General features: G+C 43.7%; 1 long non-coding RNA gene across 1 annotated transcript; it reads right to left on the bottom strand.

Annotated features, from left to right (window-relative positions):
* Window positions 1–28,433: 28,433 nt before the first annotated feature.
* LOC140474258 (uncharacterized) lies at window positions 28,434–51,022 on the bottom strand. The gene is made up of 3 exons (XR_011958963.1): window positions 50,516–51,022; window positions 48,801–48,912; window positions 28,434–28,880 (listed from the first exon to the last, which is right to left on the bottom strand). It is a non-coding gene; the product is annotated as an uncharacterized lncRNA (long non-coding RNA).
* Between the last annotated feature and the right edge of the window lie 5,168 nt (window positions 51,023–56,190).

Genomic DNA, 56,190 nt, shown 5'->3' with positions numbered 1-56,190 from the left:
GGCAGGAATTTCGTGGTGAATTGCAGGGAATTAAATGGTGTAGTGGAACAGAGGGACAGAGTACAGGTGCATGGTTCTCTGAAAGTAAAGTCACAGGCAGACAGTTGAGTGAAATGGTTTTTTGCACACTGGCATTCATCAGTCAGGGCATTGAGTGTGAAAGTTGGGAAGTTCTGTTGCAAGTTTCAGGATGTTGCTGAGGCCGCACTTGCATTGTTGTGTTCAGTTTTGGTCACATTGCTATCAGAAGGATGTTATTAAACTGGAAAGATTGCAGACGAAATTTATAAGGATGTTCACATGACCCAACAGTCTGATTTACAGGGAGAGGTTGGAGAAGCAATGACATTTTTCTTTAGAGCATAGGAGACTGAGGGGGACTGATGGTGCGGAAAGGTACAAGATAATGGGAGGAACGGATATGGTGAATGAACACAGTCTTTTTTTCCCGGAGTTTTGGAATCGAGGACTAGAGTGCATCAGCTAAAGGTTAGAGGGGAAATAATAAAAGAGACCAAGAAGGGGATATGTTTCACAGAGGGTGATATGCATATGGAATGAGCTGTCAGTGGTTGAGACATTTACATTAACAATATTTAAAAGGCAATTGAACAAGAACATGGAGAGGAAAGGTTCAGAAACATATGGGCCAAGTGCAGGGAAATGGGTTTAGCATGGATGGACATTAAGGTCAACATAGACTAATTTGGGGCAAAGTGCCTGTCTTCATGTTGTAGGACTCTCTGACACTACAAGTAGAATAACGTTTGGGCCAAACTCTCATTTTTCCTTTTGTCATGAGTTCCAATAATATTTGGACAACGTTCTTTCAAGTTAACATCGCAGAGATTTTGATTTCCAGGTTGTTTCTTCATCAAACGTGTGTGTGTGTGTGTGTGTGTGTGTGTGTGTGTGTGTGTGTGTGTGTGTGTGTGTGTGTGTGTGTGTGTGTGTGTGTTCCTCAGTATTTTTGAAAGGGAAAAATTAATGTACATGTTTTCAATACCCACTCATCATTCTTCTTTCGATCATAGTTTGAGTAACATTGTTTTAGTCATAAACATGTTGTTTTAGCAGATGAAAGAAATCTGCCTGACTTGTTCCTAACACTGACGCTGACACACTCTGAGATCTGTATCATTGGCCATTTCATTAACCTGGTAATAATTGAAAATTTTGGGACCAGTAGAAGAGTGGGACTAGAAAAGGAAACAGTGATCTAAAAACACAGTTAACTATCAACTTAGTGAGCCTAACGTCAGCATAGTGTAGGTTGTTGGAGGAGGTTTTGAGGGATATGTTTTACATGCATTTAGAAAGATAATGACTGGTTTGGGGAAGTCAACATGGCTTTGTGCCATGTAAATCAAGTATCATTAATGTGATTGAGTATTTTGAAGACGTGACAAAGAAGGTTGAAGAAGGTAGTCTGATGCACATTGTTTACACTGGCTACAGCTAGGCATTTAATGAGGTTCCTCATTCTAACAGATTACTAAGGTTAGGTCACATGGAATTCAGGGAACGTTAACCAATTAAATACAAAATTGTCTTGAAGGTAAAGGATTGTTTTCCAGACTGGAGGAATGTGGCCAGTGGTGTCCTGAAAGAATCACTGCTGAGCTCACTGCTTTTCAACATGCAGATAAATAATTTGGATGTGAATATCAGAGGCATTGTTAATAAGTTTGCAGATAACATCAACAGAGTGGTGTAGCGGACAGTGAAAAAGATTATCTTAGAGTACAGCGGCATCCTTGACCATCAAAGGGCCAAGGACTGGCAGATAAGTTTAATTTAGATATTTGTGAGGTTTTACATTTTGGTAAATTAAAGCAGGGTCGTGCCCTCGGGAATGTTACTGAACAAAGAGACCTACAGGTGCAGGTTGACAGTTCCTTGAAAGTGGTGTCACAGGTAGACAGGATGGTGAACAACACGTTTGACATGCTTGCCTTAATTGGTCAAAACATTGAGCATAGGAGTTGATGTGGCATGTTACCCCTGTACAGGATGCAGGTGAGGCCACGTTAAGAATACTGCGCACCATGTTGGCTCTGCTGATGGGACGATGTTGAGAGGACGCTGAAATAATTTACAAGGATTTTTCGATACTGGGGGTGGGGTTTGGGGGGGTGGGGGAGTTGAGATTCAGGGAGAAGATGAACAGGTTGAGGCATTTCCCCTGGACAGGAGGAGGGTGAATGGTGACATGAAGTGGCTTATAAAATCTTGAGGGGCATGGATAGCCTGAATGGTCAAGGTCTTTTTCCCAGGGTTAGGGGAGTGCAGTTATAGACGATATAGGTTGAAGGTCTGGGGGAAAGGTTTAGAGCGGACCTTAGGAGTTACATTTTCATGCCAAAGGTGATGCGTGTGCAGAAAGTGCTGTCAGAGAAAATGTTGAAAGCGGGTACAATTACACATTTAAAATATATCGGAATAGGTACATAAATAGGAATGGTTCAGAGGGACATGAGGAATATGATGGCAGATGGGACTAGACCAGATTGGGATATCTGGCCGATGTGGGCAAACTGGAATAAAGGATCTGTTTCCAAGCTGTATGAATCTTTGATTCTATAAGAGGGATGGGGAAAAATTCTAAAAGGGCCTTTCACGTGGGAATTCTCTTCCCAGGAAGTTTGACATTCCTCTTTGTTTACGTTTATTGAAAGCTTTGTAAGGTAAATATTTGGCAGAGCAGTGAGTCACGGATAATGGGATACAGACAGGAAAATGGGATTGCGACCACAACCTGATCAATCACAGTAGGTGCCTGGTGGAGAAGGGTCAAAGTGTCTAATGACCCAGTACTGCTCCTCAGTCCCATGTTCCTGTGTTCCTTTCAGCCCCTTAAACCTGCTAGACAGGAGCAGTTGGAAGCTGCTTACTGCTATAACATGGTGCACAGAAACAGAAGAGACTGTTCAGCCCCTCAAGTCTGTCCCACACGGTTTAGGAGATTTGGAAAATATAATTGGAAAATCCAGGTTTCACATGAAAGAGGCACCGCATCTCTCTATACAGAGCTTCCCCCCTCTGCAACTTGTGCACCATTTGTTGTTCATGTTGTAGACCCAGATTCACTGTGAATACAGACCCCAGACCTCACCTAGTGATTTCTCACAGAGTCCTCTGGTGTCTTTAACCGCAATATTCAACAACAGACGTACCAGGAAAATCACACCCACTAACTTTTCAATAACAGAATGGGAGAACATCAGAAACAGGAACAAATCGTTCAAACCCCAATGCTGCTTTGCTCTTCACTAAGGTCATTGTTGATCTGCTCTCGGTCTCAAATCCTGTTTAATGCCCGATTCCTCATAGCCCTCACGTCTCCGAGGGGTCAAACTCCATCTACCCCCCTTTAAATAGTTTCATAGAAGATAGAGCATAGAACAGTACAGCACAGTACAGGCCCATCGGCCCTCGATGTTCCACCGATCTTTTATCCTACTCTCCGATCAGACTAGACTACATACACAACATTGTACTATCCTCCCATGTGCCTATGTAAGAGTCACTTACATGTCCCTAATATACCTGGCAAAATACAACTCCTGGCAGTGTATTTCATGCACCCACCACTCTCTGTGTAAGGAACTCGAAACCTCACTTCAAATGATGCCCCATCGTGATAGCCATTTCTGACTTGGAAAAAGCCTCTGGCTATCCAATATATATATATATGCCTCTCACCATCTTGTTTATCTCTATCAAGTCACCTCTCATCCTTCTTCACACCAATGTTAAAAGCCCTAACTGTCAACCTTTCTTCATAAGACCTACCCTCCAGTCCAGGCAGCATTCTGGTAAATTTCCTCTACACCCTTTCTAAATTTTCCGTATCTTTCCTTTAATTGGATGACCAAAACTGGACCCAATATGTCAAGTGTGGTCTAACCAGGGCTCTATAGAGCTGCAGCATAACCTCACAGCTCTTAAAATCAATCACCCTGTTAATGAACGCTAACACCATTCGCCTTCTTAAAAACCCGGTCAATTTAGGCCGCAACTTTGAAGGATGTAAGGATATGGACACCAAGATCCCTCTATTACTCCAGACTGGAAAGAATTCTGCCTATAACCCTGCATTCAAATTCAAATTCAAACTTACAAAAATAATCACTTCACACTTTTCCAATTTGAACTCCATCTGCCGCTTCTTAGCCCAGCTCGGCATTATGTCAATATCCCGTTGCAACTTACAACAGCCCCCCACGCTATGTATGATTCTACAAACCTTCGTGTTATCAGCAAACTTACTAACCCACCCTTCCACTTCCTCATCTAAGTCATTTATAAAAGTTACAACGAGCAGAGGTCCCAGAATTGATCCCTGAAGTACACCATTGGTCCCTTTCAGTGATCTCGCTCCCTTAACTCTCTGTGCAAGAGAATTCCTGATATTGACTACCCTCTGTTTGAAGAAAACATTCTCTGCTTCTACACCATGACCTATTGATATGAACAAAAGAGTAAACACGGAGGCTCAGGTAAGAGAGACTGGCCCTGATCTCAAGGCAGTATTAGACTAAGGATGACATCAAGGAGTCTGAGCAAAATCGCACTTAATGAGAATCGATTGTGACCTCTCCACTGTTTGGAATCAGTCACATGCACAACGGAAGATGGCTATCACCAGCGGACATCAATCATCTCAGCCATGGGACACATTTGTAGGAGATCCTCGGAGTAGCTCCCTCAGCCCAGGCATCTCCAGTTGGTCATTATAGAATCCCAACAGTGTCGGAGGAGGACATTGAGTCCAAACTGAGAAAGAGTGGGGATATTCACAGACGTTTACATCATGTTCAAAACAAGTTGTCACTACTCAGCTCTTGAAGTAGAGAGTGTCCATGTGCAACTAGAACTGGACACCATTCAAGATCATGCTGTTAAAGCCTGGGTAACATTCATGTAACAGCAATGGCAGACACTGCACATTTCCACAGTAAACGGAGGTGCTCATTCTGCACCACAATCTGGGTTCACAAGAATATGGGGAAGTTACTTAGCCAATCAAACTACTGGACAGGACGTGTGGTAGCTCATTCAGTCCCTCCTGCCTATTACACAGGAAAAGAAGGAATCTACTTACTCCCACATGTCACTTACATGGGATCAGAAAGAGACCATTTCACACCCGGAGTCACGTACATAAGGAACAGGAAGACGTCATGCAGCTTCACAAGTCACTAATACAGGAACAGGAAGGTGCCAGAGATGCTGCAAAATCACAAACAAATGGAGCAGTGACTGAACAGGTGGACTGTTCCAAACAGGTCCACACGGCGAATTACTCATGCTACCTATGTGCTACTTTCACATGCTTTTCTGGTAGTAGGAATGAAGCCAACTTTATTAACCATTTTCCAAGATGTCTTCCATCTTCAAGAAAGCAGACCCATAGTCTCTATGGAGGTCAGAAGCTTGTGCAGAATTGTTAACTCTTTCAAAACGAAGGTATTGTGGCTGCTGACAGGCTTGTGTACAAAGTGACATTTAGTACAGTGTCACACAGTAACTGTGCATTCAAGTGCCCAGAGTGCATTCAGAGCCTGTACCTTTCTGTCAATCGACATGGAGGCTCTGCAGAGACATGCAAACTTTTGGGAATCAAACATCCAATGAATAGTGTGCAATTTTGACCCTATTCAGCTGTTCAGTATGTAATGAGTGTCTGTCCGTAACCATCAAGTATCAACTTCTTATTGTCTCACAGAGCTACAGGTTAAACTCATATTTCCTGCACACTCTCCTTCTGATAACATCATGCCAGGGTTTAGTCTGGTAAAACTCCTTTGGAGTCTCTCAGTGACAAAGAGATCATTATTTATAAAACAGACCAAATCTATACGCAATGCACCAAATACACTCTCAAAAAAACACTACCATTAGGAAAGATATACCAACTCTGGGACTTCAATCATTTTGCATGAAAAGCCACATATTACTTACTTCCTGCAACGCAATAATTCTGTTACTGACTTATGACCAAGGTCATCCAGGTCCTTTTAAACAACAACACTTCCCAATTTCTCACCATTGAAAAAAAAAACATAAATGTGAATGAAGATATTTGTTCACATCTGATTCAGTTTTTAAAACTCGTGAACAGCTATTGGGCAAACACTGATTATTCTGATACCCAACAAGCCTTCAGTCCAGAGAAAAATCCCACTCCCTTCATTGTCTCCAACATCCAATTTTTATACCATGTGGTATATATTTCACATCTACATACCCATGGAATTTAAATTTCCCCACTCAACTGTATTCAACAATGTCAAATATCAGCTGAAAAAATAAATACTCCATTCCTATTGGTTCTCAATTTTCAATGTCACAGCGGACAATCTCCATAATTTCCAGCAAGTTAATCAAAGGTAATTTCCCTTTCCAGAATCTAAGCCGACTCTACCAAATCAGATCACTATTCTCCAAGTGTCTAGTTCTCAAATCCATTACAAAAGGTTACAATGTCTTTTTCTCACAGCTGATACAGAGCTATTTAGTTTTCTGTTTTCCCTCTCCGTTCTGTTGTAAATATTTACGTTTACAATAGCTGCTTTCCAGTCTGCAGGATCCTTTCCAGAATATAACAAGCTTTGAAGAATAATCAGTAGTTTTTTCACGAGCTTTTACAATATATATTAATGATATAGAAGATGGTATTAGTAATAACATTACCAAATTTGCTGATGATATTAAACAGGGTGGCAGGGTGAACGGTGAGGAAGATGTGAGGAGATTACAGGGTGACCTGGACAGGTTAGGTGAGTGGTCAGATGCACGGCAGATGCAGTTTAATGTGGATAAATGCATGGTTATCCACTTTGGTGGCAAGAGCAGGAAGGCAGATTACTACCTAAATGGAATCAATTTAGGTAAAGGGGCAGTACAAAGAGATCTGGGTGTTCTTGTACACCAATCAACGAAGGTAAGCATGCAGGTACAGCAGGTAGTGAAGAAGGTTAATAGCATGGTGGTATTCATAACAAGAGGAATTGAGTATAGAAGAAAAGAGGTTCCTCTACAGCTGTACAGGGCCCTGGTGAGACCACACCTGGAGTACTGTGTGCAGTTCTGGTCTCCATATTTGAGGAAAGACATTCTGGCTATTGAGGGAGTGCAGCGTAGGTCAATTCCTGGAATGGTGGGATTACCTTATGCTGAATGACTCATGCAACTGCGCATGTATACCCTTGAGTTTAGAAGACTGAAAGGGGATCTGTTTGAGACATATAAGATTATTAAAGGATTAGACACTCTGGAGGCAGGAAACATGTTTCTGCTGATGTGTGAGTGCCGAACCAGAGGACACAGCTTAAAAATACAGGGTAGACAATTTAAGACAGAGATGAGGCGAAACATCTTCACCCAGAGAGTGGTGGCTGTGTGGAATGCTCTGCCCCAGAGGGCAGTGGAGGCCCAGTCTCTGGATTCATTTAAGAAAGAATGGATAAAGCTCTCAAAGATAGTGGAATCAAGGGTTATGGAGATAAGGCAGGAACAGGATACTGATTGAGGATTATCAGCCATGATCATATTGAATGGTAGTACAGGCTCGTAGTGCAGATTGGCCTACTCCTGCACCTATTGTCTATTGAGCTCTAATACCACCTCCTGAATACTCTGGGATGCAGCTCTGCAGATTCAGCAACTTATGAAACTTCAATTCAATTTGATTTTCAAAAAACATAGTTTTCATTAATTCTAATTTCCAGCAGTTTCTTATTTTTACCAGTCCCCCTCTTCCCTATTTCTGGAAGTTAGTTTCTGCACCTTCCCCTGTGGAGATGAAACCAATGTATTCTTCTCAACAGGCAGATGGTTTCTGACAGCTCTTGGTACATCGGAGGACTGCACTTCAGAGATGGTGGATACATTATGCACTCCTGCCTGGAAAGTTCCAGAATTGTAACAGTTCACTTCATGGTGAGAGTCAGCACCCTGGTGCGAAGCTGCAGGTTATACTGAATGAGGGGACACAGCTCAGTGACCACCTCATTTTTGAAACAAACTGGTTTTGCACTTGACACTTGGCATGGGTCCATTTTAGACAAATGTTCCTGGAAATCCAAGGGAGGAATGTGCAGTGCCCAGCCCCATCCTGTTTACAGAGCTTCCCTTCTGTGGAGTCTCAGCTCCATTTGTTTCCCATGCACCCAGACACTCTGTAAATTCACTGTCCAGAGTGGGTTCACCAGAGCATCGGGTCTTCCTGAATGAACGTAGCAGCTGACGATACAAACCCGAGAATCCAATCCAAAAAAACTCCACTGAATTTCTAATGACAGCAGCAAGTCAATTCACCCAACCCATTCAGGGTTGTAAATGCCTCCCTCTCCTCAGTTTCTCTTCCTAGCTAAGAAAGCTATTACGTCTCCACACAGTCTCACGATACCAGTTCATCTGTCTACAGAAGCAGTTGACAATGTAACATTAGGTTTCTCTGCATCTGAGCAACTTGACGTGCAGCACCAGTATTGCTCATGGAGTTGATCACCCCACTCAGAGAAGAGAGATAGAAGGAAAATAACTAACTTTAAACAGGGACATACCGAAATGACATGATATTCAGGAATATCGGAAGGCGAAATGTTAGAATAACTTCCCATTCTATTTTCCTTCCAGTTCATCATCAGCAATCCTTCTGTTTGTGTTGCCTTTCTCTTGCTCTGTCTCTCTTTTTCTGAACGTTTATCAATTCATTCAACACAAACCTCCCACTCACCCTTCTAACCATCCCTGATATAAATAATATTATTTCCCAGTTACATTACGTTTTGATAGGATCACTGCATTCGAAACATTATCTGTGTTTCTCCCGACAGAGAGACATGACTACTGAGATTCTCCAACACTTCTAGATGCTGCAGAATTTTATGTCAAATCTTCAATATCCATTTGTTTATTTCATTTTTAATGTTGTTGTTTCCCAGGATGCCAGCATTACTGGTAAGGGCAGCATTTGTTATCCATCACTAATTGCTATTGACTGTGAGGCCATTTGTCAAGAAAATATGGAGCCAACCACAATGTTGTGGGTCTGAATTCACACTTAGTCCAGACTGGGCAAAAATCTTAAGGTTCTTTACCAAAGGTTATCAGCAAAATGAGGAAAAATAAATCTGGTAGTTTACGGTTGCCATGAGTGAATTTAGGATTCATTCCAATTTTTGCCATTCGAATTTCTGTTCTGTCACCAGCTTTTAGAGTCATAGCCTGTGCCTCTGAAGTACACAGTCAGTGATATTCTTACTCTGATACAGTGTCCCTGGTGTAAAGTAACTGTAGAGACAAGAAAAAGTCTGTGGTCAAAATATTTGTAATGTGGAAGGAAGGTCAGAAGAGAAGTGAAGCCATAAAGTTTGAAGTTAACAAAGGGGTAGATGACAAGCTCATTCAGCAACAGCACTGAGACAGAAGTGGAGACTGGGGATATTATAGAGGTTGAATTTGACCGTTTTAATGACAGAGAGAATCCAGAATGGTAAAACAGTTTAGAGTAAAATGGGGACTCAAAGTTCTAATCAGTCTAGTTCCTTCTTATATATTCATAAAGATTTTGAAATGCATGAAAAGGAAGTGGAGCTTATGACTGAAAGTTTATATTTGCTAAATATCAATAACCGAAGTAACAATAACGTTCACCATCATTTATAGAATTGACAGAGGTAGGCTTACCAGGAACACCAACGATAGCGAGGATGGGGTCGTAACCTGCCTGAATAATCATCAGTACGGCTTCTATCTGCAACCATAACCAAGCCCAATCCAGAGAAAACCAGTAAAGACCAAAGGATAAACTCCTGTCTATTGTTGGAATATTCCAGACTAACGTTCTCAGACTCTGATCCATTGTTGGAACATTCCAGTCTAATGTTCTTAGATTCTGATCCATTGTTGGAACATTCCAGTCTAATGTTCTCAGATTCTGATCCATTGTTGGAATAATCCAGTCTAATGTTCTCAGATTCTGATCTCTCCCTCTCTCTGCATCTGCTGATCCCAATCTTGTTGAGGTTGACTCTGCCCTAAATACTATAGCATAACAAGTAGAAAGAAGGCCATAATTATGGAAGAGGGAAAGCCTCCAGTGACCCAGTTAGATCCAGGAAGACTGATATTAATCACAGTCACCGAACAATCAGCTTAAGTTGACTCATTTCATGACAACCCTGACATACCCCAACAATACTTGAACTGGATGGAATATTGACATCGCTGACTGTTGGGTGAATGGTACATCTCTAATTTTGAGGTGAGGGAGGGAGATGATGATTTGTCTCAAAAGCTCAATAATTGTACTTTGTTTTGGCCGGGTAGGAATTTCTGGGCACCTAACGACGTCTGTGTCTGATCACCAGGCCTGTGCATCCTTTCGGTTTATTTATTTATGTTTAACTTTGACATTTATTTGACCATCATTTAACGGCTTAAGTGGAGTTAGGCATTTTGAGAGGCTCCTACAGTGCCATATATTGTGTAGATACAGTCCATTCCTTGTGGTCCTTGCAGCCGTGGCCTGGTCCTGTGGAGTGATGGTCATTTTCTCCCAGAACCAGGATTATTAGTTTTCCCACTCGCCAGTTATTCTGGGGTTCTCAGCAGGGTTGGAAGGCAGGAAATCTCTCCCGGCTGCTACACTCTCTCTCTCTGAGATTTCTCTTTTGATTGTTTCTTGATGTTCTTTCCGCCTGGGTTGGAGAACTGTATGTGAGACAATCTATTTCCTGGATTTGTTTTTAGACAAATTTGTGTTTCTGGGATGTTACCATATTGGTTGGTGAAAAATGCGTTGCTGGAAAAGCGCAGCAGGTCAGGCAGCATCCAAGGAGCAGGAGAATTGACGTTTCAGGCATAAGCCCTTCTTCCTGATGAAGGGCTTATGCCCGAAACGTCGATTCTCCTGCTCCTTGGATGCTGCCTGACCTGCTGCGCTTTTCCAGCAACCCATTTTTCAGCTCTGATCTCCAGCATCTGCAGTCCTCACTTTTTCCCCCGTTACCATATTAGATCAGTTACTGTTAGTTAAATAACCTATTATTCTGTTTAAATTTCCAAAAGAATTAAGTTATTCCAAGATTCACTTATGTTCGTTATATTTTGTGTACTGTGCTTGAATAGATTGTGTTTGGCTTAATGTTATATATTTTGACCAATTAAATTGTAGCTGAAACACAGCACCTGACATTTACCTTTACAATAAGAAAACATTCAGGCCGAGACTACCGTCTCCATGTACTTTGAGGGATTCTGCTCTGCTCCATAACAGAGGGATAGATGTTCTCGTTTTGCTTGGGCAATTGCTTAATGGACAACATATTGCAGAAATATGGGGTTTGACAGCAGAATTGACCCAGCTGGAGGAGTGATAGTTATGTCAGGATTTATATCAGATAATCATTCCTTGTCACAGATCCAGCCCGGACACATATAAGGCAAGATGAGATATCTGTTGATCATGAAATACTGCTAGGTTACAGCGCCACAATCCATCCAGGATCGAACAATGTTCAGAGCTTACCAAGTGAGCACTGGTGCCATTTTTAAAAGGCCAATGGGCACAGGTTTGACCATTCTCAGTTCAGAGCTGCTTTGCACAATTTCCCCTGAGAATGGCATTTAAGGGGCAATTACACCACGGTTTGTTGACAGGGACACGGACGTCCTGGTGGAGAAGAGGTACAGAAGATGACCATTATATTCCCAGAGCAGGCCACACCACCAGACAAACCGAGCATGGTCTGAGCTCCCCCCCCAGCTCAGTGCAGTATCTGTTGTCTGAAGAAATTTCCAGCAATACAGGACAAACATCAATAACATAAGGATAAGGGTCACCATATTCTCTCTGCTCCCTCACACTCACTGTATATCTGTTATAGCACCTACTGCCGAACAAGGCTCACACTCCAAAGCTCTCACTACTGCATGCAGCACCTACTCACTCTCTCACCTATGCAATACCCCTACATGGTGATAAATTCTTCTGGAAAATACTGTAACTAGAATTCTCTGGATAATGTCGTTTTTTACAATATTCCAGATAGTTTCCCAAATAACTCCAAGGTTCAGGCAAATGTTTGTCCCCCAGTTTGTAACACACCAGTAGAAGGAGATATTTGTAATCCCTCAGGATGAAAGCATATCACGAGACCATTCATCCTCTCAAAAATACTGCATCATTCAGACAAACATAGTATCTAAACACTTGAAGACTCACTCCATTCTTGAAGACAGGCGCCACATTGAAGGTTCGCCAGGTTCACTGGAACATTTCTGTAATCCAGAGAATTATGGAATATTTCGCACAGTGCCCCCAGTCACTTTGCAACCACTCTTAAAAGTCCAGCTATGAATTTCTGACGACCTGTCTACCCTTTTTCTTAACTGTTTGTTAAAAAAATCCTTTTGTTAGAGACAGTTCAAGAACTTTCATCTGACTACGGTTTTGTTTATATTATTGAATTACTTTGTGGCTCCGTATGTGGCTGAACACATGATCAGCTGAGAGTGATGCCATTCTCCCAGTTTCTCTGGCTCTGTCATTTCTGTTTGGGGATGTCACATTCCAGTGGGAAACTTCCTACATGACCACCTTTTCTCTCAAATAAGAAATCCTCTCACTCTGATGGACTGACCCTTGAGCTATGACTGCCCCCATCTCCCTCACTTCTGACCTCATACCTTCGCCTCTTTCCCAGAACAATAATAGATCTCCCCTTGCCCTCAATTCCTAATGCACTAGAATCCACTTTCACAGGATCATCCTCCGCTACTTCCACCACCTCCAGTCGAACAGCACCTTCAACACATCTTCCCCTCCCGTCCACTGTCAGCATTTCACAGTAATGATCCCGTTTCTGATACCCTCCATCACCTCGAACACTTGCCCCACTTCCTCGTGGCACCTTCCCATGCAATTGCAGAAGCTGCAAAACTAGCCCATTCACCTCTTCCCTCCTCACTGTCTAAGGCCCCAAACACACCTCCCAGGTGAAGCAACATTTCACTTGTACACTTTCAATCCAGTCTCCTGTCATTGCTGCTCAAAATGCAGTCTACCTTACACTTGGGAGACCAGAGACTGCTTTGAGGAACACTTCCACTCTAGGAATAACCCTGGTGTTGTGATTGCTCCCCATTTCAATAAATACCTTTCCCTCCAGTTAATGAGAATCCTTTGAAGAGGTAACAAGCAGTTTAGATCAAGGAGACAAAATGGAGTTAACAATGTGGACAACCAGTATGCCTCTAATACGGTACTGCACAGGAGGCTGAAGAGTAAGATAAAGACCCATGGTGTTCGCGGCCAAGTACTAACATGGATAAAAGTATGGCTATCTGGCGGGAGGCACAGTGGGGATAAAATGGTCCTTCTCAGGATGGCAGCTGGTGACTAGTAGTGTTCCACAAGGGTCAGTGTTTGGAGCACGATATTTCACTTTGTAGGTTAATGATTTGGACGGCAGAACTGAGGGCATTCTGGCTACTTTTTCAGATGATGCAAAGATAGGTGGATGGGCAGGTAGTATTGAGGAGGCAGGGAGCCTGCAGGAAGATTTAGACAGTTTAGGAGAATGGGAAAAGGAGTAGTAGATGGAGAGTGTGGGGTCATGCATTATGTTATGAAGAATAAAGGCATGGACTATTTACTAAATGGGAAGAAAATTCAGAAATCTAAATTCAAAGAGACTTGGGATTCCAAGTCCAGGATGCGCTGAAGATTGTAGGTTGAGTCATTAGTTCAGAAGGCAAATACGATGTTATCATTCATCTCGAGAGGACTATAATGGAAAGGTAGGGATTTTGAGGCTTTCTCAGGCTCTGGACAGACCACATTTCCAGGATTTACACTTCCTAATGAAGGGCTTGAATCCGCGATTTTCGTGCACTTCAGATGCTGCCTGACCAGCGGTGCTTTTCCATTAACACACACCCATGTCTGTGAGTATCTAAATGTGGGTGCAGTTCTGACAGTCTCTGTGGTGCTTAAAATGACACAATCTCTCCTGCAGCTGGCCTCTCCATCCAACTGCAGTGACAGTGGCAGAGTGTGATAACATACAATGATTCAGTCTGGGTGGGAGAGAGGGCAGCAGCTCACAGCACCATCAACACACACACACAAGCAGACATAAACACAATGCTGGTAGATGGAGGGTAGCAAATATACTTGGGATTGTCAGAATGGAAATGCTCACCTGTGAGTGAACCCTTTTGTACGGAGATGAGAAGAATTTATTTCTCATTCTGTGTCTTGCAATGCTTAAAAAATGTGAGAAAGTATTGAAGAATCCTGACAAAGGCCTAGCAGTAATATTGCTCAATATTGATGAAACTGGTCTGTGTGTTCAAAGATATCATTCGAAAAACTAAACAGCAATGCAGTTTCAGAGATCGACAGTAAAGGATTTGTTATCTTATCACAGAGTTAAAAAAACTCTGCCACCGATGCAGTGGTGTGGGAAGGCCAGCAGAGGGTAGAATTGTATGAATCTAATCATAAAACTCATTGGTTCTCACTGCTGCCTCACAGCACCAGGTACCCAGGTTCAATTTCACCCTCGGGAACTGACTGTGTGGAGTTTGCCTATTATCCCTGTGTCTGCATGGGTTTTCTCTGGATGCTCCAGTTTCCTCCCAAAGTCCAAAGATGTGCAGGTTAGGTGAATTGGCCAAGCGAAATTGCCCATAGTGCCCGGCGGTGTGTAGAATAGGGACATTAGTCATGCATAAAAGTAGGATAGTAGGGGGATGGATCTGGGTGTGTTACTCTTCGAAGGATCAGTGTCGATGTGTTGGGCTGAAGGGCCTGCTTCCACACTGTAGGGATTCCATGAACTCTATGAACAACAGGGACAGACAGAGAGAGAGGAGGAAGGAGACTGATTCCAATTTCAATGTATTTTCTTCAAAAACATTGTATGAAGATGCAGACAGAGGTGCACACAAACGTAGATACTGACACTAACACACATAACACATGCACACAGAGATACGCACATGGATATGGACATTTACACACAAACATCATGAACACAACCCCGCGTGCAGGGACACACAATGTCTTTAATACACATATATTATTAATAAGCGATCAATGGTCAGTCGAAGACAGGATAATGGGGTTGATAAACATTTCAGCCGTGATCAAATACCATGGCAGAGTAGTTGGGCTGAATGGCCTTATTATGCTCCAGTGTCTCATGGTGATATGATCTTGTGGTGCCTGGGATTGTCTTCCCACAAGTTCAGTGGAGACCCAAATTGGTAAGTATGATGATTTAGGAGAGTTAATGGGAATATGAGTAGATTTGGGGGATTGAATGGTCAATATTTGTTCCTAATTATAATCTCCTTGTATCTCAAAAGAGTGGTGATTGGTTTGAGGATAGCACATTTTGAGAATAAGCACCTTCCCATTTCAGACTGAGACAGGGATGTTCCTTTCTCTTTAGGGTTGTGTGATCTGCGATGTTCTCATGCCAAAGTAGCAATGAAGACTGGATTACTGAAAACACTCAAGGTTGATTTCCATAGATCTTTCATGAACAAGAGAGTCCACGTTTAGGGGAACAGACTGGAGAGAGATATTTAGTTACAATCACATCAGCAATGCACATTCTGATCGGTGCAGCAGGCTCGAGGGGCTGAATGGCCAGCTGCTGCTCCTAACCCATGTGTTGTTCTCTGAAGCACTCAGTAATATTACAGAGATAAAGGAAGTTCCCACTCAGCCAGTCAGCATCGTTATAATGAGACCATTCTGCCCTCTAAGGATTTATGCAGGAATAGATTGATGTCATTCAGTCTGCTAAGTACATCATACAATGACCTAAACCCGGACTTCAAACCCACCACAGCAGACGGTGGAACTTGAATTCAATAAAACATTTGGAATTAGCAATCTAATGAAATATTGGTGGTGGTCAAAACTAAAAAGCCCTGGCTCACTAGTGTCCTTAAGAGAAGGAAATTTGCTATCTTCACTGGTCTGACTTACATGCGATTCCAGGCCGTCAGCAATGATAGACTCTCAAATGCCCTTTGCAATGGCCAAGCCAGATAATCAGGCATAATACTACAAGTTCTCATAGAAGTGAAACCAGACAGACCTGAGTACTTGTAGCCGATAGTATGTCTAAGTGCATGGGTTTAGAAAGGCAGTTCCCCAACACCTTCTCAAGAGCATCTCGGAAAGGGAAATAAATGCTGGCCCATTAATGAAGGAAAGATGTCCACACTCAGGAAGGAGAGGTGGAGAGGATAGAACTCACGTGAAACATGGACTTGGAAACATACCTACATGTGCATGATACACAGGAATATGCGAAAAGGTGAAAATTCATGAAAATAATCTCACATTTTAATTCCATCGCAGCTGATTATCAATAATCCATGTTTAATCCTTCTATTTCTCCATATACTCCAATCATTCCACCAACACACATTCCACAATTTCCCAGGTGCTTTCAGATCTGACACATGGTTAGTGGATTTCAAATGCTAACTCTTTTTCTCTCGACAGAGGCTGCCAAAACTACTCTGTTTCCCTAGCACTCTGTTTCTATTTTGTTTCTGATCACCAGTAACTTATTTTGTTTGATGTAACTTTTTTTTTAATTTTGAGGGACATTGGCCCATCGAATCCACACTGACCGTCTGCACAGCATTTCACCCAGAACCACCTCATATCCTACTTCTGCACTTGCATTTGTTAACCCGTTTTCTAGCTTATACAAGCATTTTCCATAGCTAACACACCTAGCTGCACATGGTGGGTAATTTATCATGACCAATACACTGAATCTGTTTGGACTGTAGAAGGAACCATGAGGAAACACTAGCAGACCCGTGGAGAATGTCAAAACTCAATACAGTGTAAACTGTGTTCCTGGGACTGTGAGACAGCTGTCTTCATCACTGAGATACCGTGCTGCCCTCCCTCTCCCGCGCCCCCCCCCCCCCAAATCGGGTCCCTGGTACTGTGAGACAGCCGTGCTAACCACTGAGACACCATGCCCCCTCCCCCTCCCTCCCCACAAACTGGGCCATTGGTACTGTGAAACAGCCGTTCTAAACACTGAGACACCATGGTGGCCTCCCCCTCTCCCCCAAACCGGATCCCTGGTACTGTGAAACAACCATGCTAACCACTGACACACCATACCCCCCCCCCCTCCCTCAAAACGGAGTCACTGTGCTTGGGAATACTGGGGAAAATGTAAATTTGAAATACAAAGAGTAAACAGTGACAAAACACCACAGATGGGTCAGGATCTGGAGGTAGAAAGAGAGGCAGCATATTGAGTCTGATATGATCCTCTTCCAAAAAAACTCATATTGGACTCAAGAAGTTAATTATGTTGTCTCTCTTCTCAGAACCTGCACATGTTTTCCTGCACTTTCAACTTAGTTACTCTTTTGGACTGTGGATATTTGTCTGATCTGAAAGGGAACAGTGAAGCTGCCATTTCTGTTGACGCTCAAGTTACGGTTTTTGAATGAATAATTAAAAACTCTGTGCCTGACAACTCCCTAAATACCGATAGTTTATTGCCATTGTCATAATGCATCATGAAAATGTTGAACTCTGTGGTCATGACATCACATGAGCAATCCTCTGAATATAACTGATTGAAGTACTGATCCCAATTGTTATCAATGTCTTATCATTCTCCTGTTGTCACTCATCCAGCAAGGTCTTACCTTTCTGATAGTTTGCATATAACTATGAAAACATAAAATATCTTTGTATTTTTAACAAGACATATTCATCCGGGATTTGGAAGGCACCAGCAAGGGCAGACTTTATTTGTCATCCTCAATGGCTCTGGAATAAGCGACACAGAGTTGCCCTGTTTTACCTCTTCAATCTGAACTGAAGCAGATTCAGACAGAGCTGTTTGTAGGGGCATTCCAAGATTTTTTAACAAATACTTGTGAATGAACAGCTAATTAGTCCCTTGTCAGGATGACATGCAACTTGGAAGATACCTTTCAGAGGCTAATTTTTCTCTTGTTCCCATTCCCATTGCAGAATGTTCTCTAATTCCCATTAACTACAGTTTTGCTCAGGGTCCTTGATTCCACCCTCAGTCAAGTCCTGCTTCGATTGAAAGGGAAGTCACTCTGATCTCACCTTGAATTACAGGGAAATATCAGTTGAAAGAATAAGGAGCAAAAGACAAGAACACTGTTTGTTTGAACAATGTCCTCGCAATATTCAAAAGAAAATTGTTGGGTGGTCTTCTTTAATGCATTATATCTACATGACATCACTTTTCAAACAATATTCAGAATGGTGGGTATTTGTTCTTTTTATTTGCTTCCCATTCAACGTAGAAATGACAACGTGAATTATCTTCTATAGTGTGTTTATAATCCAGAATTTAATTCAATCTTTATCATCATTGCTCCAGCTCTTTCAAACAAAATTAATGAATAAGCCTGTGTCCATCCTGCAGATGAAAGGGTTCTTCCAGCTCCGACTATTGCAACGAATGTTGTAAAGAATAAATTACAGGCCCACGTAAATTGAAAATGCTGCAGGACAAGGTGCCAAAAGTTAGTCCAAGGTTAATGATGTCCAAGCATTATGAATAATACATGCAGAGGGGCAGAGTATAAAAGCAGAATTCAACTCCATGTCCAAAATACTGTTTGAGGCTCTCTCACAAAAGACCATAACTGATTCACGCTGTAAATTCACCAAAATTGGAAAAAAAACAAGAGACTGGAATTCCCAATTCTGAAATCACATTGGTAGAACAGGAAGAAAATCAAGTTTTTTTTTCTGAAATTCATAAATGGTGATGATAAGAATGTGGGAGATGGTGGGGGGTGGGTGATATTGGAGGATGATAAACGATGTTGTAGATGACACAATGATTAACCAATGGGTCACAATGAGGTAAAACTGAGATATGTGAGGTGCTGCATTTTGGAAGATGTAACAAGACAAGAGAGAACTCAAACCATGAAGATAGGTTACATTTGCTTTTGGAGCAGAGAAGGGTGAGGGGTGAACCTGACAGAGGTGTACTATAGCATGAGAGGTATGGGACGAGTGAACAGACAACAGCTATTCCCCTTAGTCAAAGGGGAAATACGTTTGAAGTGAAAGAGAGGATACTAAGAGAGAGTTTGTGAAATCTGTTTTGAACCCAGAGCATAATATGTGTCAAAAATGCATTGTCTGGGAGGGTGGTTCAGGAAGGTAACCTCACAAACTTTATATAATTCCAGGATAATTCACATGCTCAGTGCAAGAATTGCCCAACGACAGCATCAGCATTACTTCAGCTGTTTAACACAGTTATTTTAAATTCACCAATAACACAGAAACAGACTTCGTTTCATTATTATATAGACTTCTCGTGTAAGGTTGTTATTTCTCTGAAGACTAATGAATTCCTTCCCATATATTTGTATTGACAAAGAGTCTGTTATCCTGCGAGCTGTTCATCACAACGTGACAATTTGTTTAACACTCCATCCACCACCAGTAATATTTACTCCCAGTTAAACAGCCACATGAGATGCACTGCTGGTACTCCCTCTCAACAGCCACTTGGATGGACCAACATCAACTGGACTGGAAATTCTCAAGGGCAATTAATGCTGGTCTAGCGACGTTAAAATCCCAAATGAACTAAAAAGAAACCCCGATTTTCTAATAATTATTAAACAATGAGGACATTTTATTGATCTGATGGGTTTGACGCTGTCATTGAAATTGTGTGATCTATTTCTGTGAAATCATTTCGTGCATATATTGAAAGAACAAAACAGCTCAGTACACAGATACACGGTAACACAGCATTTAAACGCAAAATGAAAGGGAATAGTAGGCTATAGGTCTTCAGGTAACTGGGAATAACATAGATTGGTGTTTTCTGGCTGATGTATTTGTTTTGGGCTGGAGGGTCGGTTTGTATGCTGTATGATTGTCACTTTAATTGTTGGAAACAGAGAATGTGGTATCACTATTTCCATAGCTTGGGAGCATCAAATAGTGAGGAATACAATCTCCAAGGACACACAGGATTTGAAGCTATATCATTCTCCCTTCACTATCAAATTGTTAAGAACCCTATTTCTCCCTTTGTAACATTCTTGTTAGTGTTTCTGTACCACAATAACCCCTGGGGTTGATCACCCTATTCTGATCAGAAATTAAACACAGGCAACAGAATGCTGGCCTTGCTAATGAAACGCACCTCATAAGAACAACTGAAAGGAATCTGCATTGTTTAAGTTATCCATTCGACCCAATCTGATTCCTAAAGCAGTTTCAAGCGAGGCTTTCCCTTTGTCCTATGCTCCTGATGTCTCTGCAACATCATGAATCTTTCCTGAGTGCTTTTGAGTGCCGATTAAAAGTCACATATGGAAAACTGTGCCCAATAATCTGAAAAGAAAAATCTTCATGTTCATGAGAAACGTGTCATTTTTTTTCAGTATCTGAAGACAACAAAAATGTAGAAACTAGCGTCAGGAATAAGGAATCTAAACAGCTCCGTCATGTGATAAGGTCGTGGATGATCTGATTGTGACCTCAATCACACATCACTCCTTTGCCCTTACAACGTTAGTGCGTCATTCTTAGTCAACAATCTGTTTTAGGATTATTCAATGTCTTATCCCTCAGTGCTATCTGGGAAGAGAGTTGAACAAAGACACAACACTTTGAGAGGATTACATCAAATCACCATCTTCTTTACTGAGATATTCTTCCGTCCACTCGTGGTAATCTCTCACACAAGCTGAAATATTGTTTCAGAATTCAATTTGTAACAACTACTTGGAATATTCTGGAGTTAAACAAGATCACATGTTGTTTGCCTAATCCCCAGCAGATCCAGGGCCGTCAGTTCAAGATTTCCTCCTGAAATAAACGATCCTCACAAGAGTCAGCTGAATGAATCTTCTCTGTACAGCATTTCATATCATTGTGGTCATAGCACTTTCGATGTGGTTACAACCTTACCTTGTAGATCTGTAGAAAATATTCCCTACTTTTAAATGTATTCTATTTCAGAAACTTTCAACATTTAACTTACCTCCCTAAAAATGATGTGCACCAAAAGGTTTTGTTTTGTAATTCAGGTTGCCAGTTCCTCGGTTCCTCTGTGCCTCAAGCCAATCTCTCCATTGAAATAATACCCTGCGTTTCCATTCAACCTTCAGACAACTTTGAGCACAGACATATTTTCCAACTGTGCTCCATACACCAATATTTGGCTGTTCACTTGACTCATCTTAATCTCTTTATAGACTCATGTCGTCGTCATATCTTCATTCTCTCACATTTTCAAAAGTTTGTATTCTTCCATAATACAGACAGAATATTTGGCCAAAGATATACACTCTGGAGACATTTCAAAGTAATTGACAGTTAAATATTTTTTACTCAATGCCTTAGCTAGAAATTTGTGGTAATGCTGGAGTATTTTGCAGTTCCATTACTCAGTTCCCATTACTTGAAGTAGAGTCAGATGGTATGGAATATGTGTGAGCAGAATTGAGGAACCACAAAGGTGCAAAACCATAGTTGGATTTATGTCCAGGCCTAAGAATCGTAGGCAGGAGCTGGGACACAAGACAGAACAGGAGATGGCAAGAAAAAAAGCATGTGTAGGAAAGGCAAAGGTACAGTGACTTGGGGGATTTCAATATGCAGGTGGACTGGGAAAATCACTGGCAGTGGTTTGCAAGAAAAGGAATTTGTGGAATGTCTACGAGATGGATTTTTGGAGCACCTTATGTGCAGGCAACAAGGGAATGGGCAATACTGGAGTTAGTGTTGTGCAATGGGGCAGACTTGAGAAGGAAGCTTAAGGTGAAGGAACCCTTTGAAGGCAGTGATCATAATATGATTGAACCTACTCTTCAGTTTGAGAGGGAGAAGGTAGAACCGGAGTTAATATTACAGCTGAATAAAGGCACCTACCAAGACATGAGGGAGGAGCTAGGCAGAATTGACTGGGAGAGGGGCCGAGCAGGATAGACAGTGGAACAGTTATGGCAGAAGTTTCTCGGAGCAATTTAGAAGTCACAGCAGAGATTCATCCCGAGGTAATAGATGCACTGTACAGGGAGGATGAGGTATCCATGGATGACTGGGGAATGCATGGCTAGGGTAAAAGAAAAAGAGAAAGCAGATAACATGGCAAATGGCAGTGAGAAACCAGAGGATTGGGAAGCTTACAAAGATGAACAGAAGGCAGCAAAATAAGAAATAAGGACGGAGAAGATTAAATACGAAGTTAAGCTATCCAGTGATAGAAAGGACGATTGTAAGAGTCTCTTTCGATATATTAAGGGCAAAAAAGAGAAGCAGAAATGGACACTGGGGCACTGAAAAATGACGCTGGAGAGATAGTAGTGTGGAACAAATAATAGATGAGAAACTGAATAATTATTTCACATCAGATTTCACGGCAGATGACATGAAACATATCCCAAATATTCAAGAGAGTGAGGAGGCAGAGCTGATTAGGAGAAATTGCTCGAATAACTAAATGGATAAATAAACAAGATGGAGGCATTAATAGTGATCTTTCAGGAATCTCTAGAATCAGGGAGGGTCTCAGAAGACGAGAAAATTGCGAACGTGACACCCTGTCTTTTTAGTAGATATTTTTATTGAAAACAGAAGATTTTTGAAATATTTTACAAAATTACAAAAATAGTACAAACTCGTTTATTCTGCTTTACAATATAATAACAACCCCAATATAGAATTTGTAAAAACTACTAATCTGTTCTACAAACTATCAAAACATGAAGTAGGATATCCTGCATTACTAACAATAGACAAAAGGAGTAAAGAAAATAAATAAGTAAATAAATAACTAGATACATATTCAAAGTAAATCTATATTAACTCATAACAGAACCTATATTGGTACAGGATTCCTGATCTCAGGGGCCCCCGAACCAGCCAGAACCGTCCCCACAGCTAAACAAAGGCTCTGAACAATGTGGCTTATATATCTGTGCAAATGTAGTTCACAAATGCTCCCATATTCCATAAAATAATTCAATTTTTGGTGCACCATATTCATAAGTAAGTCAGGGGATATATTCCATGACTATCCTGTGCCAATTTGAAACTCCTGCGGGACCTTCGGATACCAAATTCGATAAAATATCTTTCCTCAATCAAAAGGGAAGGATAGTGAATGATTTCCTCCTGTGTACTTCCAAAAAGGGGAAATTTGGGGAGCCCCAAAGTGGAGACATTTGGTCCAACCCAATCTCTGTATCCAAACTCTTTACCAGGGCATTCGCTACTCTGCCCCACTACCTGCAGATCTTATAACAGGTCCACAGACTATGCGTGAGATTACCAACGACTATTTTGCATATGCGACACATTCGAGATGCTCCTGCCTTGAACTTTGCAATCACTCAGGTGCCATCTGAGCCCGACGAATTATCTTTAATTGGATAGCCTGAGTTCTGTTACAGATAGAGATCTTCCTGGCGTTTTCCCAGATACCCTCCCACACGTCGAAGGAGATTTCTATCCCCAATTCTTGTCTTTAGGTTTTATATAACCGTTCCATGTCCTTCAATACCTTATTAAATAGTTAGTGGTAGAGAGTACTGGGCACGGGCGGACGCATCAGCCGAAGCACTCTACTTTCCCTCTCCGATTTATAAGGATTAATTATCAATTTGCAAAAAGTCGCCTATTTGAAAATATCGAAAAAGATCTTTGCTATGCAGCCCAAAATTCTGATGAAGTTGTTCGAAGGACGTCATGACCTCCCCATCGAACAGATCTCCCAAACAGGAGATACTTTTGCACTCCCAGGTTCTGAATACCGCATCACTCAGCCCTGGCTGGAATCACAACGTTCCCACTATAGGAGTATAAGGGAGGTTTTTTGTAGTTTACCCGCATCCTGTCGCATTATCTTCCAGGCTTTGATTGTATTTAATACAATAGAATTTTTACAATGATCCGTAATAACTCTCATCTTGTCCAAAAATTGTAGATTGATGAGGGGATACTTTCCGAGGGAAGCTTCAATATGTAACCAGATTGACTGTGGTTCACAAGAGACCCAATCAGGTACGTACGATAATAGAGAGCTCAAATGGTACCTCCTGAAATCCAGAAAATCCAGCCAACCCCTTACTTGTGGTAGCTGCAGCTTTTCTAATTTAATAAGCGGCTGTCTATGAATCCAAATAAAGGAGTCGAGCCAACCATAAGCTAACGCAGCGCCTGTCTCGGCAGCAACAAGGGGAGCATTCTCATAGCGTATAAAAAGCGAGGTAGGATGGTCATGTTGACCAAAGCTATTCTACCTAGCCAGGATATCAGGAGATCTTCCCAGCGTTGAAGGTCCTATCTTATTTTCTCAAACAAATGTGTATAATTGGTTTTATATAGCTGACCAAATGCCGGAGTATTAAAAATACCAAAATTAAGAAAACCTCCCAGTGACCACGGAAAGGGGAAACGGGATTCATCCGGAAAATTGGATATACTGGCAAGACGTCCCAGCACCCTCTCCAGTCTTAATGCCAACATTTTTGTGAGAACTTTAAAATCCATATTAAACAAGGTATAGGTCTATACGAAGAACAGTCATCTGGGGCCTTTACCTTTTTTAAGAATGAGAGAAATATTTGCTTCTCTCAGAGAAGACGAGAGGCAGCACTGACTATGTGAAGAATTATACATATTTATAAGTGGCCTGGTCAACTCCCCAATAAATTCTTGATAGAACTCAGCCTAGAATCCATCTGGTCTGGGCGCTTTGCAACCCTGGAGCTGCCTTATCGCCTCCTGTATTTCCTGGGTTGCCGGGGGGCATTCAGGAACAACACCTGTTCCAAGGTTAGGCCTGGGAGGGCCATATTATTTTTAAAAATGGATTATATTCGTCGTTCTATCCTCACAGCTCTTTGAACTGTACAATTTGAAACAGAACTTTCTAAAGGCTGCATTGCTCATTTCACGATCACAAGTCAGGGTACCAGCACTCTTTCCAATAGACGTAATGGCTTGGGGAGCCTTTTTCTTTCATGCAAGGTATGCTCGATACCTGCCAGGCTTGTCACCGTATTCAAATAATCTCTGCTTTGCAAGTAATATATCCCTCTTTGCTGTCTGAGTCAGTGTGGCATACAAAGTTGCCCTAAGGGCTGTGATCAGCTGTAGTCTAGTAATGGAGGGTCTACCCACATACGCTGTCTCACCTGCCTTCAGGCGAGTCTCGATCAGATGCTTTTGTTCTCCCTTGTGTCTTTTCCGGGTCACAGAATATGACATGACCAAGCCTCGCACATTTGCCTTACCAGTCTCTCACATCACCGAAGTGCTACCGGCCGTGTTTGAGCTGATATTCCAGAAGGTTTTAAATTCCTGAGAGAAATATGTTATGAACTTACTATCCTTCAATAGGAAAGGGTCCATACACCAATGTCGGGAAGCTATCTCGTCATCACTAGTCTTAGCCTCCATATATAATGCGGCATGTTCTAAAATAGTTATATTACATAGTTTACAAAACAATATTGAGTTCAAAAGGGTCGAGGGGGCAGGCGAATATCAATTCTGGTATGGCACTTGCGTGGGTTAGAATAAAAAGTAAAGTCTCTACCCTGAAGGCGAAGACACGTCCACATACATACCAGCCTTACCTCCCTAATCAGATCCACCAACTGCCTAGATCTCAAAGATATGCCCACAGAGCTCTTAGGTATTCTGTCCACCTCGGGACAATGGTACAATTAAAATCTCCCCCTATAATTGTGTGGCGCACCCCAAGAGCAACCAACTTGTAGATCACTTCCATTACAAATTTAAATGGTGCACCGGCGGGCAATAGCGATTCAAATTCCCATATTCCTCTCCATATATTAGGGCTTTAATTAATATATACCATCCAGACTCATCTTTTATCTGGCTTCGCATTTGGAAGGGAAGATGCTTCCCAGTAAGACTGGCAACTCCCCTACTTTTTGAGCTGAAAGAGGAAAAGAGCACCTGGCCGAATCCACCCTGTTGCAGCCTCGAATGCTCCTTATCAAGTAGATATGTCTCCTGTAGAAGGGCGACATCCACGTTTCTTTTTTTAAGACTTGATAATATTTTTTCCTTTTGATTAATGAGTGGCTCCCCTTGACTTTGCAGGTGTACCACCTAAACGAATGACTAGCCACGATAGTCTAAGCAAGCCTGAGACCCCACAGGAGGGAGAACCCCACCCAAAAGACATTGGTTAAAAACCAAAAATGAATCACACATAAAATACTCTTTAAAAAAGCTAAATCAAAACAACTAAGAACTATTCCTAAAAACAAATAACACAAAACATATTTAAAAGGAAACTTTTCCCCTTGTTCACAAGGGGCATTACTACCTTACAATAATCCCACCATAACATCTCCCAGCCAGAGGCATGCCCTCGGCACAGGCATTACAATATAGAGTAAATAAATTCCAACACCTTATAAGACAGATGTTAGAAGTGTACGAGCTAAACCACCATCACCTCGATACACTTAGCAAAACAACACAAGATGAAAATGTATAAAATTACAAAATTACAATCCCAGCAAGTAATAAGCAACCAAATAAAAATAAATAAACACTCAGCAAAGTCCCCCAATCATCAAATAAACCGCACGATAGATAAGAGTCCATAGAAAGGATAAGGAGCTAGCACTCCCCCTCCCCCACCACCACGGAAAGATGGAGAAGAGAAAAAAGGAAGAAAGGAGGAGAAAAAGAAAAAGAAAAGGGGGGCAAAATTAGGTCATTATCCATACAGTTCAAATCCTGCAGTTTATTTGAGAACATTCAGGAATTCTTTTCCTTTTTTCGGTGATCTGATACAGATCCTCCATGACTGTAGCATAGCATTGCCGGATTTCGCATAGAATATTGAATATATAAATCCCTCAGACGCTTCTTCGCCTCATCAACTGCCTTCCTCTTGCGGACCACAGCCAGAGAACAACATTATCCTGGAGGCTTTATATATCATGGCATGGCGATCCTTCCCCAACATTTGGTGGACTCAAGCAGCATCTGTTTTTCCCTCTAATGCTGAAGTTGAACGAGGACCGGGCAGAGGGGCTGGTCCGAGCCGGGCCGGCGCATAGCAACCCGGTGGGCCCGCTCAACCGGCAACCAGCCCAGCTCCAACTCCAGTTTCAGCAGCTGTGGGAGCCATGGCTCCAGGAAATCAACAAGCTGACATTCCTCCTCCCATTCGGGAAGGCCCAGCAACTGAATATTTTTCCGATGACCTCGATTTTCGAGGTCATCAATATGATCATCTAAGGTCGGATCTCGATGTTCCAGAGCCCAGACCTGACCCATGGATGACTCATCAGTGGTCTCGGAGGCCGAGGCCCATTGCCCCGCCCCACCCCTCCCCCGAAACGCTGCCCGAGTTTCTCGACCTCTCCGTCATGTTTCTGCATCATGACCGAGATCGACTCCCACCTGAACAGTGTCTCTTCAATGGACTCATCAATCTTCTCTCAGAGTTTAAGAAATTCCGAGATTAGGCTTGCCCTTGCAGGTCACGCCCCGGGGTGGACGCAGGCGTCTCTGTTGCTAAGGGGTAGTGGGGGGAAAGTCCCTGCCTGGGCTCTGCCCGTTGTGAACTGTGAGAGACTTTACCTCTGGTCATTTTAAAAAGCATCAGACTGCTAAAGTTTGATGTAGAATGGCTAGGGCTGCTGGGCAAAAGCTATTTTAGCAATTTAGCAGGTGAGGTGAGGGTGGGTACTTCAATTTGCCTGAGGTTTGGGCAGAGCTCTGCAGACTGAGACCTACTGGGCCGCCGCCATCTTGGATCTCACTGGCATCCTTTTTGAAAGGGGAATGAGGCAATAGACAGAAAATTAAAAACTGATTAACCTAACCCCGGTCATGGGTACGTTCCTGGAATCCATTGTGATTGATGAGATTTCTGAATAATTGCCAGTGCCTGGTAAAGTACGGCAAAGTCAGTATGGTTTCATCAACGGGAGGTCATGCTAATGAATTTGTTAGAATGCTTTGAGGATGTAACAAGCAGGTTCGACTTAGGAGAGCTAATGGATACTGTGTATCTGTACTTCAAGAAGGACGTTGACAAGGTGCTACACAGGAGATGGCTGAGTAAGACAAGGGCCCATGGTGTCAGAGACTAGGTACTAGTGTGTACAGAAGCTTGACTGTCTGGCAGAAGGTAGAGAGTGGGAATAAAAGGGTCCTTCAAGGATAGCAGCCAATGACAACTGGTATTTTGCAAGGGAACCACAACTTTTTACTTTGTACATGAAGAATCTAGATGAAGAAACGGAGGGAAATACTGTGTTTGAAATCTTATATTCATCAAAAGAACTGAGACATCTCTTATAAACAATGATATTTGTTTATTGAACACAATTAATATTAGAACAATAAAACGTACAATACCGTAATGAAAAACACTACAATCTATCTTATTGTTTAACTGAACTTTGGATGATCACATATCACCCCACTAGAAGTTGACCAGATTCCACGTGGTGAAGTCTTCTTGTTCTTCTGATGGTCTTGTAGATGTCTTGTCTTTCAGTGGTTTTTCTCGAGCTACCAGTCTCTAAGCAGTTTTACGTTGATTCTTATCCTCCCAAGTCTTCACGCCTTTTGGGAGGGTGTGAAGAATCTGCCAATGAAATGATCAGGTTCATTTACCCTGATTAATCAGATCCAACCTGGGGTTGTCACATTGATGGCCCAAAGGCGACATTCCATGGTCCCATTCAGGTCCAATTTCAGGTGTGTATTACAGGGTCTGGAGCTGTCAGGTTTGTTTGCAACCATTTGTGGGTAGCCGCAGCCTGTCTGCATTCTGTAGCATGTGGAAGAGCACAGAGACTTTGGTCAAGGCTAGGTTCTTCTTCCCAGCATGTTTTAATCATTGTTCACTTTTGTCACTCCATGGTAAATGTATTATTGTCCATCGTAAGATTATTATTTAAGGTGGCCTTAAATACAGTGATCGCATTTCTTTTGCAATGACTTGAATGGATGGACTTCTGTGGCTCGACAAGACTCTGGTCAGACAAAATTTGGTTTGTTGTGTACCGTTTTGGGCCCCATAACTCAGGAAGGATGTACCACCCCGGAGCATGTTCAGAGTAGCTTCATAAGAATGGTCCTAGGAATTACAAGCTCAACATATGAGGTCTCTGGGTCGATAGGTGCTGCAGTTTATAAGGGTGAAAGGGGATCTAATAGAAGCATACAGAGTACTGGTTGCCTGGTCAGAGTAGACATTGGGAAGACGCTTTCACATTGAGGAGAGAAAAGATCAAGGACATAGCCTGAGAGTCAAGAGATAATCTTTAGAATGGAGATAAGGAGGAACGTCTTCAGTCTGAGAGTGGTGAATCTATGGTAGAACGGCAGTTTCCTTCCCTAAAGGACATCAGTGAACCAGGTATGTTTTTCTTGGCAATCGATTCATAACCACCATCAGTCTCTTCATTCCAGATTTGAATTCAAGCTCCGCCACTTGCTGTGGCAGGATTTGGACCCAGGTCACCAGAACATTATCTGGGTTTATCACATAAGAATTCAATGGTAATACCACGAGGCCACTGACTTTCCCAATCCTCCACAGTGTGACTAACATGTGCAGTATGACATGTACTGGGATGTGCCTTCATGTTATCCTTGACTTCCTTATCAAGGTATGGATGATTTTTCTCCGTTATGCAATTCCTCTTCAATCTTTAGTATCTCCCTAACTATTTGCCAAATTTCTTCAGCTGTCCTGCCTTTGACTGATCTTTGCTCCCCCCAGACCATACAGCCTTCCTTCCTTAGGTCAGTATAATTATCATTGCCTAACACTAAAACTCTCATGTATGAGTCAGTCTTCACTCTTTCAATCTGAACGTGAAACTCCAGCATGTTGTGGTAACTTCTTCCAAGATAAAGCTCATTCACCAATCCTTCCATGCTAAATAATATCAAATCTAAATTAGATTAGATGCCCTACAGTATGGAAACAGGCCCTTCGGCCCAACAAGTCCATACCGACCCTCCAAAGAGTAACCCACTCAGTCCCATTTCCCTCTGAGTAATATACCTAACTCTATGGGCAATTTAGCATGGCCAATTCACCTGATCTGCACATCTTTGGACGGTGAGAGGAAACCCACTCAGACAGGGGGAAAATGTGCAAACTACACGCAGACAGTCCCCCGAGGCTGGAATCGAACCTGGGATCCTGGTGCTGTACTAACCACTGAGCCATCGTGCTGCCGCATTCTCTGGTTGTTTCCATATCGTCCTGCTCTCAGAAATACTCTCTCATATACTCTATATTCAAGGATATCACTGTCCAGTTGATTAATTGAGCCAATTTGCATGTTCAAGCCACCCATAGTTACTGTTGTGCCCTTTTTACAAACCCTCACTCTTTTCCACCTCAGAAGTACTTTGGGGGGACAGTGGCTGAAAATTACTGTTCCCAAGAGGTTTCTTCTCTTGCTTTTTATTTGCACTGAGACGGATTTCAAATATTGTTTTTGCACAAAATACTTTGAAAAGGTCTGAGTTACCACTCACACGAACAAATTGTTATTTTTTTTTCACTAGCCACATTTCATCAGTAAATAGCGAGGAATTAAGATGGCTAAAAGTGGTCATGAGATATCGTTAGCAAACAGGGTTGAGGAAAATCCCAAAGAGTTCTTTTCATAGATATGGAGCAAGAGGGTAACTAGAGAAATGTTTGGCCCACACAAGGACAAAGGAAGAAAGGATTAAGAGAAATTGGGTGAGATTCTTAGCGAGTACTTTGCATCTGTATTCACCAAGGAGAGGGACATGACGGATGTTGAGGTGAGGGAGAGATCCCCAAATACTCTGGATGAAGTGGACATAAAGAGGGAGGAAGTTTTGGATACTCTAAAAGGTATTAAAGTAGACAAGCCTCCAAGTCTGGATGGGTTCAACCACAGGTTACTGAGGGATGTGAGTGTGGAAATAACTGGGGCTTTAATATATATCTTTGCAGGATGATAGACCATGGGTGAGGTCCCGTAGGACTGGAGAATTGCTAATATTGTCCCCTTATTTCTTAAGGATAGTGGGATAATCCAGATAATTGTAGACCAGCGAGCCTGACATCAGTGGTAGGGAAGTTGCTGGAGAAGGTACTGGGGGACTTGAGTAAGGCGTTTTATTAGGTTCCCCATGGTCGGCTGATGGAGACGGTGAAGTCGCATGGGGTCCAGGGAGTTCTATCTAGATGGATAGAGAACTGGCTGGTCAACAGGAGACAGAGAGTAATAGTGAAAGGGGATTTCTCAAAATGGTGACCTATGACCAGTGTTGTGCAACAGCGATGCGTGCTGGGACCACTGTTGTTTGTGATATATATCAATGATTTGGAAGAAGGTATCGGCTGCCTGATTAGCAAGTTTGCAGATGACACCAAGATTGTTGGAGTAGCAGACAGTGAAGGGGACTGTCAGAGAATACAGCAGAATATAGATTGATTGGAGAGGTGGGCACTGAAATGGCAGATGGAGTTCAATCTGTGCAAATGTGAGATGATGCATTTTGAAAGATCCAGTTCAAGAGTGAACAATACAGTAAACGGAAAAGTCCTGGGGAAAATTGACTTAGAGCGAGATCTGGGTATTCAGGTCCATTGTTTCCTGAAGATGCCAACATAAGTCAGTAAAGTGGTCAAGGCTGCATATGGCATGCTTTACTTCATTGGATCAGGTGTTGAGTACAAGCGCTGGCAGGACATGTTACAGTTGCATAGGACTGTGGTTTGGCCGCATTTGGAATACTGCATATAGTTCTGGTCACCACATTAACAAAAGGATGTGGATGTTTTGAATAGGGTACAGAGTAGGTTCACCAGGATGCTGCCTGGGATGGACGGTGCTGGTTATGAAGCAAGATTGAGTAGATTAGGACTATTTTCATGACAAAGTCGAAGGTTGAGGTCAACAAAATCAAGACAGATATACACAGGGTGGATAGCAAGAAGTTTTTCCCCCACATTATGGAACTCAAATACTCGGGGTCATGAGTCCAAAGTGAGAGGAGAAAGGTTTGGGGCAGATATATGTGGGAGGCTTTTTACACAAAGGGCGGTGGCAGCCTTGAATGTGTAGCCAGCGGAGGTGGGTTGGGGCATGAACGAAAGCGTTATCTAAGATGTATTTATACAGAAATATAAATGGGTAGGGAGCAGAGGGATACAGGACCTTAGAAAATAGGTGGCAGGTTTAGACAATAGGAGGATCTGGATCAGCACAGGTTTGGAGGGCCGAAGGATCTGTTCCTGTGTTGGAATGTTCTTTATTCTTTATCATTCATTCTAAAAATAGCAACTTTTCAACTTATTGTATGCTACAATTTAATAATATAAACGATTTATTTATTTGATAATGCATGTCAAATTATTATCATTTCTAAATTACAGTCACAGGGTCAAAGAGATAGACAGCATGGAAACAGACTGTCTGGTCATACTTGTCCATGCCAACCAGATATCCCAACCCAATCTATTCCCACCTGCTTGCACTCAGCCCATATCCCTCGAAACACTTTCTATTCATATACCCATCCAGACACCATCTCAATATTATAATTGTACTAACCAGCACCACTTCCTCTGGCAGTTCATTCCAAGCACGTACAACCCTCTGAGTGAGAAAAAAATGCCCCTTACATCTCTTTTACATTTTTCCCTACCCAACCGAAACCTATGCCCTCTAGTTCTGGACTTCCCTATCCCAGAAGAAAAAGACCTTGTCTATTTACCCTATCCATACCCCTCATAATTTTATAAACCTCTATAAGGTCACCTCTCAGTCTCCAACATTCCAGGGAAAACAGTCCCAGCCTGTTCAACCTCCAGCATAGCTCACACCCTCCAACCTTGGCAACATGAATGTAAATCTTTTCTGAACCCTTTCAAGTTTCACCTGATTAATCAGGTTCTGGGGATTTTTCCATCTTCATGCATTTCAAGACATCCAGCACTTCTTCCTCTGTAATATGGACATTTTTCAAGATATCACCATCTATTTCTCCATATATCTACATCTCCCATGTCCTTCTTCTGAGTAAACACTGATATCAAATAGTCGTTTAGTATCTCTCCCATCACCTGTGACTCCACGTAAAGGCACCTTGCTGATCTTTGAGGGCTCTATTCTCTCCCTGTTTATCCTTTTTATCTCATGTATTTGTAAAATCCTTTTGGATTCTCTTTACCTCTATTTGCCAAAGCTATCTCATGTTCCCCTTTTTGCCTTCCTGATTTCCCTCTTTAGTATACTCCTCCTGCCTTTATACTCTTCTAAGGATTCACTCAAACTATTCTGCCTGTATCTGTCATATCCTTCCTTCTTATTCTTAACCAAACCCTCAATTTCTTTAGTCATTCAGCACTCTCTATAACTACCAGCCTTTCCTTTTACCCTAACAAGAATATACTGTCTCTGGACTCCGGCTATCTAACATCTGAAGACTTCCCATTTTCTAGCCGACTGCTTACTTGGGAATATTTGCCGCCCTCAGCTTTTGAAAGATGTTGCCTAATACCGTCAAAATTGGCCTTTCTCCAATTTAGAACTTCAACTTTTAGATCTAGTCTATCCTTTTCCATCATTATTTTAAAACTAATAGAATTGTTGGCAAATAACTGAAGCTCACACATTTCAGAGGAGAAATTAAATCGATTGATTTTATTTAAATGTGTCAGAGTTATAATTCTATTTGATTGTTCAATCATTTGCTCACTCTGAATATTAAATCATGTAGAGGTCAACCATTTTGCAAATGATAGGGTGACAATGTATGCATTTGAATACTGAGATTCAATGTGTAATTGTGATCACCAGCACAGTCAGACAACATGTCCTTTTTCGATACAAATAAAAATGTGATTCCTTACTTTTGTATCATAAAAGATTGTTTGGTGTTTATATTTTAATTCTATCAATATAAAATCAACTTCATTGTTTTCAGAGATGATGCAGTTATTGTTCATTGAATAATTGAAGCTCATACTTTATTATTGCCCAATTCATAAATATGGCAAACTCCTGATCATTGTTCAGGTCAGCAAACCCATCACTTTGCATCATGACCGACATTAAAAGTGGATTCTAAAAGGCCTGAATTCAGGTACAGTGCTACTGGACCTCACAGCTGCATGTAGCGATGACAGAGACCCTGTCCTGGTCCTGAATCTGTGAAGAGAGTTTCCAACCTGTGTCAGGGCAGTCATAGAAACATTCCCTCACAGAGAATCATTTGGAATCCCCATTGAGCAGGAGGAAACTAGCCAACAGTCTATCACTGCTCTCAGTGTAGGCACAAATACTGTCTAAATTAGATACCAATGACTGACCAGGAACCAGGTCTGACAAGTTCATCATCAGTCAGAGCCTGGCCCATGGAGCAGATGTATGGACATGGAGTGTCAGAATCACAATGCACACATTACTTATGGTGATGACATCTGGCATATCACCCAGACTCCCTACATCTGCACCCTGGGCCAGACACTGGGTGAAAACGTTCACATTTGACAGTCTATTGAAGCATTTTGTGTCTTACAGTGAATCCTCTGAAACTACATCCAATAAATGTACCTTCACATTCAACAGTATCAAAACAAAATGAAACATGTCTGTGGATATTCAGATACTAATTCATGGGTCACCCAGCAGAATGTATCTGTAGAAACCAGGAGCAAACAGCAAGCCAAAATCGTTTTAATAACTGAACTTGTGGATTTTGTCTGGTCTTGATAACCACACATATTGTGCTGACACTTAGGTGAATGTAACAATTACATCAAAAATGGAAGTCTTGGTCTAACGTCCCTACCCACCTTCCTGACCTCACACACCTCACTCCCTCACACACTCCATTCCCTCACTCCCTCACCTCCCTCACACATTCACCAACTGACGAAAATCCACAAGCTGAGTGAAATTTGCAACATAGAACAGTACAGCACAGTGCAGGCACTTCATCCCTCAATGTTTTGCCAGCCTTTTATCCCACTCTAAGATCAGACTAACCTATATAACCTTCAATGCACTAACTTTCGTGTGCCTATCCAAGAGTCTTCTTAAATATCCCTAATGGATCTGACTCTACTACTACTGCTGGAGGAAAGCCCTAGCAGCTCAAACTTTCGTTGTAAGATATGCCCTCCAGTCCAGGAAGCACCCTGGTAAGTCTCCTCTGCACACTCTCTGAGGCTTCCACGTGTGGTTGAACCACAGCTTTATAGAGCAAAGAAATAACTTCGCTGCTCATAATCTCTATCTCCCTGATAATGAAAGACAACACACCGTATTCCTTCTGAACAACCCTATCAACTTGGTGGCAACTTTGAGAGATCGATGGACAATGACCCCAAGATCCTTCTGTCACTCCGCACAGCCAAGAATTCTGCCTTCAACCCTGTATGTTTTATGCAAATACAACCTTTTAAAAAAATTGCTTCACATTTTTTTAAAGTTGAGCTCTATCTGCCACTTGTCAGCCCAGCTCTGCATCATGTCAATGTCCTGTTGCAAACTACAATAGCCCTCCACACTATCCACAACCCGATCAACCTTCGTGATATTGGCAAACTTACTAACCTACTTGTCCACTTCCTCATCAAAATCATTGATAAAAATCACAAAGAGCACAGGTCCCAGAGCCGATCCCTGTAGAACACCACTGGTCACTAAGCTCCAGGCTGAATACTTTCCAACTGCTTCCATCTTCTGTCTTCTGTGGGCCAGCCACGCCCGTATCCAGACAGCCAAATGTCTCTGCACCCCATGCTTCTGTACCTTCTGAATGAGCCGACAATGGCGAACGCCTTGTTCACCACATCTACTGGTCTCGCTTCATCAATGTGCTTTTTCCATCTTCAAAGATTTCAATAAGGTTTCTGAGGGATGACCTGCTCCTCACAAAGCCATGCTGACTATGTCTAATCAAACCATTGTTTTCTAAGTAATTGTAAATCCGGCCTCTCAGAAACGTCTGCAATACTTTGCCCACACTGATGTAAGACTGACTGTTCAGTCAATCCCACAGTTATCCCTAATCCATTTGCTGAACAAGGGAGTATCATTTGTAACCTTCCAATCATCTGGCTGGCACTGCTCCAGTGGACTGTGAGGACGCAAAGATCATCACCAAAGGCACGCCAATCTCTCACATCACTTCCTGGAGTAATCTAGGGTAACCCCATCTGGCCCAGGGGATTTACCTATCCTTATGTTTGTAATTCATTCAATCAGTGTATACTTCCCCTCAACTTTTCTGCACCCTGTCCAACCAACTGATTGACTGCTTTCCATTTCAGTGCAATACACAGTGCTGCCTCCCTGAGTAAGTACAGTTCACAACATTCTGTGAATCATGGAATGAAAAAATAAAGGAATGCACCAATGCCTTCCTGATGAAGAATTTATGACCGAAAGATCGACTCTCCTACCCCTCGGATGCTGCCTGACGTGCTGTACTTTTCTAGCACCACACATTTTGACTCTGATCTCCATCAACTGCAGTCCTCACTTTCTCCACTACTGAGGGCTGTCCCCTCTGTACACTGAGTGGGGAATTAACCATCAGAAACTCATTGTATGTGGAGCTGACTGCTCAGTTCTGGAAAGTTGCATTTGATGAATATGTTTTTTTTTAAAAAAAAGAAATTACAATTCCGCATATATTCATTTAGTGCCAGAGTTAGAGTTGTGGTTCATGGTTTGAGCAGCTTGATAAGAAACAGGAAATGACTGAAGAACTCCGAGGTACAGGGTATTCCAGGTATTATATTCCAGCTTAGATTAATGCTGGGAGTATTATCAGACAGGCTGACAGATGCGATAAGGGAATGAGTTGACATGTGGAGGTGTGACAGTTTTACCATCACAGAGGCTCTTTTGAGGGAGGTTAGAGCAAACAACTCAATACTCTGTTGTACTGGAACTATAGACAGGACAAGGCAGGGTGTTAAAGAGGAGGTGATGTTGCTTTATTAATTAACAAGTCAGTTACTGCTGAAAGGATGGACAATAGCTTAGAAGGGTCTTCAAATGAGACTTTGTGGGTTGAGGTTTGAATCAAAATGATAACACACACACTGCTTTTTTCAGCACATTTTAGCTTACATGTGGAACCAGTTCCTTAGGTCCAACAGGTCCACACAGACCCTCTGAAGAGCAATATTAAGACTGACAAGTTGCCAGGCCCGAATCAAATTTGTCCTCCGCTGCTTTGGAAACGAGAAATACAATTGCTTTGGAAACAAGAAATGCAATTGCTTCGCCACTTGCGAAGTTCTTTGCATCCTCGATCTCCACTGGAGTCGTACCTGAGGACTGGAGGGAGGCAAATGTAATTCCTCTCTTCAAGAAAGGAAATAGGGAAATCCCCGACAATTACAGACCAGTAAGCCTCACGACTGTTGTCTGCATGGTGTTAGAAAGGATTCTGAGGGATAGGATTTCTGACCATCGGGAAAAGCATGGCTTGATTAAATGCAGTCAACACGGCTTTGTGAGGGGCAGGTGATGATGAGGATCGAGCAGTGGATGTGGTGTGTATGGACTTCAGCAACGCATTTGATAAGGTTCCACATGGTCGGCTCATTCAGAAGGTCAGGAGGAATGGGACACCGGGGAACTTAGCTGTCTGGGTACAGAATTGGCTGGCCTACAGAAGACAACGAGTGGTTGTAGAAAGAAAATATTCTGCTTGAACGTCCGTGACGAGTGGTGTTCCACAGGGCTCTGTCCTTGGGCCTCTACTGTTTGCAATTTTTCCTAATGACTTGGGTGAGGGGATTGAAGGATGGGTCAGCAAGTTTGCAGATGACACAAAGGTTGGAGGTGTCGTTGACAGTACAGAGGGCTGTTGTAGGCTGCAGCATGACATTGACAGGATGCAGAGATGGGCTGAGAGGTGGAAGATGGAGTTCAACCTGGATAACTGCAAAGTGATGCACTTTGGAAGTTCGAATTTGAAAGTTGAGTACAGGATTAAGGATAGGATTCTTGGCAGTGTGGAGGAACAGAAAGATCTTGGTGTGCAGGTACATAGATCCCTTAAAATGGCCACCCAAGTGGACAGGGTTGTTCAGAAAGCACATGGTATTTTGGCTTTCATTAACAGGGGGATTGAGTTTCAGAGTTGTGAGATCTTGTTGCAGCTCTATAAAACATTGGTGAGATCGCACTTGGAATACTGCATCCATTTCTGGTTGTGCTATTATAGGAAAAATGTGGATTCTTTGGAGACGGTTCAGAGGAGGTTTACCAGGATGCTGCCTGGACTGGAGGGCTTATCTTATGAAGAGAGGTTGACTGAGATCGGACTTTTTTCATTGGAGAAAGGGAGGAGAGGGGACCTAATTGAGGTATACAAGATAATGAGAGGCAGAGATAGAGTCGAAAGCCAGAGACTATTTCCCAGGACAGAAATGGCTAACACGAGGGGTCATAGTTTTAAGCCGGTTGGAGGAAAGTACAGAGGGGATGTCAGAGGCGGGATATTTACACAGAGATTTGTGAGAGCATGGAATACGTTGCCAGCAGCAGTTGTGGAAGCAAGGTCATTGGGGACATTTTAGAGACTGCTGGACATGCATATGGTCACAGAAATTTGAGGGTGCAGACACAAGGATCAGTGGTCGGCACCACATCATGGGCTGAAGGGCCTGTTCTTTGCTGTACTGTTCTATGTTCTATGCTCTATTTCAAAGTCCTTGCACTTAATAATAAATTGCTCTTGGGTGTGGAACTGAGACCCATCATTTCAATGCTCCATACTGTGAGTTGTGCACTGTTTTCATCATATTGTTATAAAAATGAACTGAATAAAGTGGGGATTTTGTGTTTATTGGACAATTTAAAAGTTCGTATTACGAAAGGATGTCGGACCTTCAGTAATAAGACTTTACTGTTAATGGTTAGAACAATGTTGCAAACATTTACACAGAGATTTCCAGATCAAGTCACACACAAGTACGTTGGGCTGTAAAGCTGCCGGCCATCAATGGCGCTGCACAAATCTGTTTGGACACTGACATTGTAGAGATAACATACACTGGATATGGTTTATGAGGGATTCAATGTAAGATGCCATGTGCTGCAGGAGTCCATCACCTTTATAACACTTTCATTCAGGATTGCGTCCAAGGTACAGAACTACAGAGTTTAGGTCCCACACTGGAAGGGATATACTTCCAAGACATGGCTGTTTACAGGTCATTGTTATAGATGTTGAACTGCATTTTGACCAGTGCCATGTGCTAGTCCATTGACCAGTCTGCCCCACACACATCTCCCTGTTGTTCAGGTATGTCTCTAACCAGTCTATTGTGAGGGATTGTGTCAGTAACTGTCCAGCTCCAGTTAGGAAGCTCTCTGAACAGATCTTGGAGATGGCCAGTGTTTTGGACGTCATGGAGAGGCCCAGTAACACTGTGTCTGAGTTCAGGCTTTTTCTCAATGTCATTTCCAACAGCTTTGCTGCCTGTAAGATGGTGTGTTCACTGAACTGAACATGAATTGGCTGTTTACTACATTCACTGAACTGTAATAGTTAGGTTTGCGCTCTGGTAAATCAATTATTGTTCATTTCAATTGCTTTCAACTGAAAAACAATGATGTTTGTTTAAAAATGTAAGAAATAAATTGAAATTAACTCTTCAATTATACAGAATGTAAAATTGACTTGTTGTATATTTCCCACAGACTAATCAAGCAACAATCAGATATTGTCTGTAAAGCAGGATTCTGTGAACAGGACTATGTCCCAGGCATCACTATTCTCTCTGGTAGGTTCTGTACCACTGAAAGGTACAGGCAGGCAGAAGAGGGCAGCTCCATGGCACATAGTCAATATAGAGTGGCATGGTGGCTCAGTGGTTAGCACTGCTGCCTCACAGCACCAGGGACCCAGGTTTGATTCCAGCCTTGGGCAACTACCTGTGTGGAGTTTGTACATTCTCCCAGTGTCTGCGTGGGTTTCCTCCCACAGTCCCAAGAAATGCAGCTCAGGTGAATTGGCCATGGTAGTGGGTTACTCTTCGGAGGGTGGGCGTGGACTGGTTGGGCAGAAGGGTCTGTTCCCACACTGTACGGAATCTAATATAATCATAGTGCTCAGCATTGATGCTGGACACTGTGGTGGCTTGACTGCTCTGCGGCAGGTTATGGGGAACCAATAAAAGGGAAACCTATAATTGACCACATCATCACTGATCTGCCTGCTGCAGATCACCCCTACATTTCATATATCGGTAACAATGTTCACTGCACAGTCCTTATGGGGAGCAAGGGCTAACCTCACATTTTGCAGACCCTTCACACCATGTTATGTACTGAATTGTACAGACTTTAAACAGGTTAGGGAAACAATCACGATCATCCATGAGGTACAATGGCCCATCAGCAGCAGCAGAATCATATTGTGTATAACTCATACAGTCGGCAGCTTCCTGGACCGACATACCTCCCACTGTACAGTAACCGTCACAGCCCGACATACCTCCCACTGTACAGTAACCATCACACCCCGACATACCTCCCACTGTACAATAACCATCACAGCCCGACATACCTCCCACTGTACAGTAACCATCACAGCCCGACATACCTCCCACTGTACAGTAACCATCACACCCCGACATACCTCCCACTGTACAGTAACCATCACACCCCGACATACCTCCCACTGTACAGAAACCATCACACTCCGACATACCTCCCACTGTACAGTAACCATCACACCCCGACATACCTCCCACTGTACAGTAGCCATCACGGTCCGACATACCACCCACAGTAGAGTAACCATCACACCCCGACATACCTCCCACTGTACAGTAACCATCACACCCCGACATACCTCCCACTGTACAGTAACCACCACAGCCCGACTTACCTCCCACTGTACAGTAACCACCATGGCCGGACATAGCTTCCACTGTACAGTAACCATCACACCCCGACATACCTTCCACTGTACAGTAACCATCACACCCCGACATACCTCCCACAGTACAGTAACCACCATGGCCCGACATAGCTTCCACTGTATAGTAACCATCACACCCCGACATACCTCCCACTGTACAGTAACCACCACAGCCGGACATGCCTCCCACTGTACAGTAACCACCACACCCCGACATACCTCCCACTGTACAGTAACCACCATGGCCGCACATAGCTTCCACTTTATAGTAACCATCACACCCCGACATACCTCCCACTGTACAGTAACCATCACGGCCTGACATACCTCCCACTGTACAGTAACCACCATGGCCGGACATAGCTTCCACTGTATAGTAACCATCACACCCCGACATACCTCCCACTGTCCAGTAACTGTCACAGCCCCCACAATATGTTAACCATCAAGAACGGCACGATGGCTCAGTGCTTAGCACTGCTGCCTCACAGCACCAAGGTCCTAGGTTCAATTCCGGCCTTGGGTGACTGTGTGGAGTTTGCATATTCCCCCCGTGTCTGCGTGGTTTCCTCCCACAGTCCAAAGATGTGCAGGTCAGGTGAATTGGCAATTCTAAGCTGCCCATAGTGATAGGTGCTTTAGTCAGAGGGAAATCGGTCTGGGTGGGTTACTCTTCGGAGGGTTGGTATGGACTAGTTGGGCCAAAGGCCCTGTTTCCATACTGTAAGGAATGTAAGGCCCTGTTTCCACACTGTAAGGAATCGAATCTACTCTCCAAGGTTCAAGTCAGGGACATGATGGAATAATCACTTGTCTGAATGAGTACAGCTCCAACAGTACTCTAATCTGGATTTACTAGCAACCGGCAACACAGTTGTGTGGGGAGGATCATGTCTCACAAACATGACTGAATATTTTGAGGAAGTGACAAAATTGATTGATGAGGGAATGGGGCTGGATGTTGGCCGTTTGGATGTTAGCAAGGCCTTTAATATGCTTCTTTATGGCAGGCTCATACAGAAGGTGAAGTGAAAGGGGATCAGTTGGTAAGATGGATAGAGAACTGCTTGGTCTGAGAAGACAGAGTACTGGTGGGTCAGTGCTTTTGTGATCTGTAAATAGATTGGCGGAGGTGCATATTGTGAGGATGATTGCCAGAGAATACAGCGGGATATAGGTCAGCTGCAGACTTGAACAGAGAAAACATAGATGTAACTTTATCTGGACAGTTGTGACGTGATGCGTTTTAGAAGGTCGAATGCAGGAGAGAAGTATAAATTGTATGGAAAAACTACTGATTGCATCAACATCCGAAGGAATCTAGGTGTACAGCTCCACAGTTCCTTGAAAGGGGTAACACGGGTGGATAGGGTGATCAAGAAAACTGATGGCAAACTTGCAGACATGCATCAGAGCATGCAGTATGAAAACTAACAGGTCATATTGCAGCTGTAGAGAAACTTATTTCGAGGTACATTTAGAATATTGTGTACAGTACTCTTTGCCACACAATGTTGAAGTGTTGGAGAGGGTATGGAAAAATTTTACCAGCATGTTGTCTGGTTTGGAGGGTATTAGTCAGAAGGAGAAATTGAACATATAGGGTTTGTGTGCACCTGGGCATCATTGGATATGGGGCTACCTGACAGATATTTACAGAATTATCAGAGGCATAGATAGAAGGACAGTTAGAGGCTTTTTCCCCCCAGAGTAGAAGTATCAATTACTCAGGACTGTAGGTTTTAGGTAAAAGAGAGAAAGTTCAGGAGATGTGATAGGTAAGTTTCGTTTGCTGTTACAGACAGAATGTAAAGTGCCTGGAATGAAATGATATAGGGGAAGAAGCCAATATAGCAAGGTTTAAGAGGGATCTTGGCACAAGTATAAGCAAGTAGGGAATAGAATGACATAGAGGTTGTTGGAGCAAAAACTTTTGTTTTAACTTTAGAACGGCATCATGCGTCAGTGCGGGCTTGCTGGGCTGAAAGGCCTGTTCCTGTACTGGACTGTTGTTAATGTCAAGATTTGAGCACGGGAGAGGCGAGATCCTCACTGAATGATTACTGATGATCAACAACCACATTATTATAGATCCACCCCCTCATCAACTTGCAGCTTCATATCCTCCCCCACTGTGGGGAAACTCAATATGGAGAATTTGACACGAAAGTCAGACCTGTTACCTGGTGACTCCATCTCGGCGCTTGCTCCTGCAGACTTCTATCCTGAACAGCATCATCTCGGGGGACACTGCACAGAGAGGAGCTGCATGTACACACCCACCAATGATGGCATCTGACACATGCCAGCCTCACCATGCATTCCCAGCACATCCCGGACCCACTGACAGTACGCTTCAGTACTTCAATGCTGCAGCTCAGGGTATACTGACAACTCTCATTGCAATGCTGCTACAAGGACGCTGTGCTCAGGAAACACACTCACAGCTCATGGCTTGTCCCTCTGGGCTGCTCACTCCGTGTTTGTACACACTCACTTTGAACTGACTTGAATGCTCACAGAATTATTGCCTTGCCTTACCCTGCCTTTAGCAGCGTTTCCCCTCAGCTAGAGCTACCTGTTTCACCCGTCTGCTGTATTGTCTTGGTGTTTAGCAGGAACACAAACTCAGGAAGCTTGATATCATTGTCCACAGTCAGTCACGGTGCCCAGCACAGTGAGTCAGGGGGAGTCTCAGATCCCAGTCCGGGAGCTCGGACACGGTCAGTCACGGTGCCCAGCACAGTGAGTCAGGGGGAGTCTCAGATCCCAGTCAGCGAGCTTGGACACAGTCAGTCACGGTGCCCAGCACAGGGAGTCAGGGGGAGTCTCAGAATCCAGTCTGCGAGCTTGGACACGGTCAGTCACGGTGCCCAGCACAGTGAGTCAGGGGGAGTCTCAGATCCCAGTCCGGGAGCTTGGATACGGTCAGTCACGGTGCCCAGCAGAGTGAGTCAGGGGGAGTCTCAGAATCCAGTCTGGGAGCTTGGACACGGTCAGTCAGCCTCTCGTGGTTGTTAGGGTCAGGATCCTTCCCCTGTTAGGGGGTGAGGAGATGAATATTAGGCTGCCCCATATCCCTCTTCGTTCTTTGTGCCCTAGTGCGGGATGGTTCCTTCTGGAATGTGAGAATTACCAAGGAGGATTAGGGAAATGGAAGTGGTTGGTACAGCTGTTAGTGCTGGGACAGTTGGGGGGAAGGTGTCGAGGTGTTCTGAGTGAGTGAGTGGGCAGCACAGACACCAGGCAGAGTTGGGCAGAGGGGCAGAGAAGAGATTACAGAGAGACTGAGAGAAGGTGCTGCATTCACTGACAGTGGGAGAAAATGAGCCTTGGTGGGAGGTGGGTGCAGTAACAGAGAGAGTGAGAGTGAAGTCACAAAGTGCAGATGGTGGCACTTACCCTGGTGCACGGGAGAAGGTCACTGACCTCCTTCCTATACTGATAGATATTCACCCAGAAGGCTGGCACCTCACTGACCCAGGGATCAGCCTCTGACCAAGTTGGCAGGGTCTAGTGTCATAGCTTCCCCTGCAATCCCTGGAGGAAGATAATGTCCCTCTCATGAACCATGTCATACACCAGGACCAGGGCCTTGCCCACAAAGTGGGGCCCCAGTTTACCCCTTCTGCCATGTCCAGGCCAATTTCGACTTCACAATCCAAGAGTAAAATGACTTTTTAAAGATGGCTCCTGGAAACAGGGAGGCTGGTAAATTCTTGGGTATCCAGGCAGAGGGCAATTCTTATGAAGAAGGGGAAAAATCATCACGTTAGTGTCAGATGAGAGGAAGACCACGCAGGCAGGTAGGGTATAAGGCAGATTGGGTATGGTATCATGAGAAAATGCAATTCACCTTGTGGAGAGAAACACTCCATGAAACCCGATTAAAATGAGACTTGACCAAATCATAAGATGGGTTTGGCCTCTGTCTGTCTGAATCAAAATAGGGATGAAATATTGGGAGAAACAAACTTGGAAAGGAGAATTATACAGGAGATTCAATTCCTTAAAAAGGGGTAATACAATGTTCCAGACTGTTAAAAGGTGCCGGGGAAAATTCCCTGCCTTATACTTACCTACATTATATAATCCTCCCTGGATGCAGGGATGGTGCCGGAGGCCTGGAGAACAGCTAATACCGCAACTTTGTTTAATGTGGAGCAAGTGACTGACTGAATAGGTCGAGGTTAGAATTCTGCGACAGTGGATAAACTGTCACTGAGGAAATCCCAGGGACTCCAGGAGAGTCGGTCTTGATTTTTTCAAGGAAGATCGTGTGTAATTAATCTGACTGTGTCGGTTTGAGGCAGTAACTTGGAACTGCATGTGACTTACTTGGATTTGACAAGAGATCCCATGGCAGATTGTTTAAAAACAGAAACTGTGGGGTCCAGGTGAATGGAGCAAACAACCCAGAGAAGTGCAAGGCAAGGCATTTGGGGACATCAACAATAGAGAGGAATACACAATAAATGAGAGTATGGTCAGTGTGGGCAGATAAATGAAGGTAGCTGGACAGATAAATAATCTTTTTAATGCAGCAATTGGCATGATTTTCTCTGTCAGCCAAAATACAGAATTTCAGAGCAGGAAGCTTAGGCAGGAACTGTATAAATAATGAGTTCAGTCACAGCTTGGGGACTGTATACAGTTCTGGTCACCCGATCACATGGAAGGATGGAATTGGACTGGAGAGGGTACAGAGGAGATCCGTTACCCTGTGACAGTGGAAGTGCAGTTATGGGGAAAGATAGGGGAATGGAGGATACTGAGAGGAGATTTGATTGGGGTGCACATATTGTCAGGAGCCTGTGTAGAAAGGGAGAGAACATTTTGCTCTTGTAGAATTGCATTACAAACGGTGAATATTAAACGTAATTAATTGAAATATTAGCGAAGTACTGAGGAAGGTTGTTATTTCACCCAGAGTATGGTTGAGATCTGGGAGTCACGCATGGAAGTGGAGTCGAGGTAGAAACTGTCAAACCATTTTAAAAAGGTGCCGGGAGCTGAACTGGAAGGCCTATCGTCTCTGGGGAGAGAGAACTAGGGCTTCAAAAATAACATGACATCTTGTCCAATGTAGACAGTTTGCAGAGTGATTTCCTCTATACTGTACTATTTTATGAAGTTTTCAAGATTTACCAATATCTGACAGGATCAATACGCAGGAATGAGGGGAGAAAACAGGGAGGAGCAGTGTGTGAATTGATTATCATCACAATAATACTGATCCCAATCTTTATACACAGTGTACTTCACTGAGTTAGCCTTTTTATCCTTCCTGTGTTAATGGTAAACCCCTTTGATATATCCAGTTCTCGGTCATTGTCACACTGGAGCCACATCTCCATTATGACAGCTCCATCTGACCTGGTTCATGTTATTTAAATCTACCATTTCATTGGCCTTGTTCAAACGTTAGGAAGGAATTCAGGGATGGCAGCAAGTGCAAAGTCCAGGATTGCTGTAGGGTCCATAGGTGGTTAGAGAGATAGGAAGTTGTGTGAAAGTTATGGGATATTGCAGGGATATGGGTTGTTCTAGAGGCTGAAGAAGATTACAAAGACAAGAATAGTTTTAGGTTTTGTTTGAAGTGAAAATGAAGCTGGAGCAGCCAGATCAATATTCTGGCTACGAGAGCCTTGTAGAGAGAAACCCTCCCCGACACCTGATGAAAATGTTACCGGGACAATTTATCACATGGTTTATTTATCTTTACCTCTCAGCTCCAGATATAAAAAAAATTCTGTCCACTGTGCCTACATACTACCAGTCTCTGAAACATCCTACATGTTCCATGACCCTTCCCACTTCTGTAAACCCACTAGTTTCTACAAACATTCCTATTTGTGTAAAGGTCTCCATGCCTTATGAAGCTCCCTGTTTCGAATACCCCTTCCTCCTTATGAAGAACGTCACACACAAACGGCAGACCGAGTCTTTGGAACCAGTTAGTGATTAGGAAGAGACATTTTGGGTGGAGAACATTGAGACGGAGAGTTTGTAGAAAACAGGAAAAAAAGCTTGTATTGGTCCTGCAGGAGATTGATAACAGGAGGATCGACTGAAAGGTACAGGACTGTCCTTGGGGAACTTTACAGAGACAGCATTGGTGAAACTGGAGGAGGTTTCAGAGACTAGGGGATTTGTAGGTGTTAATTAACCTTAGAGATACGTAGAGTGTTTTTACAGTGATTGGAACGAGGTCAGTCAGTTAAATCTCATTAATACGTGTTACCTGATTGGGACTGTTAACTGGCTCTAATCAGGGAATCCTGGCTCATAAATAAACAGAAGCTTCAGGGGCTCTGTTAACTATAAGAGCCGGCTCTGAGCTAGCTTGGGTCAGTGCCATGGATCATGCATGAAGACATAAAAGGTGATTTGGTAACAGGATACCAGCCTCTGTGGAGTTATTTCAGTTTGAACATCTGGTAGATATTACAGAGAGGGGGAGGGCTGGGGGCATTTCCACAGATCAGGACGGGTTTAGAATCTGGAGGTTGCAGAGACAGTGAGCTGTGTCGGGGCAGAAGGTGGTTACAGAATCAGGAGCATGGTTGGGACTAGAGGATGTTACACAGCTGGTTAGGCATTGGATTAGGGTACACAACAGGGAAAATTGTAGGAACTGGAGCAAAGAAAATAGATTGGCAGTGTTGTCAGTGCTGGAGAACGTTGGAGATATAATGAACACTGTAGTGGCTGGAGTCTATTGAGATATTGCAATCTGTCAGGGCAGGAGGAGATTAGTAAGGCTGATTGTTGTGTGGATTGGAGGAGATTGCAAAGATTAGGTTTCTATGGATCAGATAGTTGCAGAGAAGGGGAGAGCTGTAAAGACTTGAGAAATATTTTATAGAGAGGAAAGGTTATTGGGGCTGGAGGAGATTCCAGAGAAAGGAGGTTTGTATGGCCTGTATGAGTTACAGAGATAAGGACGGCGACATTGGCTGATGGAGATTTAGAATGTATCATACAGGATCGACGAGGTTATAAAGACGGGATATTTATGGATTTGGAGGACTCTCAAGACATCACACGGAATGACACAGACGCCTTTTGGCACAGAAGGGTATCATTTGGTCAATCATGACTACACCAGCTCTTCAACTGAACTCTTTGCTGAGTAATGATCTCCTCCTTCATTCACATCCTCACATTTGTTTTGTATCAAATATCATCTAATCGCCTCCTGAATGTTTCAGTCAAACATGCATCTACAACGCATCTAAGTGCATCTTAACTACTTGCGAAGATCTTTTTCCAGGTATAAATCCTCTTTCTAATTTTGACGCAGCCTTACTCCATCTTTTGATACGTTCGTTATGAGGGGCCCGCAGGAGGATTCCGGGACAGCTCTATGGTGGCTCTCAGTTTTCCCATAATTCCCCTCTGCTCTACCATCTCCCCTCTGAACCTCCAGCATTCCTCGTGGCTCTTAATTCGATTCTCCATCTGACACAAATTCTATTGTTTATCACACGAAGCAGCATTGGGGTTGTTTATCCTGCTGTTCCTATTTGAGGGACCATTCCTCAACTGGACCCAAGCCATCTTGTCTTTGCAGGGAGCCCATGGTTCAGTTTGTCATTTTCTGACCAAATTGGTGTTCCAGTCAAACCTTCCCAGCTTCATTCTTGCCCCATTGAAGGCTGCTCTCAGTCCACTAATGTTTCTCACTCTCAGTTACTTATATCATTCTCTACCATCATCCTGAACTTTACAATAAAATGATCGCTGTTCCCCAAAATCTTCCCCTACTGACACTGGATCTACTTGCCCCATCTTTTTCCAAGGACCAGGTCCAACAGTACATGTTGTCTTGGGCTGGACACATACTCCGGCAGTAAGCTCTCCTCCATGTAATCTAGGAATACTCGAACCTCGTGACCCTGCAACACCAATAACACAGTTAATATCAGTTAATATTTATTCCCTCCGTCATTTTCTTTTGGTTTCTGCCGACAGACTGTACCTCACAGTGTAATTGTATATTTTTTTGTTCTGTAGCTCCAGCCAAATTAATTGTTTCCTTGGATGGATCATCTTTGTCTTGGACTCCTAAACTAATGCTAATTTAAACCAGTACTTTTCCCTTCATCCTTTCCCTTCACTTCTATCATTTTGGAATTCTTTATCCCCAGCAATATTTGACACCCAGTCCTGCCATTCCTTGAGCCAGATTTAGACACACCAATCTGCACCTGTAACTCTACACACTCCGAGTATTAATGTCTATGCAGAGAACCTCAGATTAAGGCTTTCTTTCTTGCTCCATCTTCCACTGATAAACTTGTTGTTGTAAGTTAGTACCAAATGTATCTCCCAGTATTTTGAGAATCCTGGTAGTCTCCTCTAATATTCCTTTTTGGATCCTAAGCACAGGCCAAGTTATTTTCAATCCCTCCCAAAAAACCCCGTAAGAAATTCAGTCCCGGTTCTGTCACGTTAGCCCATCCACCTTGCACAATTGCTGCCTTCCTCAGAACCAGTCCCAGTGTCGCAGGAATCTGAAGCCCTTCCTGCTGCACCATCGTTCCAGTCACACTCTCATCTACCTAAAACTCAGAGTTCTGTTCTCACTTTGACACGGCACTGGCAGTAACCAAGGGATTGCTACATTTGAGGTCCTGCTTGCTAACTATCCACCTAGCTCCCTAAATTCTGATTCCCAGACCACTTCACCCTTCCTACCCAGATCATTCCTATCAGCATGGACGTGACCTTGGACTGCTCACTGTACCCCAGACGAATGTCCTGCAGACACAGTGACATTCTTAACCCCACTATCCTGAAATTACAGAAACACTGACATCTTCTTCAATTTCCGGAATCTCCTGTTCCTATTGTTCCTTCTTCCTTCTACCTCCGATCCTGTACAGTCAGGCTGCTTGTGGGGCCACAGACATGGCTCTGACTGCCCTCCCTTGAGCAGCCTACACCTTAATCAGATTCCAAACTGGGAAACTGAATTGGGAGGGAGATATCACGGTATTCCTGGATTCCCTGACTGTTTCTCTTCGATTGCCTAGTCCCCCATTCCCTTCCTTATTCCAGGCTGTCATGTCTGCAGGGTGATCTGCTCTCTGTGTGCGCTATCCCCATAACTCTCAGCATCACAGAGTCTCGAGCACTGTCTGATCTCCGAGACCCCGTGTTCATCTAGGACACGAGCAGGGGCTATGAATTCCCAATGTAACAGAACATAATTTCCATCTGACAAATATGTCTTGCCATGTCGTAAAATGCAACAGTCTAGAATAACTTAAATAATTACTTAGAATGAAGTTAACATCCGGGAAATAACAATATGGTTAAGTCCCTTATTCCACTGTGGCTTACTGAGGGTAATTGACTATATTGGCACAGAATTTCACAGTGTCTCTTAATTCTGAGTTCGAACCTTACTTCAGAATTGGAAAATTAACTTTGCAGACTTACAGCAATTAACTGATAGTCGTTAATAACGGTGTATTTATCAGCCAATGAACTTACAGCCTTTTCTGTGATGGCTCTTGCACTTCTTCCAAACTCAGTGCAGGCAGGTCCCAGTAGCAGAAAGTTGTCTCTGTGACTCCCAGATACGTGTAATCCTCCAGCTTCCACTCCACTCTGCTCCCTCACAGGGTCACCGTCTCTGTGACTCCCAGGGATGTGTAATCCTCCAGCTCCCACTCCACTCTGCCCCCTCACAGGGTCACTGTCTCTGTGACTCCCAGGGACGTGTAATCCTCCAGCTCCCACTGCGCTCTGCTCCCTCACTGGGTCACCGTCTCTGTGACTCCCAGGGATGTGTAATCCTCCAGCTCCCACTCCATCCTGCTCCCTCACAGGGTCACTGTCTCGGTGACTCCCAGGGATGTGTATTCCTCCAGCTCCCACTCCACTCTGCTGCCTCACAGGGTCACCGTCTCTGTGACTCCCAGGTCCGTGTAATCCTCCAGCTCCCACTCCACTCTGCTCCCTCACAGGGTCACTGTCTCTGTGACTTCCAGGGACGTGTAATCCTCCAGCTCCCACTCCACCCTGCTCCCTCACAGGGTCACTGTCTCTGTGACTCCCAGGGATGTGTATTCCTCCAGCTCCCACTCCACCCTGCTCCCTCACAGGGTCACTGTCTCGGTGACTCCCAGGGATGTGTATTCCTCCAGCTCCCACTCCACTCTGCTGCCTCACAGGGTCACCGTCTCTGTGACTCCCAGGTCCGTGTAATCCTCCAGCTCCCACTCCACTCTGCTCCCTCACAGGGTCACTGTCTCTGTGACTTCCAGGGACGTGTAATCCTCCAGCTCCCACTCCACCCTGCTCCCTCACAGGGTCACCGTCTCTGTGACTCCCAGGTACGTGTAATCCTCCAGCTCCCACTCCACTCTGCTCCCTCACAGGGTCACCGTCTCTGTGACTCCCAGGTCCGTGTAATCCTCCAGCACCCACTCCACTCTGCTCCCTCACAGGGTCACCATCTCTGTGACTCCCAGGGATGTGTAAACCTCGAGCTCCCACTCCACCCTGCTCCCTCACAGGGTCACTGTCTCTGTGACTCCCAGGTACGTGTATTCCTCCAGCTCCCACTCCACCCTGCTCCCTCACAGTGTCACCGTCTCTGTGACTGCCAGGGATGTGTAATTCTCCAGTTCCGACACCAATCTGCTCCCTCACAGGGGCACTGTCTATGCAACCCCTACTTACGTGTAATCCTCAAGCTCCCACTCCACTCTGCCCCCTCACAGGGTCACCGTCTCTGTGACTCCCAGGTCCGTGTAATCCTCCAGCTCCCACTCCACCCTGCTCCCTCACAGGGTCACTGTCTCTGTGACTCCCAGGTACGTGTATTCCTCCAGCTCCCACTCCACCCTGCTCCCTCACAGTGTCACCGTCTCTGTGACTGCCAGGGATGTGTAATTCTCCAGTTCCGACACCAAACTGCTCCCTCACAGGGGCACTGTCTATGCAACCCCTACTTACGTGTAATCCTCAAGCTCCTACTCCACTCTGCCCCCTCACAGGGTCACCGTCTCTGTGACTCCCAGGTCCGTGTAATCCTCCAGCACCCACTCCACTCTGCTCCCTCATAGGGTCACTGTCGCTGTGACTACCAGGTGTGACTCAGCCTTAATCCTCAGTGCTGATTTATATCCTCCTGCTTTGCTGCCTCTGTAACTCCCAGGTATGTTAGACTCAAGCTCCTGCTCCAAGTTGCTCCCTCATATGGTCACTCCCTCTGTGCCTCAGTGCTGGTTTCAAGCCTCCTGCTCTGCTTTTTCTCCTACTCCAAGTCCCAGTCGGTCCCGACCCTCGCTACTGATTAATATTCTCCCGCACTCTCTCAGGTTCTCTGTCCTTGTGACTCCCAGGTAATGGCAGGCCTCAAGCCTCAGCTGAGATTTATAACGTCCCATTCCGCACTGCTGCCTTACAGAATTACTGTTGTGCCTGGAAAACAGTGGAAAAGAGGAGAATTAGACAGAGCAGAGGGTGTCACAGTGATTGAGCGAGCCATATGGAATGGAACAGGTTATCTAGGGAGCTAGGCTGATCTGCAGCATCTGAAGAAGTTTGCTAGAAGATACACGAGAGTTGCATATACTGATGAAGGCAAAGGACACAGAGAGATAGTGGCTTATTCATGACGGAGCTTTGTACAGTCTAAAGGGCTTTTTCTGAGTTGATTACAGAGATGTGTATTCTTCAACAAATGCAAATTGATAGCCAGAAAGTGGCGTATGGTACTGGAGACTGTTGGATATTACAGAGTTAGAAGACTTGCAGTAACTTGGGGGTAATATAAACTTTTGGAGCACTGGTGGTGTTCAAGGACCCTCAGGACATGAGGAGGTGCAGAGAATGGGAGCATTCCAAATATTGGGATTATAGGGGCTGGAAGTCCTGAGATGTATAAGGAGGAAGAAAATTGCCAATTTAGCACATGCAACCATTGTAATTACAGAGATTTAGGAAGGGAACCTGTGCTATCATTGATTACATTTATATGGAGAGTTACAGCAGCTGAAAGGGTTACACATTTTAAAAGGGAGAGATTTTGGGTGATCAGAAGTTTAAACAAGAATAAATGAATTTCAGTGATCTCTAGCACAGATGGGAATGGAGAAGGTGAGATATTGCGAGGAACTGTCAGATTTATATGGCGGGGAGTATATAGGATATGAAAGGGAGAGCTGCATTGTCTGTATGCAGTTGCAGACATGAGGACAAGCACCTGCTGAATGGGACACAGATAACAACAGTTCCAACGGCTGGTGCAGTGGCTCAAGAAGGCAGCTCACCACCACCTTCTCAGGGACAACTCCATATCACCAATAAATGCTGGCTCAGCCAACAGAGCTCATGTTCATTAATGAATGACGTATTAAAAGATCTACAAGCAGCACTGAGGTCACTCAGGCAGGCCCTTTCAACAGTACTTCACAAACCCGGAACCACTATACCCTGGAAGGACAGGAGCTCCGGGTGCACGGAAACACCAACATTTCCAAGGTGCCCTCCAAGCCATGCTCCATCCTCCCAGCACTGTGTCTGTCCCTACACCCAAAGGACTGCAATGGGTCAGGAAGGCAGCTCCCCACCACCTTCTCCAGGGAATTACAGATGGGAAGGTAATGGAGAAACTCTGCTGTTTACAACCAGACAGAAAAATAAATCCAGCAGTGGGTGTGAAATGACATTTCCGTTTCAGAACAACATGCAGAACATGGATAGAGGATTTGTCTGATTGGCACAAGGCAGAGAGTTGAAGAAAGGGCAAGTTTTCACGATGGGAACTGGTGATGGGGGGAGTACCGCAGGGGTCAGTTTTGGGATGACACTCTGCTCATTATACATTAAGAGTCTGGACAAAGAATGTGAAGGGGTATGAGAAATGGGTTTCCAAGAAAGATCCCAGCGATGAATTTTGTGTCATATGAGGAGCAGGTGAAGTCTCTGGGTCTGCACTTGATGCAGTTTAGGCGGCGGCGGCGTAGAACCTTGTTCAAACTTACAGAATACTGAGGGGCCTGGATGGAGTGGACGGGGGCAAGATGTTTCCACGAGGAAGAGAGACTAGGGGACAAGGGCACAGCTTCAGAGTGAAGGGACGGCCCTTCAGAATAGAGATGTGGAGGAATTTATTCAGCCAGTAGGTGATGGATCAGTGGAACTCACTGCATCATGGGGCTGTGGATGCTAAGTGATTCAGTGTATCTAACTCAGAGATAGCTAGGTTCTTGATGAATAAAGAGATCAAGTGTTACCCGGAGTAAGTGAGCGATTGGGGTTGAGAAACAATTCAGCCATAAGCAAATAGTGGAATAGACCCGATGGACCGAATGGCCTAATTCTGCTCCTATACATGATGGTCTGATGGACTGCCCTTTTTCCGTAGGTTTCCAAGTGTGTAGTTATCATTTCTGGCATATTGTTTACCATACATTCCAGCACTTTCCTGATTATCGCTGTCACCACTTGGTTTCAGATCAACTCCAGAAAGCTACATCACAGAGTAACTTGAGAATCATTGTGTATAAATCTCAGAAAGGTGGCATACAGGGCCAGCAGGACACAGAGAAGGCAAAAGGAATGCTGGCATTGATTTCAAAGGGAATGGAGAATAAAAATACGGAAGGCTTGTAATAAATATAGAGGACTCCAGCCTGCCCACACTGAGAATACTGTGAACAAGTTTGGTCCCCTACCTGGAGGGAAAATGTCCTTGCATTGGAGGCAGCCCAGAGAAGGTTCACTAGGTTGTTCTTCAAAATGGAGGGATATTTATGAGAAGAGGTGGAGAAGGTTGAACTTGCAGTCGTGAAAATTTAGAAAATGAGGCAAATTTATTGATACACCGAAGATTCTTGTGTTCTTACAGATTCGGTACAGAGACATTGTTTCCCTGAGCAAGGATCTGTAACTGGAGATAAAGGGGAATACAGATACCAGAGAAGCTAACAGAGAAAAGCTGGGTTGTAGAGACTGGAGGATGTTAGCGTTCAGGTGGTTTGAGATCACTGTTGGTGGTTAGAAATCAGATAGGTTTTTGGGCTGAAAGATGTCAAGGAGATTTACAGGGTTATCAGTCCTGAAGGAGTTAGAGCGATAGTGAGGAATATAGGGACTAGAGATTACACAGATATGGGTGGTCGTTGGAGCTTCAGGAAATACAGAGATTGGGAGGGTTGTCGGGACTGGAGATTAAATAGAGATTGGTGGTAGTTGGAGCTACAGAAGTTTTAGGAGAAAGGGAGGATTGTAGGCACTGGATATTAGACAGTTGGAGTGGTAGTTGGAGCTGCAGTTTATCGAGCCCGGGAGGATTGTTGGTGCTGGGAGCTACACTGACATGGACAAAAGTTGGAGTTGCAGGAGAGAGGGAGATAGAGAGGGTTGAAGGGTCTGGATCAGTTCACACAGCCAGGGAGAAGTGTAGGGATTGGAGGAGCCAGAGATACTGAGGGTTGTAGGTCTGAAGGAGCTCAGAGAACTTGTGAGGACTGTGAAGGCAGGTTTGCAGCATTCCTATCAGTTACACAGAGATGTGGAGTGCTGTTCTGGAGGAGGTTACAGAAATCAACAGGATTGCAGATTATGGAAGATATTACAAAGACAGTGAGCTGTAGTATTTGAGGAGGTTACAGGGACAGGATGCTTTGAGGAGTTGGAGGCTGCTACTGGTGTTAAACATGCTGCAAGGGATCAATATCCTTACAGCGATCAGGGGGATTGGAAGCTCTGGAGATAAAGAATGAGAAATGCAGTAACTGAAGAATATCACAGAGATGGGGAGGAACATATGAGGGGCATTAATCACTCAGATGTGAAAGCAGAAGTTTTCGTTAGTAGGTTTACAAAAGACGTGAAATGTGAGGCCGTTGTCCACAGTGAGGGGGATGGTCTCAGGCTGCAGTCTGAAGGTTGAGGCTGGGACAGAGTTTCAACAGAGTAATTTCAATTGATAACCAGGTAAGAGCACAGCAGGCAATGAGGGAAAACTGATGAATTAAGCTGCATTTATTTTGATGTAAAATGCCTGACAGGTCAGGCAGATGAACGCACGGCATAGATGGGAACATGGGACTGGGAAATCACAGGAATTACAGAAACACAGCTAAGGGACGGACAGGACTCACAGATCATTGTTCCAGAGGACAGATTCAACAGGAAGGATAGAAGGGGAG

The sequence above is a fragment of the Chiloscyllium punctatum genome, unplaced genomic scaffold (assembly GCF_047496795.1).
Source record: "Chiloscyllium punctatum isolate Juve2018m unplaced genomic scaffold, sChiPun1.3 scaffold_905, whole genome shotgun sequence".
Lineage (NCBI taxonomy): Eukaryota > Metazoa > Chordata > Chondrichthyes > Orectolobiformes > Hemiscylliidae > Chiloscyllium > Chiloscyllium punctatum.
The sequence above is the reverse complement of the archived record's forward strand: the minus strand, read 5'-3'. Positions and strand labels throughout refer to the sequence as shown.